We start from the raw sequence: 72,089 nt of genomic DNA, 5'->3' as shown, positions 1-72,089 counted from the left end.
ACGCGATGTGAGTATTTCATGGTTGCTCACAACACGTTGTGGCATTCAATGCTTACCCACAATCGATTGCTTTCATCAGCCAGCTCGTATCGGGCAGCGTCAATAGGGGCTTCCCCAGACTTTATTTCTAAACATTTTTGCAGTCGTTTCCCGGTTTGCCGTTACAGTACGCGTTACTGCTGTTTTAGGTAAATATAATAGCGATGCAGGCAAAATTTGGGACTGCAATACGTGAAATGTTGAATGCTAAAGTTCGACAAGAAACAATGATTTCATCGGGATCAAAGCAAGACTTTGTAAAATGTAATTGGTGGAAAGCTTGTGGAAATAAATTTTAAAAAGATTGCTTGAGTATAATTCTAATTGCCACATCACTAAACCATGTAAAAATAAATAAACATGTTAATATAATTTGGAATAAAGTTTTTTTTATTATTTTTTAAGAATACAATATTGTAATTATACAAATTTTGGACATAGGAAACCTTCTGAAGATGCCTTAAAAGGTGTAATTAGTAATAAATAAAAGTCCATTGTTTAAGTGCACATTAGTATATCTTTATTCCAAATTACAACACAATGGTCAGCAAGGAAAATCAAACCATGTTAATATAACACTTATTTCTTTTTAATTTTTATAATAAAAAAAATTTTTAATTTTAAATTAAACAATAATAAGTCAAAAAAACAAATTTATGTGTCTACACTATACATATAGATATTAAGACAATGTTAGCCTGGGACGTTTATTGGCTGAAAATGTCTACAGTCGAATGTGGCTAAATATTGAATAGCTACAACACGTTGTGAACAATCGTGAAATACTCACATCGCGTTGTGGATTATTCTGGTATCCACAATGTGCAAAATTGGTTAATTTCGGCTATTGAGTAAACCTGAATACCCTCTCAACGCGTTGTGAGTATTTTCCGCTACTCAATGACCGAAAAAATTGCTCACAATGTACGTAATTTACGTAATATTACCTGCTAAGTCATCGTAATATTACCCGTAATAATAATAATAATAATAAGCTTTATTTCCATCTTTACAAAAATGCACAGGAAACGTCAAATAATATTCAAACTGTAACGGTTCCAGAAAAAAAATCATTTATCGAATACAAGTTTCGTTCTAAAAGATGTTGTTTGAGATAGCTTTTGAATCCTGTGGATGGCTTTATTTTCAAACTATTAGGTAGATGGTTGAAGACCTTAACACAAAAATGAACAGTACTTTTGTGTATCTTAGTATACTGCGTTTTTGGTGGTAGTAAATAGACATTTTCTACTCCACGTGTAATATAACAGTGTTGTTGTTCATATTTTTTAAAGAAAGTATAGTTATTTTTTATAAACATTGCGAATTCAAGAATCACTAACGACGGCATTGTCAGAATTTTATAATATTTAAAAAAGGGTTTACACGATTCCCTCATTTGAAGTCCGAAAACTGCTCTCAAACATTTCTTCTGCGCTATGAAGATACGACTTAAATCAATCGAATGACCCCAGAAAATGACTACCCGCGAAATAGTTCTCAACGCATAGCACGCCCGATTTATCTTGATAGCTAAATCGTTAATATGCTGTTTCTATGAAAGATTCACATCAATTTTAACACCCAAGAACATCACCTCTTCTGCACGGGTAAGTTGTTTGCCATTGAATTGCAAATTGATGTCACAGTTGGTCGCTGCAGCACTCCCAATCATCATAATGTTTGTTTTTTCAATATTAAGTTGAAGGTTGTTGTTAGAAAACCAGTTATACAGTAAACTGAGGTTATTTTGTATTTGTGCTAACAATTGTTGTTCCATTTTCGCAGTTGATACTGTAGTAGAGTCATCCGCGAATAATATTAGTAAATCATCAATTACTCCAGGAAGATCATTGATGTATAGAAGAAATAGAAACGGTCCCAATATCGATCCTTGAGGCACTCCTTGAACCCGTACCCATTTTGATGCTAGTTCATTTCCCTTTTGATCATAAGCGATAACACACTGTTCCCTGTCTGAGAGGTAAGATCTGAACCACTCTAGCGCAATACCTCGAATTTCCATTGCTTCCATCTTCATTAAAATTTCCATCAACTGAAAAAGTGCTCTGGTTGTAGATCTACCCTCAATATAGCCATTTTGTGACTCATTCAGTATTTGATTTTTGTAAATATAGCTTTTAAGTCTCATCAGTACTATCTTTTCAAAAACCTTCGCAACATTAGGTATTAAAGCGATTGGCCTATAATTCGAAAAGTCTGATTTGTCACCTTTTTCACACAAGGTTCAACTAAGGTTCTTTTCAGGTGGTGTGGATAAGTTGCAGAACCAAATGACAGGTTTATAATACTACTTAAAGGTTCAGCAAGATAATCGACGCAAGCTTTTAGAACAGAGATCGGAACTTCGTCGTAACCAACTCCAGACGTATTATTTAAAGACATTATGACTGATTTTACCTCACCCGGATCAGTCAGAAACGCAAATGATCTCTTTAAGTCGATATTTGTTTTAATAGAGTTGTGTACTTATAGATTAATCATTTTACCAACCGCTATATTGGCAAAATAAATATTTATTGCATTCAACAGTTCATCATTACTTTTGTAGTGTTACGTAAGGTAACCCTCTAAATACAGATTAAAATATTGTTCAACATCGGTTATAAGAGACGTCTATCGTCCATGAGTTCAAAATCGTTCTATGATGTCGCTCTACAATACCAAAGGTTTTTGACGCCTTTTTGGAAATAGAAGTTACCATACCACCACAATTATTATCAACATCGATACTTCAAGATGAGCAGAACACAATTAAAAGTATTTTAATGACAAGAATGAATAAATCGATAAAACCGATACATTTAGGTGCTAATTTACTGGAATCAGCAAACAGAGGACGATATTTAACCTCAGAACAAAATTTCAGTCAGCCGAGGCATAATGATCCTGAAAACATAATTATTGAACTTGCCGAATACAAAGTGAGAAGCGGTTTCTTTGCAAAAGCGTTGGTCATGTCTAGTGAAAAATTAAGTGGCGTTACGTGGTGGTCAGGAATCTGTTCCAGTAAAAACTTGAGCTCACTAGCTTCGGTTATATTAAACTTGCCAGCATGTACAGCAGCTACGGAAAGAACTTTCAGCACGTTGTCGGTATAATCAATAAAAGATTTTTTTATTTAGAATTTAGTCTTATGTTGTTACTTATAGGCAAGGATTTATTCACAGTCAAAGAAGAAATCGACTGACCGTTGAAAGATCTGGTAAGGTCACATATACAGGTGTCCCGAAACTCAACGTCAAGCGGGCACCGAGTAAGAGACTAACCCATACCTTTTCTGGTAAAAATAAGAAAAAAAAATCCATGTCTCTTAATTAAGTGGTAATAGACAAATTTTTGAAAATGTTAAATATCGTTCCTGTGCATCATATCTTTAAGTACTACAGTCAGAAATGTTCGCAGTTTAATAGTGATTTTTTTAATAATGTATTCCTTATGAACCATGCTACTATAGAAGTCACAAATCAAATAACAAAAGAAGTATAGTTTTGCAAAAAAAGATATTAGTTTGATTGAGTTTAGGTTAAAAGAATTTATATGTATTAAGTTTGACACACAATTTCTAGAAAAAGGAGTAGTACAACACCCTTGGCAAGCTATTTTAAGAGATGGCCTGTTTAGTCAAGATTCCAAAATGGTATAACACTTGCTATTTTTCTTTTCCCAAAAAATATTATCGTATGTTATTTGTATTTCCTTCACAATAATTTAACAACTTTGTTAGATGATGTGGTTTCAACAAGATGGTTGCCCAACTCATTATGCTTGTCCTGTATGGGATTGAATACAGAATATCCCGAAAGATGGATTTTTTTATTAGGATTGCATAAAAGAAACAGTGTATTCAAATCCGATTGAAAATCTTGCCGAACTGCGCCACATTATTTATACAGAAGCAGAAGAAATAAATGCAAAGAGATTTGTACAATTAGTAAAAAGATCTTTTCTGCGACAATCTGAGCATTTACTTTACTTTTAAGAAAATAGTGCAATAAAATTAATAATAAATAAATTAACAATTCCTTTTGTTTAATTTTGTCTCTAGGTTCGAAACAGTCTTTTTGCAAGACACATTTTGTAGTTCGTAGATATTGAATGGCACATCTTCTAACAAAGTTAAGAGGAAATAAAGAGTAAATATAAATAGTATATGAAAGTATGAATTTTTTAAACAATGTGTTTTCTCCATTGCTTCCTTAATTTCCATTTTTATATTCCTTTTATTTCTTATTTCAATTCTCTTTCCTGTTTTCTTTTTATTTCTTCTATTCAAATTTCGTATTTGCGATATTCTTCTTCTGATTCTTGACGATTCTTGCTCTCTTTAAAACCAGATTTGACCACACCTGTGAGTTTTGGAAATTTTTGATGATAGCCATTTTGGGAATTTCCATTTTCCTTATTTGGAGGATTTATCACTTGTGTGCGAAATATTTTTGGAAGTGATTATTTTATTCCTGTTTACGATTTATCCGGATTTTCTTCGTATTATATTAAAAAAAATCTTTATCCTGTTTAAGGCCTCGAAGATCTGAGGTAAGACTTTTCTTTTAATCCTTAATTTTACAACTTTTTAACAAACTTTTCTTCTCCCTTCATTTAGATTTTTGTTTCTTTTCCTAATTCTTTTGATTTTCGTATTAGGCCTTTTTTTATTTTGAAGAGCATTATTTTGATTGATTTACATTTCCTGTTGGAAGAAAACAAATTATTAAATTTTATATTGAGAGTCAATTTTTGGAATCCAGTACTCCATCTCTTCCACCGACATCCATCCTTTTCTAAGTTCGGGAAGACGTTGCTGAAGAAGAAAGTTACTGGATTAGGTTCATCACAGCGAGTTAAGGTCAGATAAAAACCTAATATTGTTTTGTTCCTGAAAAAAAAGAAATAAATAAAATAAAGAATAATACCTTGAAATTATATGGCAATTATATATCAATTAAATTAATTAGTTTTTTTTTTACGAAAAAATAATTGATTTTCTTTTCAGGTTCTGAATATTAATTTTTTTTTGTGAGATAATTTTCATTGGCGAATTTATTTTTGATTTCGGTTTTATTTTTTCAAATATACGGAGTCAGACGTGTTCAATTTAGGGATTTTCTTTTAGGTTTTTTGTGTTATTGTTCAATCGCTAATGGATTTTTTTTTAATTTTGTTTTCGGAACCTTGGATATTTTATTTTGTTTTGATTTTTGCGAAATTCAATTTTTTTTGTATTGTTTTTTTTTTGCTTTCCGTTCTTTGGGTATTATCCCAAATAAATATTCCTAAAGATATGATATACGGAAACGATTTTTAACATTTTCAAAAATATGTCTATTACCACTTAACTAAGAGACATGAAATTTTTTTTCTTATATTTACCAGAACAGGTATGGATTGGCCTCTCGCCCGCTATACCCGCTTGACGTTGGGTTTCGGGATACCTGTTTATCAAACAACCACAATTTAATTAATTAGGAAACAGGTCAAGAGGAAGAAAGCGCAGAAGAAAATATGGACGATAATGATACAGTCGAAAGTGGAAGTGATACTGATAACTTCGTCAGAGATGAGGATGAATATACAGGCTGATTCTCAACTTATACGCACAAACTTGGGGAATTATTCCTTAACACGAATAATGGCTAATAGGCGAAAAAATTTTTAGTAAAAGTTGTTCTGTTTCCTAGATATCCGTGACATTTCCTTTCAAATCAAGAATACATAAAACATTTTAAAATAACATCACAGCAAGTTTTCCAAGTTATTTCCGATATTTTCTATATACAATTGGGCTCCCCATCCACGATCTCCCACTAGCGCGGCCTAAACCAGTGTGTTGGCAGATTGTCTCTGCAGCAGCATGTATTCGACTTTGCAATATCAGTATTAATTAAACTATGCTTTTTAAATGACCCTAATGTCCGTACAGCTACATCCCCCTTTCAAGATATCAGCATTTTGATAGTGCCATAATTTTGTACTATTTATATGCTAATTTTGTGCTACATTAAAAATCATTGTGCTAATCATCTAGTACTTTTTTATATATATCAAATTGTGTAGTGTAGCTGGACGTTCAGTTACACCCCCCTTTTAACACACCAACACTTTGATGATGCCATCATTTAGTGCTATTTATGTGGTAATTTTGTACGACATTAAAAATTTTTGTACTAATCATTTAGTATTTATTTTATACAGTATGTCTCAGGATAGATGTTACAATAGGTATAATGACCTAAAAATTTTTGAATTTTATTTTAAGGATGGGAAATTAAGCTCTGCTTGGTGTGGAGAGAAGTTTAAGTATATTTTCATATTTTGAAAATCAACTCGGCCTTGACTGTGAAGCGAAAACTATTTTTAGTTCAGGTAAAATAAGCTTTTTGTTTATGATACGGCAAAATTTTATTAAGAAAAGTTGTTCAGTATGAGAAATTTTCGCACTATGCAAAATTTCAGAAAGATCCTACATTGATTAAACTACCATATTTTAGATTAGATCAGAGTGAACAAAAACAATGAAAAATGCCATAAAAAATGTATTATCCCTCAGTTATATTTCACATTTCTCTTGCATTATTTTAATATTAGAACAGAAAATTTACGTCGTGCAGTGTTATGGGCTTGGGCCAAGTGCACTAATTGTAAGACCAGCAGTTTAACGAGAGATTTCCTAATACTAATCTTACGCATATAACTGTTATACGAGTAGTTAAGAAATTTCTTACTTCGGGAAGCGTTCTTAATGCTAAGAGAGAGAGAAAAAGAAATATAACGACAATAGAAAATGAGGTTAAGAGAACTCAGACGTTGTATAGAAAAGTGTGCAACAAAGGGTGGATATTATGTTGAATAAACGACAGTGTGTACGTTAGACTTTTTATAAATAAAATAAAATTATACAACATTTATGTTATTTAAACTAAAATGTGATGGTTCAACAAAAGTGGATAGATCCTTCTGAAATTTTTTATAGGACCATAATTTCTCATTTTGAACAACTTTTTTAAATAAAATTTTTCCGTATCATGAACAAAACGTTACTTTACCTAAACTAAAAACAGTTTTTGATTCACTGTCAAGTCCGACTTTGTTTTCAAAATATGAAAATATTCTTAAAATTCCTTTACACCAAGCAGGGCTTAATTCATTAATCATATTTTTTCACGACAATTAAAAGATGTCATAAAAACTATAGCATTCTATTTAAAATAACGAAGTTTAAGTCTACTTTCGGTAGTCCGGAAGTGGTAGCCATCTTGAAAATATTTTAGATCGAAAGTTAACAGCCCATGCTACCAAAATTTTAAAACTGTACGAATAGTGGACCCTAAGAAAGTTCTAACAAACCAGTTACATGAGACAACTATATGTATAGGAAATAAATACTAAATGATTAGTACCAAAAATTTTTAATGTCGTGCAAAATTAGCACTAAATGATGACACCATCAAAATGTTGATATCTTAAAAGGGGAGTGTAACTGTACGTCCAGCTACACCCCCCACTTTGATATACAGAGTGTTTCAGCGAGACCGGTCATTAGACGTTTATGAGTTTCTGACCAAAATAAAAATTTGAGAATTCAGATTTAAGTATAATCAATTGCGTTCTCTTCGAGTGAAATATTTTCAGATTTCTAGCACTTTCGGTTATACCGGAAGTCGCTACCAACTTTATTTTTTTAAAGAAAGGTGTCAAGAGGTCGATTTTCAGAATTTGAATCTTCTAATAGTGTATAGTGCGGTCTTTTCAATGAACTTAATCTCAGCTTCGCAACTATCTTCGCGGCTGAGTTATTTGCATCGAAAGTTTAATGTCTTTAAATTAGAAACGCAAAATGTAAAATTAAATTTGAGATGTTTTTTTTCGTAGAAATAAAATTAAATTTTCGCACAAAAACTCCATTTCCGTAGTCCAGGTCACAAATTATGGTACTTCCAAATTTCGAAAAGTTAACGTGCCACCAAAACATACTCCACCATGTTGGTTAAGCATATTCTGAAACCTAAGATGATATACCGGCAGATTTTTTTAGAAAAAATCGAATAACTCGAGAACGGCCGAATCAAATTCAAAAAGTAAAGTTATTTATAAACCTTAAAAATAGACAAATCCAAATATGTAAGAATATACAGGGTGTTCTGTTTAAAAAAATAAAGTAGGTGGCGACTTCTGGTATAATCGAAAGTGCTAGAAATCTGAAAATATTTTAGTCAAAGAGAACGCAATTGATAATGCTTAAGTCTGAATTCTCAAATTTTTATTTTGGCCAGAACTCCAGAAACGTCTAATGACCGGTCACGCTGAGACACCTGTATATAATCTAGAGTGCGTATGTGGTGGTGGTAGGGGTAATCAGAAAGTCAGACATGTTGGATATACCCAAGGTTTATATATAAGAGGTTGTCTAGGTTCGTACGCAATCATACTGCGCATTACGTCACATGTGGAAAATAATACCGCCAAGCAATTCAAATTAAACAAAGGCATGGAGCACCACATGGCCATGAGGTTGCGTGCGCAATCCGTGATCGCTTACGTCACGAAACACTCCTGCTCTTGCCCCTCGCCTACAAACTAAAATCAAAGTATTGCAGCATAGGAACTTAGACAACCTTTAATATATTAATCTTTGGATGTACCGACCTGAACTTAGCTATAGTTTAAATTCTCTATGGGGTCATACACGATTTTTTTTTAATTATATTTTCTGAAAGTTTATATAAAAATATAGTTACCGTTATTTTTTTTTTAAATATTTTCGAACAAAGTCATTGTTAAAAAAATTATTGAAAATTTATATACCCATTTGAGCTTTTAAAATTCCCGCGTTGATGACGTACGATTCTCACTTTTGCGTCCCCTGCTCCCCGCTCAAATGCGAGAAAGAGATGAACGTCATTTAGGTTGTATTGAAAAGAGATAGAGTGTTTGTAGGTTATGTTTATTATGTTTTGTTCATGGATGTAATAGAGACACTGTATTACATCCATTGTTTTATTTTGACACTATCACACCGCAAGCGCTATCTAACGGACAATTTAACTTGTTTTAGGCAGTGCGGTTCCTACGTCACAGAAAAGCCGCGAAATTATTTCGTTTGAATATTTGCTATTTTTCACTTCAAATTACGCAAAATATAAAATTGATCAAAATATTTCTTTTACTTTGTATTCATGCATATACTTGCATATATCGTTTGACATAAAAATTTTCTCTAAATTTAATAAGTGTGTATGACCCCATTGTACCTACAATTATAACCTCACAATTCTCATAAATATATTGTTATTTTTATTAAAATTTTATTTTTGTTGAAGCTTTTCGAATTCTTTTTGTTTCACATAATATACGTTTTTTATAATATGGTAGGTTGGAAGATTATTTACAGCAGTCCATAAAATATTTCCGGTTACTTGACTTGAAATTAACAATTGAAGTTCAAGTAAAGTTTATTATTAAGGAATGTTCAGTTCTTTTAAAATAAACTAACAATTATTTATAAGCAAAAGGTTAACGTGATCAATCAAAACTGTTAAATATTTTCTTCTTAGTTTATGTTAATTATAAGGATTAATGTTAAAAATTATTAAGTTCTTTTAAAATATTATAATTAATAATTATTTATCAATAAAAAATTAATGTGTTTTGTTTTGGTTATTATTTTCTGTCTTTCCAGTTTATAATAATGTAAATTCTTGCATAAGTATGTAAGAATTTCGAGTTTCCCGCTAAGTTGGTACATTTAACCTCGCGACCTTTCTGGGTTCATTTTAGGCGTGGTGGGGACAACAGCATACGCACTCTAGATTATATACAGGATGTCCGGCATCTTCCGCATCAGAGCATTATACGGTTGTAGGATACATTATTCTGAAGCGATCTTTCTAATAAATTTTTTTCGAAATGTTTCAGAAACTGGTTCGAAGTGTCATTCGAAGTCACTTCGAACCAGTTTCTGAAGAAGGTTGCAACATGGCATCCGAAACGTCAAACCTTTTATTAAAAGACGCACGGCAAAACCCGAAAGTTTCTAGTGTTAGTTCTAGTTTTAGTTCTAATCTTAGTTTAATTCACACCGGCCGTGAAAGCCTTCGTACTTATATTATTTTGGTTATTATTATCGATTTCAACTTTTTTTACTACTAATATTAAGGGATCTAACAGATAATTATTAGCTCATATGCATCAAGTGACGTAAACAAGTGAGTCTTTGACAAGAACTCATTGAGAAGGCTTGTTTTCCATGACACACTAGGCTAAATATCCATATGATATGTGTGCATTTTTCAAAAAAACCCTAATTGTTCCCAAACTATTAATGTGGGACATATGGGATATAATAGATGTAAAATAAGACACTGAAAACGACTAACAAGGGAAGTGTCACAACTGTGTCTCACCGATTTCGATGAAATTTGGTACAATCATAGAATGGGCCAAAATAAGGTTCGTACAATTTTTTATACGTGCGGTAAAAGCCCCTGGGGAGAGTTATAGGGGTTGAAAGTTTGAAGAAAAAGTACATTTTCACTTATATTTTGAAAATGAAAAGTGCTATCAAAATTTCGTAAATTGTAGCTGATATTCATTTTAAAAGAGCTTTCTTTTGATGTATCACACATATACCAGAGGGTTAAAAGGGTGAAGTACTCCTATTTTTCCGGGTTAATTTAAAAACTACCCTATCGATTTTGATACTTGTAGTGCATTCAAAAATATTAGTTAAGTGTTTTTTCCCATTCATCGTAGATCAACCCTAGCGATGTTACGAGGGTTAACATGTAGCTACTTTTCGTAAGAATGATGTGATAAAACTGTTAGGTATTTTGAAAATATTTTAAACAAAACCGTAAAGTAGTCGCACAATCAAATGTTTAGTATAAAATAAGGCATAATACACCATTTAGAGGTGGTTGAGGTTAATCACCCCCTTAAAAATTAATTCTATCCCGGGCGTTACTTATCGATTACGACGAAATTTGGCATTGTGTTTGTTTTATATTTGAAGTAAAAATTCCCTTGACACTTCCCTTGTAAGTAATAAATATGAGGGGTGTCATTCAAAAAAAATAAGTGTTTGGTACTTCTAAATTTCGAAAAGTTAACGTGCCATAGTAAAGTGACCAAACATTCTAGACAACCGCTATCGGCACCAAAACATACTCCATTATGTTGCTTAAGCATGTTCTGAATCCTAAATTGATATTGAAATTTTGTAAATTCAACAATAACGTCTATAAGATCAAAGATGGACTGCCGATGGGAATGCCTTTGTCAGGTATGGCTGACATATATTTGGATTATGTTGAAAACAACTATATTTTTTCAAACCTTAATCCTTTTGTAAATAATATCACAAAATGGGTTCGTTATGTTGATGACATTTTTATAGTATGGGAAGGTCATAATACTGATTTAAATAAGCTTCATACATATATCAACAACATACAAGATAAATTAAAATTTGCTCTGGAGCTCGAGAATAATAAGGAAATTACTTTTCTAGATCTGAAACTGATCAATGTAAAAGATACAATAACCTACGACATTTATAGAAAACAAACCACAATTTCAACTGTTATTCCCTTTGATTCAGCACACCCATTTTCCCAAAAAATGGCAAGTTTTCGTTTCTTTTTTAATAGAGTACTAGATTACCCTTTATCACATGAAAATAGAATCAAAGAATTAAACTATATGTGACCTGGACTATGGAAAGGGGCTATAGTGTAAAGTGCGGTCTTTTCAATGAACTTAACCTCAGCTTCGCAACTATCTTCGCGGCTGAGTTATTTGCATCGAAAGTTTAATGTCTTTAAATTAGAAATGTAAAATTTAATTTTAGATTTTTTTTTCGTAGAAATAAAATTAAATTTTTGCACATAAACTCCCTTTTCGTAGTCCAGGTCACATATTTTTAATCTAGGTAAACAAAATAAATACACATACAAAACACTTAATAAGCGTTTAGCCAAGATACAACAAACAAAGGATTCTCTATATACAAAATTTAAAAAACAATTTATATAAACATGTTTCTTATAAGACTCAAAAGGCTCAAAGTTTATTTTCTAAATATAATGTGACTTTAGCATATAGTAATAGGAATTCCATAGTTAATTTGCTATCCAATCACCATCATAATGATAATAAAGAAATTTCTCATGATAATGGTGTTTATAAGATCAACTGCAATGATTACAATAGTGTATATATCGGACAGACTGGGCGAAGACTAGATATACGATTACACGAACATAAAAATAAACCCAATTCTAATATTTTCAAACACATCAAAGAGACTGGCCATAGTATGGATTTCGAAGGGGTGAAAATATTGCATAGGTGTGATAAAGGGTTTAAACTCGATTTATTAGAATCTTTTGAGAGTGATAAACATAGTAAAAACAATTACATTGATCTTCTTAATGATCAAGTCGAAATTTTCTACACCCCTCTTTACAAATATATACTAAAAAATGTTTTAATAGCTAATCTTTTATTTTTTATTTTTATTAAGAAATTGTTTACTGATATTCATTTTGTTTTGTGAGCAATTTAAATGTAACATAACGTAGTTTTATCTCTCTTAGGCCCACTTTTACTACCTCTTGATAAATTTATACGATAGATAATTACCATGGTTACAGAGGTTTTAAGCGCTCTCATTGGTTAAGAGCTCCAATTTATCTATCGGATAAATTTATCAAGAGGTGGTAAAAGTGGGCCTTAGGCGTTTATTTTCTTGTAACTTCGATAAATTTACTTTAGTCGCATAACCGGTATTTGTCGATAAATAAGTTTTAGTTTCCATTTTGTCTCATGACAAATTTGTAACGTGTTAACTATAAGATTTTGCTTCGATATTTTCTTAGTGATGTTTTGTTAGTTGATTGTTTGTTTTCAACAGGTGTGTTGTTCTATGAGGATTTACATTTTTTAAGGACTTGACGTGAGTTAATAGTAAATTTGTTTAATTACGATGATTTTAATTTTGGTTTGTTGTTTCATTTGATTAAGGTTTTGACTGATGATGAAGTAATACTTTGAAACCGGTTTCAATAAATATTTAAACAGCAAGTACAAGAAGTATTTTAATTTTTTCTAATTAATCACCATTTTAAATTTATCTAATTGTAAGAGCTTCAAATAAGAAGTAGAAACTTTCGGGTTAAGCCGTGCTTTTTTTAACAAATGTTTGACGTTGCAACATGGTATCCGAGTGTTAGTTCTAGTGATAGTGTTAGCGTTAGTTCTAGTTTTAGCTTAATACACAGGGTGTTCCATTTAAAAAAATAAAGTTGGTCGCGACTTCCGGTATAACCGAAAGTGCTAGAAATCTGAAAATATTTTAGTTAAAGAGAACGCAATTGATAATACTTAAGTCTGAATTCTCAAATTTTTATTTTGGCCAGAACCCCAGAAACCGTGTATATAAAAAAAGTACTAGATGATTAGCACAAAAAATTTTAATGTAGCACAAGATTAGCATATAAATAGTACAAAATTATGCAAATGCTGATAGCTTGAAAGGGGGGTTGTGTATGGAGGGGGGTTGTAAATGGACGTCCAGCTACACCTCCCACTTCAACATATATAAACAAAATACTAAATGATTACTACAAAATTAGTACATAAATAGTACATAATTATGGCAGTATTACAATGCTGATATTTTGAAAGGGGGGTATAGTTTTCAGGAACCACATTATCTAGATGTCCCGATTATATCGGATATCTAGGAAACTAAAAAACTTTTACTACAATTCTTTTCACTTATTAGTTATTATTTGTCATAAGGAATTAATCCCCAAATTTATGCGTATAGATTTAGAATCACTCTGTATGAATATGAAGATAATCACCCCTTTCAGCACTGAATGAAAAACGAAAATTTTATCACATGCTTCTTCATATTTTGTTCTATTCTCTCGAAACATATTTAAATTACAAATTACGACTTAAAATTACATTTTCTTAAATTTCCGGTAATTTTACATGACTAAGCTTATCCACAAAGCGTTGTAGGTAAAAATTTCGGACCGAATTTCATAAGTTTTCTTATTAATCAGATTTTTATTGAATTCATGTGATTGATTATAATCAACTTCTTATGAATTTTACTAATTATTGTTAAATTAAATGTTCTACAAGAAATATATGTATGAAGTTTCTAGAAACTGAGTTGCGTTAGGATAAACGTTATATGCAAAACCTAAGTGTATTTCAGCGGACAAACCGGGAAATTTGTTTCTGCGCCAACGCGCCGACAACGGAACACCGGATAGCAAACTTCTAGAAACTAAATTGCAAAACGCGAGAACGCATTTAAACAACTGATTTGTAACGCAAACTGCTCCATTTGCATCGCAAATTCGCGGCCAATCTAGCGCCCCCGGCTCTGTACTTTTCTTATCCAACCCCGTCGTTTGCGGTAAATTTTATAAAAGCCACCGGATTATTGAATAAAAAAGGTCGCGAGACCCATCTACTCCCCCATCCGCGCGATTAGGGCTAAATAATTAAGTGGCCATGAAACATTTCCACCTAGAAAACCGCTATTGAGGGATCCCAGGTAAAGGGACACGCTATTATTAAAGACGGGGTCAGAACATTTTAAATGAAAACGGAATTGTTAATTAAAAGTGAAGAGTGCCAGGAGGACAGTTGGAATTTACAATTAAAGATTTTCTTTATTCCTTTATTTAGAACGGGGGATGTACGAAAAAGTTAAATCTCCCGGTGCTAATTTAACAACGGGTAGTAACTAAAAGAAATTGCTTCCAATAAGCGGTACAAATTCCAACTCTAAACGACTTAAGCTTCGTGAAAGCAATTCTAATAAGCTTTTGGTAGTGGAAAAGGTGTAAAGAACGAGCAATTGAATTAGATACACCTCCAGAATATCAATTACGATTTAATTCATTTAAGAGACACAATTTAATAAAAAAAATTTCTACTTGTTCATTAATCGTTATTATAAGTTTTATTTTTTTTTAAATTAAAATTAATAACAAAATAAAGTCGATACAATTTTTACTTGTACTTTACCGGATATTTGTATAGTAGTGACATCTAGGGAAGAAGAGATTAACTTAAAGCAACTAAATTTTAAAACCTATAGAAGGCTATAGATCATTAATTTCGTAACTCATGGATGTATTTGAATTACAAGGGTGTCTCCAATTATTAAAAGTCTGATCCTTCCAAACCAGAGACTTAACACAATTCTTCAGATTTGCAATGTTGCTATAGATACTATAATATGTAAAGAAGAAAAGCTTTAATTATTTAAACCAGTGTTTCCCAATCTTTTTCATCTTGCGAACTCCTTATAAATCAGAAAAAAATTGACGAACCCCTTGTGTAGTTGTTACTTACAGGACAATTGATATAACATATATTCATATGACACAAGACAATTGATATAACACTCTTATTTCATAACAAACATAATCTGTTAAATCTAAACACAAACTTTACATTAATAAAGACTAAAGACTAGATACAAGAAAATCAAAACAAAATTGATAAAACAGTTTAATGGGTTACTTACACCTGTTTGCTACAATACAGAAGTTCAAAGTGAGGCTCAATGTCTGACAGTTTAAGTCTTAAATCAGGTTCTGTATTTAATCTGTATCGGTACTTATCCTTCAAGTATGTATAGGTGGAAAATCCTTTCTCACATAGATCTGTTGTGCAAAAACGTAATAAAACTTTGATAGCTTTCTCGGGCAAAATCGCGTATTCATTTCCAATCTGAGTCAAAAATCTATTAAAGAGTGGTCTTTAAAAATCGCTTTTAAGGAGCTATCACAGGATAGCTTAATAAGTTTTTCTTTTGGCAGTAAAGTTAGAGAGATCTCCAAATTTAGATCTTTTTGGAAAGGACTACATATCCAATTATTTGTTAGAGATATAGTGCGTCTATTAGGGAAGTATTCGTCAAAAGTTAATTGAAGATATTTGAGATGTTCACATATGTACAGTATGTCCACGGAAAAGGTGTTGAATAGGAAAAACCTTTTTATTTTTTTTTTTATCGAAAAAAGTGATGTTCTGTAAGAAATGCTTGAACTTCAGATTTTAACTCAAACAAGCGTGTCAAAACTTTGCCACGGCAAAGCCATCTAATTTCCGTGTGAAGTAATAAAGAAACATAAATAAATAACTAAAAAAATATTGCTTCTCTAGTTGTATAAATTTTTAAAGGTTTTGCAAAAAGCACATCTTCCTGAATGGAATTCTCAAAAATGTATCTAACACACATAAGGAATATTGGAATATATATTTTAATAATATAATTAAATTTAATTCTCTAAAAGCTCATCATAAATTCCACGCGATACTGTATTAGTTCCTTTTCTCCAAACATACACTTTGCAATATCTTTTGCACATAGTCAAATTAAATTTTTAGTGTATCCAAATTTCGATGCCCACCATTGGTATATTGGATATTATAAGAAATAGAGAAACGGCTAAATGGGGTATGTTTCGCAGAATTCATTGCTCGCAACAAATCATATTTCAAATTCATCCTGACTTTTTTCGTTTTTGAGATATTTTGAAAAAACTGAAATTTACTGATTTTAATTTTTTCTAATAAGTCGATAACGCCTAATGCAACTGCTTTTAAACTTTTACATTGTTGAGACACTTTTTTAAGACTAGCTTTTTGGTTTGAACAGAAACTATCGATATTCATTTGTTTCCAAGTTATTAGTACCGACTTTTGTTTTTCTTATGGCGGCCATATTAGATTTTTGATTGGTTAAATAGTCCCTAAAAGGAGCTTTTCAATAATGTATAACATGCCTAATAAATCTTCAGTTATACCAGAGATATAGACAAAAAATTAAATTTCGCTAGCACGAAATTGGTAGGCTATGAAATTAAACATCACGTCGGTCTAAACCAGGGGTTCCCAACCTTTTTTAAAATTACTTAATATTATTCTTAAATCCCTTCTTTGAAAAATGTTTAACTTATTTCTTGTCTTACGCAGCAAATTATTGACATGGCTAAATCGTATTTTCAATAACGTCAATAATAGTCGCTATGTCAGGACCTGTAAGCGTCGATACTTTTCTCGGACAACCTTTAAATTCCAAAACTTAGCATAACCATGCATTTTGAATAATATTTGTGCTTCCATATATATCCATATCTTCTTGAATCGTATCATCAATATCAAGTCGAGATATGTCGTACTGCATTGCGTCTGTAAGCCATACTGGCACATTCAAATTTTCAATATCCCTAAATCGAACATTAAAATCATCTTTTAAATTTTGTAAATGGCTTGTATACAGTATGTCCCCGGATCGAGTTACAAAGAGGAAAAAAATTTTTGTTACTGATTTTTCAAACGTATCTCAGCATAAATAATGCGTCGGATATGTTCGGCATACATATGAACTACTAAATCGCATGAATTTTATACTCTAACTATAAAAGTTAACTAATTACAGTGAAAGCTCTCCATGCGGACAGCTCTAATAAGCGGACATCTCTTATAAGCGGACAAAAATCTTGGAACCAACCCCAAACCTATATTTTCATGTACATATTTATTTCCCATAAACGGACGCTCTAATAAACGGACGCGGACACTATTTTTCTTTACCTAACGGGCAAAAATTTCTAATAAACCATATATATACTATCTCCTATATCGCTGACTAAGGCAGCAAAAGAGTGTAAACACTAGAGTGCAGATATATATATATCTGTCTCTGTCGTGCCCCCGTCTACTCAAGAGACATGCGTGAACACGTGGTGAGTACGCTTTTATCTTATCGGACGGTGAATTAAAAATTAATAGCAGCTGATGACCTTGATGTTTATAAATCACCAAATAAATGTTTGACATAAACATAACCTAAAATCTAAATATTTAGTTATGTATATTATAGGTTTCATGTTTATAATAACATAATTATTAACATATTTTAGCACTAAGCAATTTAAAATGTAATTATTATTTGTTAAGAAAGTGAAGAAAATTTGTTAAAAGTAAAATAAAAAAGAAAAAGAGTAGGGGAGATATTTTTGGGTCCTAAAAATTGGTTGAGCAGGTAGAAGGAAAAATCTCAGTGTAATAAAAAAGAATTCAAAGCCCTCCTTTTCTTGAAACATTTTTCTTAAAAATTTAATTAATAATTACATCGATATGATGAAAATTTTATGATAGAATATTATGTACATTAAATAGTAAGTACCCTAAGTACATATTTTATATCTTTAATTAATGTAACAACTTTATTAAAGGGCGTGAGCTCACAAATTATGTTAAAAATTAATAACTATATTTTGGTACACATTTTTAATAATTACTATGTATATATGTATTAATTTAATTTTAAAGAATATAATGTTTAATGAACAACCTACATACAGTTGATATTTAAAGCAATATTCAACACAATTTCACACAAAAGTACATATATTCTAATTTATTTGATGCATCCACGATAATTTATAATTAAAGTCAATTATCTACAATAATTACATTTCAAAGCTGCATAAAATACGCGCGAAACACTTCAAACTCTTTAAAATTTACGATTCGCGCAAGCGCCTTCGCCACATGGGGGCACGACAAAGACAAAACATATATCATTCCGTCTGCTTTTGATGGAAACGCTCGCCACTCATTGCTTAGATAGGGAGTCAGCGATATAGGCGATAGTATATATATGTAATAAACGGACGCGTAGGTAACTAAACGCACACATCAAAGTAATCTGTAATAGATATTTACCGACATGTGTTCGGGGATTCCTCATTTAACGAGTTCCGCTTGTTAACGAATCCCAAAACATTAGTACATAGTTATTATTAGTTTGTTCGTTTCGGTGTAACGTGTGTAAAAAATTTAAAATCGGGAAAACACAAGCGGCAAAAATAGTCAAAGATAAAGAAAAGATTCGAAAGAAATGGCAGTCTGGAGTCAGTGTAAAAACGAAGAAAAACTTTTTGAGTAGTGAGGGTTCAAAGATCGACAAAGCCTGTTTCGAATGGTTTGTGAAAGCTAAAAATCAAAATATTGCCGTATCAGGATCATTCGTAAAGAAAAAAGCAAAAGAAATTGCAGAAAAATTAGGAGTGAGTACCTTTAAAGCGTCTGATGGGTGGTTACAAAAGTGGCGTTTGAGAAATAATGTTGCATTTAAGTGTATCTCCGGAGAAGCAGCAGATGTAAATGAAAAGGGCATTAATGAATTTATGAATAAATTACCGACCTTCTTACTAGGCTATCGACCAGAGGAAATTTTCAACGCAGATGAAAGTGGGCTCTTTTTTCGTGCATTACCAAATAAAACTTTAGCTTTAAAGTCGGAAAAATGCACAGGAGGAAAGCTGTCCAAAGAACGATTAACCGTTTTGTTCTGTGTAAATAGTATAGGTGAAAAAGAGGAGTTGCTAGTTATTGGAAAGTCGGCACGTCCCCGAGCATTAAAAAATGTTGCTCCGAAGGATTTACCGGCTATCTGGAAATCAAACAAAAAAGCATGGATGACACGAGACATTATGACGGAGTGGTTAAGTAATTTCTATAAAAACATGGGTATAAAAAAAAGAAAAATCATTTTATTTCTTGATAATGCCACTTCACATCCACATGACTTAAAATTAAAAAATATAAAAATTATTTTTTATCTCCTAATGCAACATCTGTCTGCCATCAGGGTATCATACGCAACTTTAAATTTTATTATCGCGATTTAATAGTGAGTCACCTATTATCAAAAATAGATTTCGCAGAATCGGCTTCTAAATTATCAAAATCTATACACAGACATATTAGAGAGCTTGTACTTTATAAAATCTGCGTGGCAGAAGGTCACTCCAAAGACAATTAGAAATTGTTTTAAAAAAGCTGGATTTCTGATGGATCAAGGAAGTTCAACTGACAGTAACTACGATGTTGAAGATAATTTGACACTTGCGAGACTAGCTGATTTGTTTAAATGTAGTAAAAGACTGGGAATAGATAATGTAAAAACAGCAGAAGAATATTTAACTGTTGATCAAAACGTCGGAATTTTCGGTAGTCACAAAAAATGTTGAAAATGAGACAGAAAAGGAAGAGAATGAAGAGGTAGAGGTGGAGGAGGACGAGGAACGTAATCCAATCACATCTTATAAAGAAGCATTGAATGTAATTTCCAAACTAAAATCATTCGTGAAAAATGATTTTACTGCATTTCAACATGTGAAAAATTTTGAAACACATATTGAACGTTCTCTCTTATTACAAAGAGAAACTTCATTGCGGCAAAGCAGTATGCTAGATTTTATTCAAACGAAAAATAAATAGTTTTAGTTTTAAGTTTACCTTTTTTATGTATGAACGTTCGTTTTTAATAAAAAAAATTAAAATATAAAAAAAAGTTTGTTTTATTAAAGCGAAATTTTCGAAAACTGATTAAAATAATACATATATGTGTATGTACTTTAATTTGAGTAGTCTTTTCTCATAAGCGGACATCTCTGATAAGCGGACAAAAGTAACGGAACCGTCACTGTCCGCTTATTAGAGCTTTCACTGTATACCAATTTTTATGTAAAAATTTTACTTGGACTTTTTTCTAAATTGAAAATTTTTCAAGTTCAATTTATAATATGTAACCATAGAAACCATAAAAGTTACAACTTATGTTGGTGAGATTTTAGTCTTTTCATGCGATGTTAACCGTGAAAGAGAGAATTTATTTAGTAGTGTGCTATGGTACTAGTCAATCATGTTTTCGTGTAGTTATACAAAAATTCCAGCAAAAATATCCGGACACAAAAATATCTCATGTTGGGGATCGCAAACTTATGAAAAAAATTTTGGAAACGGGTTCTGTATTATCCATAAGGAGGCAGACAAAGAGACTAAATGAGGAAGACGCTGCTTTTCAGATAGCTTTTCAACAAATGACATTGTTTCTTCCCAGCATTGTCGTTATTGGAGCGATGTAAATCCAATTACCCTTACATTTTAAACGGTCAATGTACTTTCAGCAAGACAGTTGCCGAGCTTACCATTCACACATTGTGCCAAATAGTTAAATTTACAATTTTGTCAAAAATGGATTGAACGAAATGGTCCTATTTGATGGCCAGCACGTAGTCCTGATCTTACAATTATGGATTTTTATTTTTGGGGACAATTGAAACAAATTGTTTACAGTGCACCATTACCAGGTGATGCAGAACTATTAAAACTAAGAATAATTAAAGCGATAGAATCTCTACCACTGGCGGAAATTCGTACTTCCTATAAAGAATTTAGAACTCGTCTTCAAATGTGTGCCGAATTGGGAGGGAATTTGTTTGAATGAGGATTTGTTCACTTACAAATACATAGTGTGTACATAGTATGTTATTACATAAATTTACATTTCAAATATTTCATTCAATTAGCCATATTTTAATTTGATTTGTCCGTATATTTTTCACTAACATAAGTTATAACTTTTATGGTTTCTATGGTTACATATCATAAATTGAACTTGAAAAATTTTCAATTTAGAAAAGTCCAATTTTTACATAAAAATGGGAATAATTAGTTAACTTTTATAGTTAGAGTATAAAATTCATGCGATTAGTAGTTTGAACATATCCGACGCATTATTTATGTTGAGATAAGTTTGAAAAATCGGTAACAAACATTTTTTTCCTCTTTGTAACTCGATCCGGGGACATACTGTATAATGTTATATCTTCCGTTAAAATGCAATCTTTCTCAATGGTGGACAATAGCTTCAGATTGTCAAAGTATCGAAATTCTTTTCGGTTTAATGTCGATATATGTAAACAAGTCAATCTTAGAACGAAACCCAAAGATCCCGTTCTGGCTTCAATAAGGTGAACGTGGGTGAACGTCTCTTCCTTGTAGTTTATTTTGTGTAACGTTGAACAATGAATAAATATTAGCCAAATAGAAAATGTGTTTTTTAACTTGGAGTAATTGTGTCGCCATTTCATTGTCAACATCAAACAAAAACTCCACGACGGTATTAAAAATCTCTATAAAACGCTGCAAACAGTTTCTCTTAGACAGCCAGAGTACTTTCGTTTGAAGAAACAAATTATTAAAATGTTCATTATTGTTATCACACAGCTGGGCAAAAAGGATAATTCAGCATAATTATAGGTCCTAACCTATAATAATAGTCTAATAGTCTATAATAATAGTCTCTAATAGTCTATAATATTATAGGTTAGGACCTATAATTATGACAAACACGTGCACACTTAATCCTGTTCGATAGTTCAAACTTAACAAGCAATTTACCAATAATAAAGACACAGACGCATTTCAATAAATAAAAAACGTTTAATAGAAATTTCAATATGCTAATTCTCACGAGAGTTTTAAAATAAATTGACGAAATTCGAAGGTTCCTGAAGATGGTTTTGTAAATAAGCCGAAACCGGTAGAATTTATAACAGTGAATTCATTTTAATAAAAGTACAGACAGATAATAGTTATTTATATTACAAGTGGGCTAGAAACATAATTACAGTACGAGTGTGGAGAATTGCACGACGAGGTCGTAGACCGAGTTGTGTAATCACACGAGTACTGTAATTATGCTCTAGCCCACGTGTGATATACAGCATTTTATCTACGATTGCTAAAAATTACTAAAAAATCAATTTCTTTAGAAAGGTCTATTTGACATTTATAAAAATATTTGATGATGACAAAAATGATTGTTGACAATTTTGAATTGTCAGTTTCAACAACATGTTTACTCATCTGGAATAAGTGTTTTGAAATGTAAAAATATAACAATTAATGTTTATAATAAATAGTATTGTTTCTCTGTAAGTAGATAGCACTTTTTCTTTTGTATTGTTGCTCGTTTCAATAAATTAAGTCTGTTCTGATTAGGCTAAAAATGCGTTACGTAATGAAACCAGTGCGGTAATGAACTTCATTACGTAACTCAAATCACCTCAAATGAGTGCGGTAATGATGACTTATCCAAGCAGTCGTAGATAAAAGTATTTTACTTTGTTTAAAATAAAATGGAAAGAAATAATGTTTACAACAATCCTAATAAAAATAGTTGAAATTCGCTATGTTAAGTGAAAAAGAAAAAAATAAAATCTACCCCTTAGCCGTGAGTTACTGAGTTGAAATTTGGTGTAGATATAGCTTCGACATCCCTAAGTTGATTTTCGTTAAAATTAGAGTGCTACACATAATAGTAGTAAATATCAAATTTTTTCATGTAATAAAAAAAATTTAAATTTAATTTAAAATAGGTTTTGATATTTCCGGTTTTAATAAATGGTAATCATTGGGTTCTAGCCATAGCTAATACATGTACGAAAATATTTTCATATTATAACAGCCAAAATAACAATAGATGAGAAGCCAACAAATATTTCAAAACATTTTTAAAAATTGTAAGTGTTAATCAAGATAATACCAGATCATTATCACCAAAGCAATGGGTATGACATGGACAATGGTTACAACTATCTTCCTTTGAAGCTGACAGAAAAGAAGATACACTACTCTTTCTATAATCCTACTACAGGTAGCCTACTACAGCTCTCAGTATCATCGCCCTTTGTTGTTCCGAAATCGGGTGTTGACTATGAAGGTTGGACAATTGACTGTTTACACGTTCTCGTTAAACTTCGCTAACCAATCTACCGGTATCAGACTACTAACTGCGAACAAACAATAAATCACACAAGGTTTTAAAATGTCTGTACGAAGCTCTGCCATTTCAATTACCTCGGGGAATTCTCCATGGGGTGTTCTCTTACTTTAAATTAGGCCGAACCCGGACACAGTGCGAGAGGTGGCATTAATTTGATATTAAAGGTATTACAGTTAATAATTTTTCGGGTAACATTAAATTTTTTAATTAAAGCAAAAGGTGATGGACTCGCAATAAATTGCTGTTTTTATATCTTTGCAACTTTATAATATGTGTCTTATAACTTATAAGTTGTTTTAAATCTTTTAGTTTTAGTATTATCTCAATTTTTACTTTACCACTACTTCTATAAAATTCCGCCACATACACTCACATTCACATGAAATACACCACCCATTAAGAATTAGACTACAATTTTGAAACTTCGGTAAAATAATGCTTTATTATCAACTAAGAAACGATGAAAGTTTAGTTGAAAAAAACAAAACAAAAATCAACATTTTTCAAGGAAAAGATAGCAGTGGGTTGTATCCCCACGCGCAGCTATGCATGCATTAACTCGTCTACCCATGCTCTCTATTAAGTAATCGATCCTGGGGTATGCCACCTCCATGCAACCTCTAGATGGTGTCGAAGTTCATCCAGATTCTCAGGAGGCCTGGGTACTTGGCTTAGTCGCCGACCCATCATATCCCAGACATGTTCAATCGGCGACAAGTCCGGTGACCGTGCAGGCCAGGGCAAAATCTACAATCCAACCTGCTCCAGGAACCTTCTTGTAACCACATCAGTATGGGGTCTTGCATTGCTCTCCTGTTGGAAATTGGCATTCTGCAACGTCTGCATGAAATGTACTAACACCGGTTCCAGAACGTTGTCGATGTACCGACGACGTGCGTTTAATGTGCATGGAATGAACGTAAGGGGTGACCTTCTTCCAGCACATATCGCCCCCCAAAACATAACTCTAGGTGTTAAGGCTGTGTGTCGTCTTTGAACGAACTCCAAATTCCGTCTTTCCTCGCGATGTCGCCGCACCCTTTTACGACCATCATTCACCCATTCATCACTGAAGACTATGTCATTCCATTGATAAACCCACTCTCGCCGGTCTTGACACCATGCAAGTCTGGCTGCTTTATGGGGAGGTGTTATGGAAGCATCCCAAAGGAAGAAATCGTTTGAAATTTGAAATCGATCCCTGGTAGCCATCCGCTTAAGGAGTCGGTCTTCACGTGCGATGCTTCTTCGGGCGGATCTTCCAGCAGGACGGACTCTGAATACCTTCCTCGGACCATAAAGACTATAATTTAAATAAAACAATTGGATATAAACTTCTTTCTTGCTATATGTTTATTCAATTCCTCGGTACCGGTTTCAACCTAATTTATAAGGTCATCATCAGCCGAATCTACATGACCAAGAAATCACAATTACAAAAATTCTTTAAATAAGTCAATCCATACAAAATTAAAAAGATAAAAAATAAAGATCTATAATTAGAATTTTAACTTACTGTCAAATAATAGTATATTAAGTTTCGTAAAATAGGTTTTACGAAACGACGTAAAGATTTTTACTAATTTTTTTTACATGTATCGTCGTCATTTTCACTCTAGTATATGTGATTAAATTTGTTCCCCGAGTCACCGAAACACTCTGTATATCCACAAATATTTTAACGGTGTATTGTACAAAGTGGACAGCAACAATTGTGGCCATATGAAGAAATGAGAATTTACAGAAATGTTGGTGTTTGTGGAAAGCATTTCCCTAAGGAACATATTGGATGGAATTACTATTAAGGAATAGTAATTACAAACAAGGAATAGTAGTATTTATTTAGATTTAGGATTTTATTTAGGTCAGATAGATAGGAGTATGATAAGAGATAGTAAGTTTGGAACTCAATACAACAAGAACTACAGATTTGTTCATTCTTTGTGGAACAACATAGTAACAATATAGTAATAATAGTAATAATAAACGACTTTATTCAACATAAATTATAATGCAGTAGAGAACACCTCTATTCCAAATTACAGTACACACGTCTAAATTAATGTGAGTTTTTGTGATATTCTTAACATTTCTAACTACTTAAGTTGTAATTTTCAATTATTTTGCTTATTATTATTTCGGTTTATTGCTTTATAAATAGAAAACTTTCTTTATTGTCTAATTGTAAGATTGGTTTATTGTCTATGTTTTTAGTTTTTTTACTGTTCAACACTGTATTTTTCTTTTACAACAAACAATATTTAAATAAAATTTTGAAGTACACATCATACACTTCTTAATTGTCCTAAAATCAAAACATTTTTCTGGAAAGTGCTTTTAAAATTGAAAATGTCACAATTGAAATTGGCGGTATTTGGTAGTAGTACGGGGACTAGCCGTTAGATGACGGTGCTGAGGGACAAAAATTCAACGCTAATGTCACATCTATACATTATCTATGAAGTCATCTTCTTGTGATAAATCATCATGTATTAATTTTTTATTATGTATTATTATAAAAAATAAATCAACAAAGCTTAATTTATTTAAACAAGTTTTAAATAAAAAATAGTTCATTGTTAGTAATTCGCTGTTGGCAGCCGTGTCATGTTGCACACTTCACTATATTCTAGAAGTCACGTTGACGTTTATAAGTTAGGTTAAGTTGTCCTTCACATTGTTTTGAATCGACAAATTGAGATTTTATTCAATTTGAAATGGTAATTATATGAATTTGTTGATATTAAACTTTTCCTAAAATCATTTTTTTTATTTTAGCCCAAGAAAAAGTTTATAGACCGTAAAAAAGCGGTAACTTTCCATCTTGTGCATAGAAGTCAACAAGATCCTTTAGCTGCAGATGATAGTGCACCACAAAGAGTTTTAGTGGCCGAAAAATCAAAGGTAATTAATCGATTTACATTAAACAATAATATTTAATACCCAGTTATTTTCATTACGGGTTTTAGAGTGATAAACGTCTTGAGGAACAACAAAAATATGGAATTTATTTTGACGATGATTATAATTATCTTCAACACTTGCGTGAATCAGGAACTACAGAATGGGAACAAGTTCAACCGGTACAAAAGAAAACTGTTGATAAGGAAACAAAATTAAAATTACCAAGTTCAGTTTTTGCATCAGAAGTTGAAGAAGATGTGGGGTTACTTAACAAAGCTGCCCCTCAATCAGGATTAAGACTTGATTTAGATCCCGATGTAGTAGCAGCTATGGATGATGATTTTAATTTTTCCGATCCAGAAAATGAACTTGAAGATAACTTTATAGAACTGGCAAATGCTGAAATTTCTGATGATGAAATGATCGAGGAAGAAGAAGAAGATGTATCTTCTGATTTTGGTTCTGAAGAAGATGATGAACTTGGATCATTAGATGGGCCACAATTTACTTTCAAAGATGAAGAAACTAAGTCAAGATTTACAGATTATTCAATGAGTAGTTCAGTTATTCGAAGAAATAAACAATTATCATTACTTGATGATCGATTTGAAAAAATGTATGAAGGATATGACGAAAATGAAATTGGTGCTTTAGATTGTGAAGATATAGAAGGATTTGTACCTCAAAACTCAGATATACTTCTCCAATATGCTGATGAATTTGAAAAACAGCAAGCAAGAGAAAAATTAGATAAAGAAGCTATTGTCAATAAATTAAAAATAATTGATTCTGATTCGGAAGAAGAACTTGTTGAGATGGTTCAAGAAAACAAAGAAAAATGGGATTGTGAATCAATTTTAAGCACATATTCAAATTTATACAATCATCCTAAAGTTATCGAACTACCTCATAAATCTAAAATTAGAATAAACATGAAAACAGGAATGCCAATTAATGAAAACAAATTAACAGCTAAAGCATTATCAAAGTTAAATGAGGAATATGATGAAATAAATAAGAAAGTAGGATCAAAATCTGTTGGAGAATATTCAGTTTTATCAACATTATCTGTATTATCTATAAGACCTAAAGATGAAAGTCCTGAAGAGAAGAAAGAAAGGAAGAGATTATTGAAAGAATACCGACGGGAACGAAGAGTTGAAAAGAAAATCCATAAAGATATGTTTAAAGAGAACCACTTAAATGCAATCAGGCAGAAAAGTCATTGTAATACGCCTGGAAATAAGATATTGTAATAAAATGATTTACCACTATTAGTATATATGTTACTCGCAATACCCGAATTCGGACATTGCCCGAATTTTTTACCTACAACGCGTTGTGGGTAAGCTTAAATGATCATAATGCGTTCTGAGCAATGTCTTTGATGATTGAGCAGCGGAAAATACTGCATTGAGGGTTTTTAGGTTTACTCAATAGCCGAAATTAACCAGTTTTGCGCATTGTGGACACCAAAAAGCAGGGGCGGCGCTACCGGGGGGTGCAAGGGGTGCACTTCACCCGGGCGCCGGCTAAAAGGGGGCACCGGCGCCTTTTTAATGTTTTCTCCAACAATATCTTATCTTTCTTTTACAGTATTTAGACCTGTCAGCAGTAGCTAGTCTCCATAAAGCAATTTTAGACTTTAGAAGGCAGTATTTAGTGTTCCAGACGCTGTATTTAGACCTGTCGGAAGTATCTAGTCTTCAGAAAGCAGTATTTAGTCTTCTAGAATCAGTATCTAGTCTTCTGCCAACGTTATGTATGTTTTCTCCAACAATATCTTATCTTTCTTTTGCAGTACTTAGACCTGTCAGCTGTATCTAGTCTTCAGAAAGCAGTATTTAGTCTCCGCAAAGCAATTTTAGTGTTTAGAAACCAGTATTTAGTGTTCCAGGCGCTGTATTTAGACTTGTCGGCAGTATCTAGTCTTCAGAAAGCAGTATTTAGATTTTTAGAAGCAGTATCTAGTCTTCTGTCAACGTTATGTATATTTTGTTCTTGATACTGACAGCTACTTCTTTCTGGGGGATAGATCATCATCTTTTTGGGAGCCTCTTATTATCTATACGGATCTTGTACCACCCGGTCGGTACCTCATTTCTGCAGCTGTTACTTTGCTTTTGTGCTTATCCTGCATTGGCAAAGTTTCCGTATTGGTGATTTCCTGTCCTGTGCAATAACAAGACAAGTCCATTGGTTTCTTGTTCATATTCTTCGCATTCTTTTATTGAACACCTAAGTATTGCCATGAAAAATCATGTTTGGTTTATTGTTCCGTATTGGTTTAGACTTCATGTGGACTTTGAACAATGTAATTCCTGTTTTTTGCTGAAGTCTAGTCTATAACTATTGCAATTTCAGACTTTTTCTTGCAAATTAACCTTCTGACCAGAGTATTCCCGACTATTCCCTTAAGTTAGGGTTTTCACCAGTATAATTCTTAAATTTTTGCTGAAGTATGGATTATGATTATTCCAGTCTTTTTTAAGTTTATTTATATTTCTTTGATTATATATATTTTTTTAATTCAAATGCATTTTTTAAATTAAAATGAATTTTTAATTTTTCCCCCACATTTTGGGCGTCCCCCGCATTCCGCCCAAAATGCTTGGGGGGGCGCCATTCCGGTTCCCGCACCCTGGCGCTTCATTTGCTAGCGCCGGCACAGCCAAAAAGTATCTAGAACGCGTTGTGAGTATTTAACGTTTACTCAAATCACGTTGTGGACACCAACAAGTATCCACATCGCGTTGTGAGTATTTCACAGTTGCTCACAACGTGTTGTGTCTATTCAATATTTAATCACATTCGATTGTGGACATTTTCTGCATGATTCTCAAGGCTTAATAAAACAACTACGGACCATGAATCACGTTTATTGTCTGAACTTAACACACTACAACTATACGAGTGCCGCTATATTTTATTTGATTCTTTGCGACACCATTTTAGTCGTTTCCTATAGTTAGGCAACTTCTAACACATCTTCCCTTTCAAAACTAAAACTATTATAAATCTAATTTAACAGGTTTTTTAATGTCTCGCCCAGAGCGTGACCGAACCACAGACTCTGTACTATTATTAATTAACAACGAATTACCATTGTTTGGCGAATGAGACATACACATGTTTGAGTCTGAGACTCAAAAATTAATACACTCATCAGCGGGACCCTCTTCATCACTCTCGGTTACTTCATAAGGGTTAACTGATTGTTTGATCTCAACTCTCTTTCTTCTAATTACATTCCCAAAACTATTTTGTATCAAATATGATCGAGGATTTTGATTTATTTCCACTATCTTTCCAGTCTCCCATGTATTAGTAATCTGATTGTATACAGTAATGTCATCATTCGGCTTTAAAGGTTCTAAATTTTTAGCGTTCCTGTTATAATATTTTTTTCCTTTCTCTTGTCTACTCTTTAACTTTTCAAGAACGTCACCACAAAGTTTAGGTTTTAAAAGATTTTCAGAAATAGGGACTTTAGTCTTACACACTCGGCTCATTAACAGTTCTGATGGACTATAATTTGAATATTTTAATGGTGTATTACGATATTGTAATAATGCGTAATATAAATCTTTTTCTTCTTCCATCGTCTTCTTTAACAAATTCTTTGTAATACCTACTCCCTTCTCAGCCAAATCGTTTGATTTTGGATAGTTTGAACTTAGTAACCACCAGAAAATTCCAATCATTTGCAAACTTGTGCATGATTAAACTGTTGAACGGTACATTATCACATGTTACCGTGTCTGGAGAACTTAATCTCGAAAATACTGATTTCATTCCCTGTATTACTGATTCTACTGACTTATCCTTCAATGCAACTACTTCCAGCCAATTAGAATATGAATCAAATAATACAAGATAACTAACACTAGCATACGTAAATATATCTGAGCCAATTCGTTGCCACGGCCGTTGAGGTATTGGATAGGGATTTAGGCTTTCTTTCTGTTGCTTTGAACCATGTTTTTCGCATAACTTGCATTTTTTTACGAAATTTTCAATATCACTTGAAATGCCTGGCCAAAAGAATATTTGTCTGGCTCTCGCTTTCGTTTTCTCTATCCCGAAATGACCTTCATGAATCGATTTTAACATTTCATTTCTTAAATTGGTAGGAACGACTATTTTATTACCCACAAAAACTAATCCATCCACAACAGATAACTCTTCTCTTACCTTATAAAAAATCTTAATAAATGGTGGAATATGTTTTGATAACTGAGGCCAATTGTCATAATATGAAATTATTTTTTGTAAGACAATGTCTTTTAAAGTTTCCTGTTTAAACTGATTGATACGTGCACTCGACATGGCTAGATTAGTGACCAAAAAATGAATAGCGAATTCAAAACTACTATCGGAAGGTAAACCTTTTTTTATTCAAAAATGCTATAATGAGGATAATGCATCTGCAATATATAAATATTTTCCTGGCTTGTAGTTTACAGATAAATCATATCCCAATAATCTCATTCTTTGCAATCTAGGTGTAATTTTGTGTAATTCTTTTTGAAAAATAGCAACAAGTGGCTTGTGATCCGTATTGACATTAGTACAACGACCATAAATAAGAAAGTGAAATTTCTGTATTGCAAAAACAATTGCCAACATTTCCTTTTCGATCTGGGCATATCTCTTTTCTGCATCATTTAGGCTTCTTGACACAAAACCAACTGGGTGATCATCCTGCAACAAACAAGCTCCCAATCCATCCTTAGAAGCATCTGTTTCAATAACAATAGGTTTGCTAGGATCATAAAATCTCAAAATTGGGGCTGAAGTGAGTAACGTTTTAAGTAGTTTTTTTTTTTACTCATTATAATCGCTTGTCCATGATCAAGGTACATTGTTTTTTGTCAATTCTCTTAAAGGGGCAGTAATTTTAGACATATTTGGAATGAACTTTGCTACAAACTTTGCCATCCCTAACAATCTTAACACATCTGCCTTATTGCATGGATTTGGCATCTTAATTATTGCTTCAATATATCTAGGATTTGATTCCATTCCTCGTTTAGAATATATCTGACCCATAAACTCAATGTTAGATTTAAATTGAATTTTTAATTTGTTAAATTTTATGTTATACTTTGATGCTGTCTCTAGAACTGTTTTTAAGTTTTCATCATGTTCCTGTTCTGTAACTCCCGATATTACAATGTCATCGAAATACATTCCCACACCCTTAAGGCTACCAAACATTTCATAAGTTTTTTTCTGAAAAACTTTTGGGGCGGAACAGATTCCAAAAGGTAAACGACAAAATTGATAACAACCAAATGGCGTGCCAAACGTACAAAGATCTGAACTCTCCTTGTCAATTTTGACTTGAAAATAACCATCCTTCATGTCGATTATTGTAAAACATTGTCTTCCGGAAAATTGACTACTTATTTCATGTACAAAAAGCCAATCTTGGTGAAAAATCTCCTGGCAATAAGGCTTGTACTCTCTGGATATGGTAGGGACGCAAAAGTTGCCTTTTCAAAATGCTCCAAACTGTCGAGTGAGGTAGGTTTAAGTCGTGATCAATTTTTCTGGTTCTTGTGGTCGGATTTTCATCAATTTCGTTGAGGACAGCCTCTTCTACTTGGGGATTTGCAACTTCCATAGGCCGCCCATTATCAGCAGTATTCGTTTTAAAACTTCCATGTCCCCATAGTCGTTGGTGAATGCGTAGAAACAAGTTATGGTGTGGTACTGGGTAATCAGGATGTCTTTTTTGATAAAACCGCCTTGCTTCTGCCGAATTACCGCACGCCATTCCGTAAAGGTAATTTCGCACATTTCAGCGTTTGTGTAATTCATTTTTAAGTTTGTAATACCAGTTTACTTTTTGCAGGTACAAACTAATTGTTATTTTGACAGGAGGTAGCTTTTGTTATAAAATTTAAAGTCTACTTGTTAAAAATAAATTATACAATTTTTTACACAAATGCTGAAATGTGCGAAATGCGTTACCTTTACGGTTTGAAGAATTTTGAAAATACAACTTTTGTATCATTTTTTAATTTTTTTTATTTTGCAATTATGAAGTTAACGCTTGATTTTGTTACTTCTTCTAAGGTTTACATAACTTTTGTTTAATTGTAAAATAAAATTTGTACTCCAAAAAGTGTACCAAATTTTAGTTGATTTTTCTAGAAAACGGTCAACTTTAAAGCTCATAACTACAGTACCTTTTTTGTGTAGAAAACATTGACGGTTCAAATGGGCCGTGACCACTACTCCTTCAAGATCTTCATCAATTATAACTTTAAAAAATTTTTTTCTCGCACAAAACTTAGCTTATTATGAGTAGAAAATGTTTACAAAAGCTGTTTTCTGTGCGATAAACGGTTCCGGAGATATTCGCAAAAAACGATTTTTTTTAATTAAATTTCAACCCCTGTATCTCGAAAATGGTGCATTTTAGAGAGTAAGTTGATAGAAACTTTGTTTTACATTTTTGGACAAGCTATCACATCCCGAAGTCCTGCGCATATATTATGAAACACCTGTAGATGAAAACGTACGGGTAAACTCGAAACTTTCTAATTTTAAGTCTAGTTTTAGTTCAATAGAAATATATAACAATCTAACGCTGAATAACAATTAAAACTAGACCTAACACTAGACCTGTAACTAAAAACATTCGGGTTTAGCCGTGCGTCTCTTTTTATAAGACTGCTAAACCTAATTCTCCAAACTCCATATAGTTGATCACTTGTAATTCTTACATTCCGGAATCCGCATTGGTATTCCCCTATTATCTCTTTGGCAATTATTCTTGTTATTTCGTAAATAATGCATAAAATTTTAAAGGCGCTGTTTAGCAGCATAATCGGCCTAGTTTCCACAACTTCATTTACCACCCTTTGTGTGTATTGGGCATATAAGACCAATTTTCCAGTCCTCTGTCATTACCTCATTTTTCCATATGTTACATATTATGTTATGTAGCTTAGAGATAAGTATGCCGCCTCCATTTATAATTAACTCGATGGAGATATTATCTTCTCCAGGGGACCTGCTATTCTTCGACTTCATTATTGCTGCCTTGACTTCGTCAGCTGTTGGTTATCGTTATTAATCATTGATGTGGATTTTCAAGCAATAAAATGATGCGTCTACGGCCATTTTCATTAGTATCTCCATGTAGTGAATGTTTCCCCGGTATTCTTGTAATAGACTGTTCTTTGCCTATTTTGGTATTAAACTGTCTTAAAAAGATTAGTGTATCATATCTTGGTTCTTGTTCACAAACCTCTGAGATATTACAGATATCTTCTGAAATATAAGTTAAAGGTGAAGTAATTCTATAGTAGTTCAGTTCGAGTTGCAGAGAAACTCCACATAGAGAGATAAAAACACATTTGAAATCTGGTAAAACGCTTGAGCATACGAAAATTATTAGACTTAAAGGATGTATGTATGTAGAGAGAGGGGTGCGTAATTTTTACGCGCACTTAGGCCCCAGTGGGCCCCTTGTGCATACTCCCTTGGAGGCTCGAGATGGTAGAGAAGATCTCGTTAGGTGACGATACCGCTTACTCGTTTCCAATGACGAGTTACCGCCGCCCCGACCCCGAGGGGTCAGAGGGCGCTCACGCGCATTCGTCCCTATAAGTCATATATATACTATCTTCTATATCGCTGACTCCCTATCTAAGCAATGAGTGGCGAGCGTTTCCATCAAAAGAAGACGGAATGATATATGTTTTGTCTTTGTCGTACCCCGGTGTCGTGAAAGCGCTAGCGCGAATCGTAAATTTTAAAGAGTGTGAAGTGTTTCGCGCGTATTTTATGCAGCTTTAAAATGCAATTATTATTATAGATGGTTTACTTTAACTATAAATTATCACTGATGCATCAAATAAATTAGAGTATATGTACTTTTGTGTGAAATTGAGGTTAAATATTGCATTAAATATCAACTTTATGTAGATTGTTCATTAAAAAAAATATATAATTTTTAACATAATTTGTGGGCTCACGCTATTTAAAGAAGTTGTTACATTAATGAAAGATATAAAATATATACTTACTATTTAAAGTACATAACATTCTATCTTAAAATTTTCATTATTAATAATTAGCTGCTTGTTTGTTTATGTTTGCGCCATGTACTTACCAGACTTGTGGGTTACACCAATTATTTTTGATTAGATTACAAAAGGGTAACAAAATAAAAGACGATTATTTGTTGATTTATAAACATCAAGGTCATCAGCTGCTATTAATTTTTAATTCACCGACCAATAAGATAAAAGCGTACTCATCACGTGTTCACACATGTCTCTTGAGTCGACGGGGTACGACAACGGGTACGACAAAGACAGATATATATATATCTGCACTCTAGTGTTTACACTCTTTTGCTGCCTTAGTCAGCGATATAGAAGATAGTATATATATGCTATAAGTCGAGCCTCACACACATGCGTGCTAACGACAACCAGAGATGTTAGACTGGTTGCCGGGACCGACGGCTTAACGTCCCCTCCGAAGGACGGGGGGCGACTCAACGTGAATTCACCGGGGTTCGAACCCGGGACGTCTGCGTGTTAACCCGAGAGCTAACACGCTGAGCCATCACGCCCCCTACTACTTAAAGGATAATTCGAGATATAGAAGTTCGAGTTAGGGAAATTTCACTGTAATTGTTATTAATCAAGTTTGATAAACTATGTTTTTGTAATACTTCCTTACCCATAAAAAAAGGATTTTAGTGTTATTCTGTTTTATTCTAAGGAAAAATAATAAATACAACTTTATGCATATACATTTTTTATAATATATTTAATAACTCACGATATATATAGTATCATTCTTATTAATATAAAAGAAAACACCGTTATGAAATTCTAAGATGAAGTTCATAAAATAATAACATAATTGAAAAAGAAAAAAGCGATAGATATCCAATAAATAACTAAACCATAATATATAATCAATTATTAATAATATTATTAAATTTGATATGGAATTGTCCCTCTAAAATTTCGGAAATAAGTTATAAACAAAAATAAATAGCTCTCTTCTACTTCACCAATTAATTATAATATGTATGCTAATTATGCGAATAAAGGAAGCAACGAATATTTAAGTAAATTAATGGGATCATTGAGCCGTGACCGCATCCTCAAACTTTTCACCTTCCATAATCGTCGCTTCAAGACCAGGTTCACCAGACGGGTCCTGCTGTCCCACTTCGGCCAATTGTTGTTGGGGTTTCCGTCCTCTTCCGCGATGTTCAGGCGGAGCTACGATCGGAATTGCAGCCTTTGGTCTCTTCTGAGGCACCGACCGTTGCGCGGCCTGTTGTTCCTGAGGCGAATAGTACGTTATGCCGCCTTGAGGCTGATACAGTTCCGTCGGTTGGTTCTTTAAAAATCAACAAAATAGATCTTCGCAATAAAACCGAGCGATTTTTCTTTCAGTTACTTACAACAGTATTGAACTGTTGTTGGTAGCCTTGGAAAGGTGCCTGGTACTGCGGCTGGCCGTAGTTAATAATAGGCGTGTTCTGCGGCGGTATAAATGAGGCAGGGGACACCCCAGGCTGCAGAAAGGTTGGGGCTGGCGGGAACGGAGGGGCGTACTGAGGCGGACCCTGTAAAATTGGGGTCGTTGTGACCGGAACCTGAGGCGGTATAGGAGTTAGGGTCGGGTTTGGCATTTGGGATAATTGGGCAGCTGTTGTTGGGTGTATTGTATTGTTTGGGATTATATTGGTTTGTGAGGGTGTTGGCTGTGATGTTTGACCTTGTTGGTTGTATTCTTTGTTTTTTTTATAAAAAAAAATAAAACAAAAAGAACAAAATTAAACAACATAAAATCTACATAGACTTATACAGAATCTTCAAATATGTTTCAATCCAACCTGTTTCATTCTTCAATTCACATAAATATTGAATATTCTGTATTTCCAAAAATACAAAAAGCAACTAAGTAAACAATTTCACGTAAGATATCCTTAGCAAATTGATGAAGCAATATATCAATATATTCATTTTATAAGCTGTAAATCCCCTCTAGTAAAACTCTCTAAAATGTTATTTGTCGGATTTGATCATGATCAGCAGGTTTGGCGATTCCTAGTCAATGAACCTATGGCTTAAAAATGTGCATGTATGGTAATTTATTGTTGCATCAATTCGCTAAGAAATAGTTGGGTTTAATTAAAAAAAAAATAAATAAATTAACATATTTTTTTTACCAAATTTCGTGCCCACCATAATTATTTACATCAATGTTAATTCTTTTTTTGTCATTTGAACCAAAAGAATCTCAATGGTAGGAATGAAATTTGGAACACAAAGAATATTCGTAATAAATGTGAATTTAAAAATATATATCTTAATACAGAGCCTTTACTTTTATTAATTTTCAGAGTTTCATTTAATAATATGATAACAGCGGAGTTGAGAACCCTTCAACCGAGTTCCATGAACAATATCTCATTCGCAAGATTAATGTTTAGCCAATACGAAACCCGGCTGTGGACTACAAAAACGCCACTTAAAACAAGTAATCAATAGTTGGGAGGCCCCAAAGGTAGCCTTACGCTGGAATGAATTTCTAGGTCACAGAGAGGCGAAGAGTGTATGATAACTCCGTTGCAAAACAAAACCAAAGAGGTTTTATCCCTCAGCTAAGGGGATCTAAGGTCGCTCTCAGGCTTCCTGCACCATGCGCTCCTAAAATACCACCTCTTCCGCATTGGACAAGCTGCTGATCAAACTTGTCCACTTTGGAACGACGTGTGAATGCGCCGCCAGAGGCATAAAATTTTCGGTAAAATTCGCTTAACACCTACCGACATAAAGGAACAAAACGTTTGAATACCGTGGCAATACTCAGATTTATCAAGGACCTACAGTTGCCCTAAACCTTTGGAGCGCTTAAGTTACAATAGATATTATAGGTCGCGGTGACAAGAGCTGCCGCTCCCCTCAGCCCGGAAGCAATAATAATAATAATGGCCAATACGAAACCGGAAATGACCGATTCGAAATCTCTATAATTCCACTTAAACGCCAAAACATTTAAGTATACGACAATAACACAAAAATGACTTTTTTAAGTTACCATTGGAACGATACTTGAGAAGAAGATTATTATGCCCCCTACGCAAGGATGGCACGCAAAACTGCTCGCCTACGCGAAGGACATTGACATCGCCATCAAAACTCTGCCGAAAATATTATATCGCGCCGATAGGCTTGGCCAACATCTGTGGCCTACAAATAAATGAACATGTGTAGGAAACAAAGTTAATAATTAACAAAACTTTTATACCACCCGCAAGTTACCTCTCCTACCTAACTTTCTTCTCACCTCCTTGTGTTGACTCCTGATAACCTGAGTAACTTCGCGGGGGATGCAGTCCAACACGTGTGAAAGGCGCAGTCAAGGCAAACGAGACCGGAAGAAATGGTTCTTCGAAAAGGGGGTTGGTCTAGGATGAGTAACTTTCAATATATTCGACATATTAATTATAAAAGAAGTGAATGTTGAAACGAAGTTTGAAGTAGGTTCAGATTACTTTCCTGTAATTGCAGAGAATTCAGAAGCAGCGAATACTGACTGGACTTAAATTCTCTCACAGATTAGAAGAATACGTCTTGTCAAAGATATATAGGAAGAACAGGCCCACGTGTCAAGAGCTTCATGTGCGCTCGGCTCAGCCCGTTTAGCCAGCGGCATGTCGGATCTCACAACAACGCTTGACCTTGAGTGTGCATTTCCCAAGATCACGACTGTACATGTAGAAGTTTAAAGACTAACTGCCACCATTAAGAAGGCTACGAAAGAAGCAACAATAATTTTCTGATCAGCAAAAGAAAACAAATTAGGTTTATCTATGAAAGAGAAAAGATTAATAAAGGCGACAAATCGCGCAATAAAGAGATGAACCCAAACGAGGGCTCTACGATACAAAAGGGTGTACAATCAGCTGCAGAAGACAGTTAAGAAAATGCTAGATGGACGCAAGGTGAAAATGTGGGGCACCTACAATACCACGTAAACATATGGGCTGGAACGGTTGGTGATTTCATTATTGGACCAGTTTTTATACCTTCCAGACATGATGGTTTTAGTTATTTGGAACACTTGGAAAGTCTGGGAGAGTTAGTAGACGATGTTTCATATGAAACAAGACTCCAAACGTGGTACTTACATTATGGAGCGCCACCTCATTGTACCGTTAAGGAGTGGTTACATCAAAACTTTCTCCGGCACCGGCGTTGGAATGGACTTATCAGTATAAAATTTGATAAACAATTCGGACATCGACACTGTAGAACAATTACTCCAAGAAAACGCATAGTCTCGCCTTTGTGTTAATTAATTCGCTTTGAAAGGTTCTTTAATTCACTTTAATAATCTACTTAATTACTTTAATATGTACTATACTTTATCTAATTTGGTTGTTATTATTCAAGTTTTTATTTTTATTACGTATTAGCTAAAATAAAAAAGTTGACCGCGTATGGCTGCTTTAAACCCACTACTCGTTGTTTTCTGCGATTTAGCTATATACATATGTTCTACTTGGCATACGTTTCCAGAAAAGACCTGTTTTATCCGCATTCCATATCTGTTCCAGAGTGTAGCCACCATTTTCAATTATTTTAGTTAACTTTGCTAATTTCACCCTTAATCTTTATACAATACAGCGCGTGTCTGTAAAAAAAACCATTCAACCATCCCGTACTTGCAGAAAATTCAAATTTGGTTCTTTTCTGAGCTGACGTTTGTGGTTCCACTTCTTTAATCTGGTTACAGATTCTCAATGCTATCTGTTTGATACTATTTCTGTCAACTGGTATTCGTTTTTGAGACATATCCTCCAATGTCTCTTGTGTATGGTACTGTATGAGCACTTAATTTTATCCCAGCAATAACAGATTTTCTAATCGCGTCCTCACTTTTCCTTATAGTTCTTACGGTGCTTTCTCTTAAACCGAAAAATTTAATCTTTCTAAGACAAACCATATTGAAAATATTTTAGAAAATGTTTAAAAATTTCTTGACTTTAAATGCCCATATTTTTTCCATAAATGGCAAAACCAAGCATATTTACGAATCGTCATCATTTTTACCACGAGTTACAGAAACACCTGTATGAATGATAAAGGGCGTGAATGTAAGGTTCGGTTGATTATAAACAACGCACCTGGTCATCCACATATAGGGCACCCAAGTGTTGAATTTTGTTTCCTTCCGCCAAATACCAATTCCTTGATACAACCACTGGACTAAATAATTATTGCAACCTTTAAGATCTATTATGTAAAGCAAATATTTCGATACAGTTGAGATCAACTAATGAACGATAAAAATTTAACTGTTATAGATGCATGGAAGAAATTTTCTATAAATGACAGCATCAAACATGCTGGATTAACACTATCGGAATTGAAACCGTCAACTTTGAACGTATGTTGGAGGTCCCTTTAGCCAGAATGTGTAAAAAAAAAGTTGACATGCCTTCTAAAACGGTTCAATATCCTAACATAGTAGTCTTAGGTTATCAAATAGGAGGAAAAGGATTCGGTGATATAATGTCTGTCGTTATCGATGCCAAAATCGTTATCGACTGCTCAAAAGTATATCATATTTTGAAAAATGTTGCACAACTTTTTTGTAGTTACACCCATCAAATAATTTTTTCACACAACATTTCTCAGCTTAACCGTTTCGGTCCCAAGCAGCACGATCGTGTTGTTCAGATTTTATGTCGAGAAAACCCAGCACTTTTCGTACTCATTTAGAAAAAGTGCGATTACGCTGTTTGAACACCTGTTCGACAATGTTTTTCCACTACTTCCTGAGAGTCAAACGATTAAAGCTGCATTATGGTCGCAAGAATAACAAAGATGGATTTTTGGACATATGAGACGATATTTTAATTTTTGCACTTTTTGAAATATTTTAAATATATTTTACTGCATTTACAGACATGGGAAGACGAAAGAACACTCGTGATTTGTCTGAAGCGATGCAGAAGGCGATCGTAGAAAGTCGTCGTCAGAAGATGACAGACGCTGTATCCTGAGTTCATAAGAACTGCCGAATTCAGGGAGACTGTGACGAAGAAACGTCCAGTAGTACCAAGACCGAATTGTGGAACGCTGGATAGCGCCAGCTATCTGTGGCGACCATCAAAAGAAGGCTGAATGCTTTTTTTTTATATTATGTATAGCACAATTGTATAACACCTAGTAAATACATACTAATTAGTTACTTATTTTTAACACTAAATTAAACTAGATAATGTTTTGCAGCTTTTTCCAGTGGTCCAGTCTGCTTTACCCATAATATAGATAAATATTGTCATATTTTTACAGTTTTAAGACCAAAACACAAAAACGCGCACACTGCGATACGCGGAACACACGTATTGGATATTATTGTTTTTGTTATAACTCCGCACTATTGCTCGCGTTTGAATCGACTAGGGCACTAGGTCACTAAATCGAACGGCTTCATCCGCTGAAGGCGACGCAGGACATCCTCGTTGTCAAAAAGCTGGATGGCCTCGATGTTGGGATGATCGTGCATTCTCTTCTCATGTTTACATGCGAATGATGCAATTTCTGATGACACCGATGCTACTTTCAAGTCGCGATGGAGGTCGGTGTTTCTTATATACCAGGATGCATTCACTATGCACCTTAGTACTTTGTTCTGGAATCTTTGAATCAGACTTGCATTTGTCTTGCAGGTACAACTCCACAGTTGGATTCCGTATGTCCATTTTGGTTTTAATACTTGCTTGTATATTAACAACTTGTTTTTTAGTGATAGCGTTGATTTTCTGCCAATAAGCCAATATAGGTGTCTAAATTTGATATCAAGTTCCTCACGTTTTTTTTTGACGTGAGCTTTCCATTTGAGTTTGGCATCCAGCGTCATACCAAGATATTTTGCGGTGTCGGCGTAAGGGATTGCATTGCCATTTATGTGTACTGGGACATAGTTTACTTTCTTGTAAGTAAAGTTTATATATGTCGATTTATTTGTATTTAGTTTTATTAGCCATCGTTTGGTCCAGTTTTCTATTGAATTTAATGCCAATTGTAACTTATTTGCTGCAACTACTTCATTTTCTGCAACAGCCAAGATCGCGGTGTCGTCTGCGAATGTAGCTGTTAAAGTTTCTGGTACCTGAGGAAGGTCGAATGTGTAGGGTAAGTACAATGTTGGGCCAAGCATACTTCCTTGAGGAACTCCGGCTCGTATTTCATGTATTGGTGAATAAGCGTTTTTGTATTTTACTCTAAAATATCGATCAGAAAGATATGATTTTAGTAGTTGACTATACGTTTATGGTAGTATTTGGTCTAGTTTGTAATTTAAACCATCTAACCAGACTTTGTCGAAAGCTTGTGCAACATCCAAACATATGGCGGAGCAGACTTTATTTTCTTCCATTGCTATTTAGATAGTATTCGTTATTCTATGCACTTGGTCTATTATTGCATGTTTATTCCGAAACCCAAATTGATGTGTTGGTATTAGGGCTTTTTCTTCTATGACAGGTTTTAGCCTTTTTAATAGTAATTTTTCAAGCAGTTTTGATAGTAAGGGTAATAATGAGATTGGCCTATATGATGTAACATCTGTGGGGGGTTTACCAGGTTTTGATATCATTATTATTTCAGCAACTTTCCATATGCTTGGGAAGTATTTCTATTTAAAAACAGCATTAATTATGTGTAATAGTTTTGTAATCGCCCGTTTTGGTAGATGTTTCAATGTTTCACCATTAATTAGGTCATAGCCCACTGATTTCTTTATATTTAGTTTTTGTATTTCATAATACATTTCTTTCATTCTTACACATGGTATATTACTCTGCTGATCACTTTGAAATACGCTAGGGACACTATTTAGCATAGTTGTTGGACTGTCTGATGTAAAAGTTTCTTTTAGATGTTCAGCAAACAAATTAACTTTTTCTTGATTGCTCTTAGCCCAATTTCCATTATTATTTCGAATTGGAGGTGTATGTGTTTTTGGAACTTTAAGCTTTCTTGTTGCCTTCCACAGAGAATAATTAGCACTGGCATCGTCAGTAAGGCTGAATGCTGCCGGACTCGTTGGGCGACAACCACTGAAGAAACCGTTCGTGTCGGACAAGAATAGGAAGGCACACGTGGAGTGAGCGAATGCTCACCTCAACTGAACCCGATACCAGTGATAGCAGGATATCTGGAGCGACAAGAGCACGTTCCTGATGTTTGGAATTGAGGGCATATCGTGAATAAGCTGTCCCTCTGGCATTCGCATCGATCCCTAGTAATTAAGGTGCCTTTTGTGCGAGAGAGATTGAGAGATTTGGGTATATCGGTATTGAGAGGTTTGAAGGAGGGAGAGTGACACTGTCACAAATCCTATTTACTGCGAAGGGTATTTGGTGATACGGCGCCGGCGTTCGGGTGGTTAGGTAAGGTTATGTAGCATTCATAGCACATTATTACACGTACGCAAAGTACATTTTACCAGCAAAACATAATCGTCAACCAACTTTCGGCTATTTGGAGAAACAGATATTTACCGCAAACGTACTGGCGTCACGTGATCGTCATCAGCTAATCCGACGTGAAATCTCCCAATCTCAATAAAACACGGCTGAGGAAGCGTCATGGTGTGGGGATGCTTTCCTCGTCCACATTCCGGGAGTACTGGACTGCCACGTGTACAAGGGCTTTGTAGAGAATGACATGCTTCTCTGGTCACGCAAAAATATGGGTCGGGGTTGGGTGTTCCAACAAGACAACGACCCGAAACATCGTTCCAGGGACGTCGCCAACTGGGTCGCGCACCGTCGAGTGACTGTAATGCACGGGCCCAGCCAGTCCCCAGAAAACTTCCGGTAGTTACAGGCGCAGTGAGCGAAGATCGATCAGTCGACCATAGACTCTTTGATCGGTTCTATGCCCCGTAGATTCAAGGCCAGCAAGGAATATTTCACTAACAAGGGATGTAACACAACTAAAACTCTTTTCCGAAACTTTCAACTCCTAAAACTCGGCTCAAGAGCTTTTACCGCACGTATAAAAAATACGTAAACCTTATTTTGGTCCATTCTATAGCTATATCAAATTTCATCGAAATCGATGCGCCACAGTTGTTACTTCAATTGCAACTATGAAGTTGGTGTTCACATAAAATTGTTACTGAGTACTCCAGAACGGATAGCTGGAATTTGTCATTTTGCGCTATTTTGATAAATTATTTTGTTTATAAAAACTGGTGTGTGTTTAATGTTTAAAACATGTGAAATATCTCCCGAAATACTGTGTGAAAATTTTAGATCAAAAAGGTTAGGTAGAAAAAAAATTACACAGATAAAACAAAAATATGATACACTTTTGAGCGGTACTGTACTAGTGGATAAAGCACTTACCGATGATTAAATCATTAGTTTTGCACTTGAGATCCCGATATCATGGAATCCAGTGAAAATGACGACATGGTTCGCTCCCTTACCGCAGATGTATTGAGTAAAGATCTACCAAATTTCAACGTGACATTAAATTAGTAATGGGCAGTTCTCGGGAATTTTATATAATCCGGAACACAACGATCAATAACAGTATTTGTAACTAGAACCACTAAACCAATAGCATCATTTCAGAACGAAAGCGAATCGAAAAGTGATAGTACCTAATTAAAAATAATTTTTGTATTTGTTTGTTTTACCTTTTTTCCGCTATTTTCTTTTACGCGAATTTTTTTGGGAACGTATCTTCGCGTAAAAACAGAATTGAGTGTATTTTGAAAGTTATGAAATTTTTAATCCATAATAAAAGCTCTGTATTTTGCATTTTATTAGATTACAAAAAAAACATTAAAAAATCTTACCATTTCCATAATAAGTGTTGTGTTGGACAAACGGTGGATTATTGGTTTCAGGCAATGATCTCTGCCGAATCGAACTATACCGTTTAGAACCTTTCTGTTCACTTTGCAAACGCGGGGGTACACTCCCCTGTCGTACGTTATTATGTTGCTTGGTATTAGACGTCTTATTGTAACCCCCTCCTTCATGCAAATTCATCTTCGCCATATCCTTCTCCAAATCAGGAACATTTTTACTGGGTGCGTTTTGGGGTCGTTCAATAGGACCGCGATTATGCACTCGAGGTGGCGGGGTACTTTTAAATTGACGACTTTTCGTAAACCCTGTATAATCGCTATCAGAAAATTCTCTTTTTGGTTTTGAAATCCGTCCGGTTCCGACTCTAGATGAAGATTTATTGTTTTGATATGACTTTTCTTGGTATTGTTGAGACGATTGGTAATGGTGGTTTTTTGATTGTTCTCTTAACTCCTTAGGTTCTCTATTTTCGCGATGTTTAAACGGTTGTTGATGGTGAGGTTTTTCTTCTTGAGGAACATCCGGTTTAGAAGGCTTCGAAGTGTCTTTTTCAGTGCGTTCTGGTTGTTCTTCTTGAATAGGGGTTGATTGAGGTGTTTCATTTTGTTTATTATCGTGTTGTTCGGTAATAATTTCTGTATTATCGGAACCATCTTCTAACGAGCCCCTACTTCTTGGTTTTTTAAGCGGTTTTCTTATTATGGTTGGTTTTCCGTAAGCATCAACATCCTCCCAATTTCTTGTGTACTTATTTGGTCCACGTCTTTAATAATATTGCATTAAAATTTGAACATATAAATAATTATATACTGGTGTGAAGTTATCCATAAATCCCAGCCAGAAACTTAAATCATTTATAATTCCGTAACCAATACGATTTGGGTCACCAAATTTCACATACGGCACACTATTACCCTCAAGAACAGCTTACAACCAGTAAAAAAAAATTTTCAACCCCAGCCCCCGAAAAGGAATGTTTTTACCCTGATGGACACCTTTGAATTACGCAAAATTCTACCACATAATAGAACACAGCTCTAAGTATTTTTATCAATTTTCAAAACACCGTAACCCTTAAGGGGGTTCTGCAACTCAAAACGCAAATTAAAATTAATATTTGAGTTTAGCACTCTTAGAACAACCCCTATACAAAAATTTATGAGGGGGGTAATTGTAATTAACGTTTTTAAAACATATGCTTCGTTTTTGATTTTTTCTATTAATTCATCCTTAGAGTTGACTTGTGTAAACATACACCCTTTCTTTCATGTGGCCCCACACATAAAAACCAAGGGGCGTCAAATCAGGACTCCTTGCAGGCTATGGAATTGGATCTCCTCTCCCAATCCAACCATTAGGAAACATTTCATTTAATGAATTTTCTACATTTTGGGAATAGTATGCAAGGCATCCATTATGCTGGAAAGCCACATTACATCTCTTTCTAAAGGTACATGGTCAAGCAGGCCTATTAAATTATTATGTAAAAATTCATTGTATGCTGCGCTAGTTAAATCATCCGGTAAAAAATAAGGACCAATTAAATTATTTCCAATGAACCCCATCCACAAGTTTGCGCTAAATTTTCTTTGATTGTTCATTTCCCTTGTTAGATGCGGATTTTGAATACGGTGAAAATGATTTAAGAATACAGTTCATTAATGGATGTCCGAGAATTGTTAAGAAAAACTAGTTACTTCCCAAGGGAAATGACGTTTTTAGGACGTTGACGTCAGACAGGTATGACGTTTTTAGATGTGATCGATCTTTCCATAAGGGTGGAGAGATGTTACTGGCCGTTAATTCCGGAGTTGCTACTTCGAATATCATGATTGCCTCCTGTCCTATTGAATCAATTGACTTGAAAGCTGTACGGATTGACTTTAAAAAGACGAAATCGGCTTTTAACATTGTTGTCTGCTATTTCCCACCTGTTACACCTGGAGGAATGTATGTATAGTTACACCTTCGATTATATTGAATCAATGTTGGATATGTCTTTGGATACCATAGTCATGGATGATTTGATACTTGCTTCCTCAAACTTGAGTTTCAAATTAAACACTCATGCCCGGTTGCACCGTTCACATAGTTGAGCATAACTTAGTTAAGCAGTTCTTATAGTTAAGAAGAACTTAAATTTTATGTCTATTGCACCGACACAACATATACAATGCTCAACTAAGTAACGTTTATGTATCGGTTATTTGGCAACAACGCCATAAAATTTAGTTATTTTTATAAATTTTAGTAATTTTTTAGGGTTTTTCGTGTTGTCAAGTTAATGTCAGTTGAAATTTGACATATACCATGTAAATAACATTTCTACTATTCGTATCATCAAAACAAGTAGTATTAAAATAATCTAAATTCAGCCTATAAAAGTATAATTTAAAATAATGTAACTTACTTATTAGACGGAAATTCTATAATTTCTTGTATTTGTCGTAGAACATACAAACAACTTTGTTTTATTAGACGAAATCTTTTAAAAAAATTATATTCGTCCATTTCGTGGAAATAATTGGATGTTGTGTATATTAATTTTGGAAAACCAAAATCAATTATTTCCAAAACATCTAAATCGTCGTCGAAAATTTGCAGATCCATTATTTTATTTTATTACTTTTTTAACGTATAGATTATGTGCGGTTATGTCTATTTGACGTATGCGCTTGAGAACAACTTAAGCACTGGATTTCAAATACTTATATTTGAGAACGTCTTATTGATTTTGAGAACGAGTTACTTGACGGTGCAACGCAAATTTACTACTTAAGCATTACTTAGCCTTTAAGCAATGCTTATGTATTACGGTGCAAACGGGCATCAGACTTTACATTGGTACGAGAAGATAATTGTCAATCGGCATTACTACTTACTATTGCGGTAACGGTGCTTACACATTGGATAGCTCGAGATGTTATCTTATCTGCCTGACGTGTACGAGGTACTGCTTAACATCGATTTCACTCATTTATTTACGTTATCATCGGTGAACAATACTGTAATGTATAAAAACACCACCATAAATTGTATAGAACAACTCATTGCAGATATCATCGCACAAGTTTATGTCAAATCACTGAGGGACATAAGAAAAGAACCAAAAAACGTTTGGCGTTTTGTTAACATAAGCAATATAAGATCTACAGGCTCTCTTAAGTGGGCCGATGAAAGTGTGTCCGATTTGCCAACAGTAGTTAACTTATTTGCCGATCATTTTGAGGCTATGTACTGTCCTGCATCATTTGGTAACCTACTGGTAACGATCACGCTGTTTATGATACTAATGCTGTCACCTTTGGTATCTCCGAAGTCAGTTACGACGAAATGGTTGAATCTTTCAAAAAATTCAAGGCAAAGACTACAATTGGCCCAGATGAGATTCCTACATTTTTAGTCAATGACTACGCCCCTACACTCTCACATCCGTTTTTACATATTTTCAACCTAATAATCAAAAACTCTGAATTTCCAAGCGCGCACGCGATGTTCAGAACTTTGTGATTTTTTTACTCCCTTAAATGAAAACACCCCCCTGTAAATTTTTGTATACGGGTTACTCTAATTGTAAGACCGCTAAACTCAAATATGAATTTTAATTTGCGTTTCGAGTTGCAGAAATTGGTCATTTCTCGATTTTAGTCGAACAGTATTCGCGCGCACGCGATGTTCACAACTTTGGGATTTTTTTACGCCCTTAAATGAAAACACACCCCCGTAAATTTTTGTATACGGGTTATTCTAAGACCGTTAAACTCAAATATGAATTTTAATTTGCGTTTCGAGTTGCAGAAATTGGTCATTTTTCGATTTTGGTCGAACAGTATACGCGCGCAAGCGATGTTCACAACTTTGGGATTTTTTTACGCCCTTAAATGAAAACACACCCCCGTAAATTTTTGTATAGGGGTTGTTCTAACAAGAGAAGTATCAGAACTGTCCTTCACCGATTTTGTTGAAATTTGGTACAGCGATAGTATGGCCAAAAATAAGGTTTACGTATTTTTTTATACGTGCTAATAAAGCCCCTGGGGCGAGTTATAAGGGTTGGAAATCAGGGCGAAATATATACACTGTTGGACATAATTCACGAGCACACCCTATATAATCTGAACGCGTAAAGATAAATCCATGATATTTGTGGAGCACAAAGGTTTACTGTAGACGAGTTTATTCATCGACTTATTCATCGCACTCACTACGCGAACTGTACGGCGGCGTTTGGTAGATAGTGGACTGTGCGTGTGTCGTGCGAAACAGCGGATTCCAGTAACATCCGAGCACCGCAGCATACGTCACGAATGGGTCAACGCTAGGCATTAGTGGGTTGCCGAGTAGAGGGACATTTTGTTTTCCGACGAATCAAGATTCGAATTGAGCACCGGTGATGCGCGAATTTTAGTTCGTCGAAGACGTGGTGATTGTCTACTCGAGCAGTGCGTGCAAGAATGCCCTATCCACCGACAACCGAGCATTATGGTTTGGGGTGCTATTACACATAGTGGACGTACACGTCTGCTGGGTGTATAGCAGACCATGACGGGTCAACGATACGTAGATAAGGTGCTACGGTCATTTATGCTTACCTACGTTCGGCGGCTACCAGGTCTGCTATACATACACGACAACGTACGACAGCACATCGGGCGTGTTGTACAGACCTTTGTGGAAGAGCACCGTATACGAATGCTTCCATGGCTAGCTCGGTTTCCGCATCTGAATCCGATCAAACATGTTTGGGAAATGACTGGTCGGAGACTTCTACGTTATCCGGCTTCCTCGGCTAACGTTGAGGAGCTATGGAGGCGAGTTGAGGTGGCATGGTTGGCCATCCCTTTTGCTACAATACAGCGACTTATTGACTCCATGCCACGTCGTGTAGCGATGGTACGCGAAGCTCACGGGGGATAATCTCGCTATTGATGTTTCTCCTCCCAGCAGAGTTGTGCCGCTCTCCATGTAAGAGTAAGTTACACTACTTTAGTACTACTTCCATACCAAATTTTATTGCGCTAGACACACGCGTTCAGATTATACAGGGTGTGCTCGTGAATTATTTCCAACAGTGTATATTCGCTTATAGGCTGAAAACGAAAATAGCTATCGAAATGTGGTAAACGTAAACTTATATTCATTTTCAAAGAGCTTTCCAGTGATATATCACATATATATCTGAGGGCTTCAGGGGGTAAACTACCCCTAGTTTTTTGGAATATTTTAAAAACTACCCTGTCGATTTTAGCGATATTATGTATCCTTATAGTACGTTTAAAAATAATAATGACGTGTTTTTTCTTATTTGCCTCTGACCAACCCCTGCAAAATTACGAGGTATGATAGATAACCCCTTTCCTTAAGAATAATGTGATAAACTGTTATACTTTTGAAGATAACCATAAGTTAGTTGTAAATTAAAATTTACGCAGTAAAACAAACCCTATATGACATTAAGGGGTGACTGGGGTTAACTACCCTAACCACACCAAAAATTAATTTTTTTTGCGAAAATTGTTTGTCGATTTTGGTGCAATTTCCTACGATGATTTTTTTATACGTTAGGTAGTACTATTGTAAGAACTTACAAGGGTTAGAAATTTGGGGTAGCAAATATATTTTCGCTAATAACTTTCATACTCCTACAGAAAAATGTTTTTTATCCTTATTCTATTTAAATAACACAAAAGTTAGGATAATTATATAAATATTTATTAATAATGAGTTAAAAAGTAACTGACAAAAGAATGGTTGAGTATCACAAATTGTATTCTACATTATTAATTTAATTTTTATTTATTTACTTTTTTTATTCAATATATTGTTGGCAATAATGAAAATTATGGAAAAAATGTTTTAAACATAACGATTGTTTACACTATGCACAAGTTATAACAGCTATATCTCCACAGATATCGCACGTAGGTTTTTCATTGGAAAAGCAAACCTCAACGGGATTTTCAAACTGTTCTGGTCTCTCCTCTATATATCCAGATGCAAACTAGGCGTATTTAAAAACATTAATAACTCGTGGGGAAGACAACTGGTTATGCGTTAAGGATTGCAATTTTAAAATATTATCTCGCTGATGCAAATTAACATCGTACTGGTAGAGAATAACTTGATCAGAAAATCTTCTAATGAAATTTTTCCATATTCTAAAACCAAATACATCCAGGGGTTGAATTTGACCTGTAGTTCCTGCAGGTATAGACAAATACTTAAACTTAACATCCGATGGAGATACTTCACTAATAATTTCAGGGCAGTGGCCACTCCAAAAACCCAGTAATAGTAATGATTTGAGTCCGGTGTTTGGGAAATAGACATTTTGTAGCCAATTTCATATGAGCAGAAGTCAGTTTACCAGACTTTGATGCCAAAACGAATATGTTATCTGCTTTGAACATTGTATTTTTTATTACCATCGGTCCAAACGTACCAGAGGATTCTAACAATGTAGAATACAATTTGTGATACTTAACCATTTTTTTTTCAGTTGCTCTTTAACTCATTATTAATAAATATTTATATAATTATCCTAACTTTTGTGTTATTTAAATAGAATAAGGATAAAAAAGCTTTTTCTGTAGCAGTATGAAAGTTATTAACGAAAATATATTTTCTACCCCAAACTTCCAACCCTTGTAAGTTCTTACAATAGTACTACCTAACGTATAAAAAATCATCGTGGCCAAATACATATTACAAACAATTTTCGTAAAAAAAAAATTATTTTTCGGGTGGTTAGGGTAGTTAACCCCAGCCACCCCTTAATGTCGTATAGGGTTTAATTTACAGCGTAAATCTTAATTTACAACTAACTTATGGTTATCTTCAAAAGTATAACAGTTTATCACATTATTCTTAAGGAAAGGGGTTATCTATCATACCCCGTAATTTTGCAGGGGTTGGTCAGAGGCAAATAAGAAAAAACACGTCATTATTATTTTTAAACGTACTATAAGGATACATAATATCGCCAAAATCAACAGGGTAGTTTTTAAAATATTCCAAAAAACTAGGGGTAGTTTACCCCCTGAGGCCCTCAGATATATGTGTGATATATCAATGGAAAGCTCTTTGAAAATGAATATCAGTTTACATTTACCACATTTCGATAACTATTTTCGTTTTCAGCTTATAAGCGAATATACCGGGCGTCCCTCAAAAGTGGCTCACCCCCATATTTTTCTTTATTATTGGTGATATAAGAAAACCATTTGGAATGCATAGTTAGGTCGCTAAAACGGATTATTACGACATGAAATCATGCTTTTTGTACTTTCGGTTACACCGGATGTGAGTACTAATTTCGCTATTTTTTTAAATCTACAATTTTTTTTCTTCAGTTGGGTAGACAGTATAATTTCACATAACTTTTACTTGAAAAAATTTTCACGATCGCTTATAATTTTTGAAAAAAATAGTTATTTTTGATACAAGGTAGCGAAATGACACTTTTGCATTCGAGAATGGAAGTTTTTTTTGCGAGCTTTAGCGAGCAAAAAAATCGTTCGAAAACTGTAATAGCTTTCATTACCGTCGCGAATTACAAAATAGTATATTAAAAAACAAGTTTCGTAAGACACGCTTGAAATGCACGAATTTAAGTTGAAAAACGAGTGGCGAAGCCACGAGTTTTTTAATGAATGAGTCTTATGAAACGTGTTTTTTATGCTATTTTTTGTAATTCGCGTTTTTATACTTTTTTTTTAACAAAATAAAGTAAATTTTGGCAATGTAGGGAAATAGGTATGTAGCAGTTTGTAACACCGGAACACTTGAAAATAGAAATTTTGAATTGACAATTAGAAACTGTCAAAACACAAAATATATTCGCCTGAAAAAAATGTTTGATGTACACCTCCCAAAATAAGAGAAATTGCTCAGAGTCAATGTCCTCATCATTCTGGACCTTGTATTCGATGCTAAGAACGTGTTTAAACATCCATAAACAAAAATTGTCACATTGACAACTAGAAAAATTAATGACCCAATGTCACCAACTTGAACTAGTTCCATAAAATGTTACTAAAATCTCATTATAGCATCGGATGCTGTAAGGAGTCTCATTACAGCACCCGTTTGAGTACTGTTATTCTTTTAAAACTAATTTAATACAACTGTTGATTTACACCATTATTAAAAAAGAACCACTGACTAAAGCATAGCAGTGATCACTGCTCGAGAAATAGCAAATCAAGAGGGACATAACGTAGTTTATACTATTAACCTAGCTACTATGCGTCAAAAGTTGTAATACATTTTCCGAAGGTACTGAAACGTTATGAAATAACGAAAATAATTTTTTTTTCAAAAATTATAAGCTATCGTGAAAATTTTTTCAAGTAAAAGTTATGTGAAATTATACTATCAACCCAACTGAAGAAAAAAAAATTATAGATTTAAAAAAAATAGCGAAATTAGTACTCACATCCGGTATAACCGGAAGTACAAAAAGAATGATTTCATGTCGTAATAATCCGTTTTAGCGACCTAACTATGCATTCCAAATGGTTTTCTTATATCACCAATAATAAAGAAAAATATGGGGGTGAGTCACTTTTGAGGGACACCCGGTATATATTTCGCCCCGATTTCCAACCCTTATAACTCGCCCCAGGGGCTTTATTAGCACGTATAAAAAAATACGTAAACCTTATTTTTCGCCATACTATCGCTGTACCAAATTTCAACAAAATCAGTGAGGGACAGTTCTGATACTTCCCTTGTAAGTAACATTCAAAACCCAAAAATGGTGCACATGTGAACTGAAGTGGTTTAACATGGTGTGCTGCCTATACGGCGACATACGAGTGCAAAGGGCTAAAATTTCATCAATTTCAGAAGTGGCCATCCGGGTCAAATTCGCCCTCAAAGTCCCTTCCGCGGTTTATGTTAATTTTTTTTTCTCAAAAATCATTAAGGTTTAGGGTGTTTTGAAAAGTGATAAAAATATTTAGAACTGTATTCTATTATGTGGTCGAATTTGGCGTAATTATAAGGTGCCCATCAAGGTGAAAACATCCCTTTCTCGGGGGTGGGGGTTGAAAAATTCTTTTTTTTTACCAAATAGGGGTTGTAAGCTGTTCTTGAGTGTTAAGACTGACCTGTATGTGAAATATGGTGACCCAAATCGTATTGGTTGCGGATTTATGGATAACTTCACACCTGTAATAATTATGAAAGTGATTATTAAAAAAGTTACTTACCCGTAACGTCTACGTCTCCTTGCTTTAGGAGGTCCATCTTCATTGCGAATATCATACCCATAAGTTGAAATTAGTTCCGCTCTAGATTTTGGAGCCTGTTCATTATCATTAAATCTATCATGTGACCACCTTTCCTTTTTATCCTGCCACACTTTTTTTTTAGAATCTTTATCGTCTTTCACCTCTTCTTCATCTTCTCTATTAATTAAAAAAATCATTTAAAACTTATGTTAGATTTAATACAAATAACTTACAAATCTTCTCCTGTTCTATCATCATGTTCATAAAATGTCCCTCTTTTTGGAATATACTGTGGGTTTTTCTTATCTTCGTCATCATCAATTTTTTTAGTGGGTGCACTTTCCTGGCCGTCGCCTTCTTCTCTTTCAAAATTAACACTTCCTTCTGATCGATACCCACTAGGAGAGGCATCCCTATCGCTATAACTCCCTGCACTATCATATTCTGACATATTCCCTTCTTTTGAGAGGTTAGGGTCCTCAACCTTAACCTTAAAAAAATCGAACAATTAAAGGAATTTCCTAGAGGAAAAGACGAACCATCAAAAACATTAATCACGGTCTGATTATTTAGTTCTTGGATGGTGAACTTGTGACCTCAATTATACTGAACGGCGTGAAAAGAAATGTGGGGAATTTTATAAATGTAAACACTCTATGTGAAAAAATAATTTTGGTTTTCGTTACCTTCTCGTTGCCGTTTAACGAACGTTCGGGTTCGTTAGATTCATTCGTTTTGATAGGTTCCACACATGACAGGTCTTCCTTGGCCATTTCTTCTGACATGGTTGGTGTTCTTTTGACGATGACGACGAAGCCTTTCCCGATGGTCAAAAAGCCTCACGGTCTGGTGAAAGAATCTGTTTAAATGAAAGTATGAACAAAAGATGGCGCTTTGTGACAGTGCGATTCAAAGCGCGACTTAAAACATTTAAAAATTTTTTAGGGTTAAAATAATTAAAAAACATAATAAAACATTCGTACATAATATTTGCAGTAAATTGGTAACAATTTTATGCATTAAAATTGTATGTGTAATAATACATGTAAAATAAGTTGCCTATACTAGCAATTATGGCATTACTACTCTATGGTTATTTCATTTAATTTTATTTCATTTAATTCTCCTACCCGTATCACCACAAACTCGAGTTCCTTGATTGACTGTTTGATCACTAACAACCCTGACGGTTGTATTAACCAGACAAGCATACCGATGCATATGTCAGACCACAATCTTGATCAATGTGACATTACTATTTCTGATTCAAGGCCCATTCCGATTACCAAATTTTGTAGACCTATATCAAACATCGATGCCTATAGTCTGAAGGGTGATTACCACCGTTACCACTCCATGCAATCTATCATATAACTGATGTTAATCAGAAAGTACATTTTTTGAACATTCATCTTTTGGCACTTCTGGATTTTCATGCACCGGTTCGGTCACTCAGATTACATAGGCCATTTGCACTATGGTTAACGGACACAATAACACTAATGATGTCGCTGAGGGATAGAGCCTTATCTCTATATAAAAGAACTAAATTAATAGCGCACTTCGACTACTACAAGTCCTTTAGCAATTTAACGACTTCTGCAATACGACGAAAAAAAAATCTTTCTTAAATAGTACATTTGTGACTAGTGATGTACAGAGTAGTTGGCGACTATTATCCGAGTTGCAGATTGTCAACAGGTCCAAACCCACTGTTCCCGCACATTTAGATGATGTTGGAAATATTAATGATTGTTTTGTGAATTCTGTTGGTTATGCTGATGTGGATGATGATTTGCTCACTTTTTATGGTACAAATATGCTTTACCCAAATTCCCATGAGAGATTTTCGTTTGGACTCAGTGACACCCCTTCGATCATTAAAATTTTAAATGGCATTAAATCAACATCTTCTGGTATAGACGAATTGAACATCACATTTATAAGAATGTGTCTCCCTGAAATATTGCCCTACATTGTACATATTATAAATACCTGTCTTGAACAGTCTATTTTCCCGGAAGCCTGGAAGATTGCTTTGGTAATGCCGTTGCCTAAAAAACCAAATCCAGCAGGTCTGGCGGACCTGCGTCCAATTAGTATCCTGCCAGTTATCTCAAAAGTCCTTAAAAGGTGCATGGAGGTCCAATTGCTTAAATATATTAGTGAGATTAACATCTTGCCCACCTCTTAGTCTGGTTTTCGACCTAACCATAGCTGTACAACGGCTCTATTAAAGGTAACAGACGATATTATTAGAGCTCGTGATGGAGGTCTATATGGGATACTTGTACTTCTGGACTACAGTAAGGCCTTTGATAAGGTTAATCATTCAATGCTTTTTGCTCTTCTGCGCTATGTTGGTCTGTCCGACTCAGCGGTTTTGCTTTTGGAAAGTTTCCTATCCAATTGTGCTCAGATAGTAAAATTGAACAATGTATCTTCATCATCACTGCCTATGAGAGTGGGGGTGCCATAGGGGTCTATTCTGGCTCCTTTATTGTTTTCCTTGTATACATCCCAGTTGCCTAAGTGCATTCAATATTCGTCGATACACATGTACGCAGATGACAGCCAAATTTACATAACCTTTCCGAAGGAACACCTCGCTTCTGCTTGCTCAAAAATAAATGCAGATCTGAACGCTATTTTAGATTGCTCACACAAGATGGCACTAACTCTCAATGCCACTAAATCTAAGGTAGTCATCTTTGGTAACTTGGACTCTGATAGTGTCGGTATATTTTTGGGTGGAGAGAGGCTGGTAGTGTACCCTGAGTCAAAAAATCTGGGTGTGCTTGTCGACAGCAATCTGCGATTCAGCGGTCATGTCACTGCTTGCGTGAAAAAGGCATATGGTGTTCTTAGATGCCTCTATCAACACCTAACTTGAATCTTATACACAAAAATACTATCGCCGTTCCTGCTCACAGGAAAGCTCTTTTTAGGCGCTCTTTTTCATATAATGTGGCCAAGGAGTATAATTCCTGTCCTCCTGAATTTAAAAATAAAAGTCTATCCGTTTTTAAAGTTAACTTGCGTAACACCTTGTTTCGGGTTCAGATGGGTCAACATAATCCTTATGCTGCCTCAGTGCTCTGACATTGGGTTGTTATCTATTTATTGGTTATATAGGGAATCATTTGAATTGATTAATTTAATTGCGGAAACAATTGAATATGTAATTATTAGTCGTTCTCAACTCTAGGTTGAGTTGAACAGATGGCTCCGCCTATTGGCCGCAGATTGTAATTAGTTTCACATATAGAATGAATTTTTCATTTATTTTTTTTCTTTTATATTATTGTTTAATTTTTTTATGTTGGTTGTTGCGGTCAATAAAGTACTATTATTATTATTATTATTATTTATTTATTTATATTCGGGATCAGTGATGGGCGCTGGGTAAACACCCGGCGGGTAGGTATTTATAAAATGGGTAGTTATCCGGATATTTACCCCGGCCGGGCCAGGGTAGAGTGCGGGAAGTTAGCAGAAGAATAAATTTTTCCATCTTTTTCAAATTTTGTTGCTAGAAATGATTTTATTTTATATGGTATTATAAATAAATAACTAAAATATTAAATCATATTCGTATTTGTGAGTCCCGTCCCGACTTGTGTTTAGCGCTTTCCTGCAAAAATGCCGCACGATCAGGGTGTCAAACAGCACTGGCTGTTGATTGTCGTTTATTCATTTTTAATGGTTGTCATTTGATGCGTGTTGTGTAGTAACTAATTAGTAATCGTAGTGATTGTGTGTAATTCGAGCTTACTCCTTCATTCTCCTTCATTACCTTCTCGGTGTCATTATTTCTCACTACACTTGTGATTTAATTACATAGTAAACAGAACTCTATTGCAAAATAACAATCCCCATTATGTCTGTGAAGAATAAGTGATGAAAATCGTGCATTTAATGAAAAATGGGAATTAGACTATCTGATCTGCAACAATAACAATAAAATTCAATGTATGATTTGTATGCAAGTTTTGGCGGTGAATAAGGAATACAATGTGAAACGGCACTATACTACTTTACATGAAGAAAAGTATAAAAAACATACCGGTGAAGCAAGAAAAACTATGGTAGCCGAGTATAAAAAAACTAATACATCAAACAAGTAAATACAGATAATGAACAAGGTTTGGCTGCGTCTTATGAAGTTTCTTTACTATTAGCCAAAGCAAAAAAACCATTCAGTGATGTTATTTTAATGAAAAAATGCGCAGTTTCAATGGCTCAACGCTTCATGCAGCTAAAGTTGGCGGAAAAGTTTGAATCTGTAGCATTATCTCACCAAACAGTGGCGCGACGAGTAGATGATATGGGCGAATAAGTTTCGAAAAAATTATGTGATTGTGTTTTAGATTGCGAATATTACTCAATATGTTTGGATGAAAGTACCGACCAGATAGATATCAGTCAATTATTAATATTTATTCGTTGCATTTCAAAAGATTTTACTATTACGGAGGAAATGTTAAATTTGATACCGCTACACGAAACAATTAAAGGTGCTGATATTTTTATAGCTCTCAATAAAACTGTAATAAACTACGGAGGATTTCAAAAATGTTCTTGCATTGTAACTGATGGAGCAAAAGCTATGACGGGAAAAGTGACAGGATTCGCGGGACTTCTGAAAGAAAATGGTATTAATTGCCCGTTGATTCACTGCATCATACACCAGGAAGCCTTATGTGGAAAATCTTTGCGCCAAACGAATGCCATGAAAGTTGTTATTAGAATAACAAATCTCATTAAAGGCGGAAACAAAGCTTTGATTCATAGAAAAATTCAACATTTTTTAGGTGAAATTGATGCATTCCGAAATAAGATGGCTTAGTGCTGGGTCTTGAACGTTTTTTTGCTTTACGAAAAGAAATACCTTTATTTCTAAAAAATGAAATAAAATTAGACACTTCTGAGCTTGAAAATTGTATGCAAGATCCTTTATTCCTGGCTGATCTTGAATTATTAACTGATATGACACAACACTTGAACGAATTAAATTTGATGTTCCAAGGCAAAGGACACAATATTGCCAACTTGTATGGATATGTGAATGGTTTTAGAAGTAAACTAAAATTGTTCAAATCGACACTAGAACAGAATGATTTTTCCTTTTTTTCCAAGTTGCAAAGAACATTACACAAAGATGGAAAATTTTGAAGGATGTACCTTTAAGAATCACCTGAAGTATATTGAGGATGTAATTGTGGAATTTGAGCAGCGATTTACAGATTTCAAAGAATTAGAGAGTAATATATCACTTTTCACTCATCCATTAACAATTGCTTGAAGGTGTAAAGACTGGTTTATTACTTGATGATTTAAAACTTGATTATCAATTAGAATTATGTGACCTACAATCAGACCCCTTTTACAAGGGTAGAACAGAGTCTAGAATAGATTTTTTAAGCTCCTTGGCGAGCGTTTCCCCAAACGGGCAGTACCTATCTTTGTGAAAGTGCGTATTCTACGATGAATTTTATAAAATCTAAATATAGATCTTCATTGTCAGATAACTCACTTACACACGCACTGTGTCTGGCAACAACTAATATCAATGTTGATATTGAAACGATTGTAAAAGATAAATTAATGAAGCACTAATACAATTTAATGTAACAGTTACGTATTAACCATATTAAACGCTATTAAACCTTTCTTAAAAAAATGTGTTTTTTATTTGTGCGACCCTCCAATCTATTTATTAATTTACATTGGCCCGTGATCATATCTGGTCTGGACAGCCCTGTTCTAGATTGTTCTAGAATTGTTCTACATTGTTCCAAAGCGGCAAATGGAAAAAATAAAAACTCGGCGAGAAAAACCGAAAAAAACGGTTTTTTGACTAGCCCCCCATTTTTGGAAACATTAGATTTTCTTTGATATTCTGGGTTGTTCTAGTTATTGTTCTAGAAAATCAAAATTCTGGGATACATCATTACGAAGTTATAACTAAAAATAGGTTTGGCTGCCAAAATGTCTAGTTGATTACTGTGACCATAGTTTTTCTATTTCCAATTCCATATTACAAATATATACTTATTATACCTAAAGCAATCTATAACAGCTATTATTTTCACTAGAACAACTCTATAAAGGACACTTTACTCTTTGAAAATTAAAGTTTTTGGTAGTATCTGTCAGTAACTCTTGCGTCAGTAGTTTTAAATTACACAATAAGAATTAAAACACATAGAACAATCTAAAATAACTCAAACTTTGCTGATTCAAATTATTCTAGATGTGTTTTACGTTTAAACTAGGGAAAAAGAAGTTTCTCTGGTTACACGGACATTAATTTTGCAAGACAGAACAAGAAAAATAATAAATCAACAAATTAATAATCCAACTATTCGATTAGCAAACAGAAAATAACAGTATTATACATTGTATAATATTTGTATTAAAAACTAAATATCTCTGTGTCCCACCCACACAGAGATATATTTATATATACTATATACTTATTATATATTTATATACCCTACTCAAAAAAAAGCCACCACATCCTGAAGTCCTGCGCATATATTATGAAACACCTGTACATTAGATTTCGAAAAAAATGAAGAGGAAGATGATGAAATGGACGTTGAAGACGAGGAATTGCCAACGATCGAAAACTATAAATTATCATCAGACGAATCTGTCGTAATTTAGATTAGATCAAGTTATTATGATTATTTTCATCGAGCTTTGCTACAATGTTGACCACATCATTTATGCCAGTTCTTCTTCATAGGTCTTCATTTAGTATGTGGTCCCTCAGGGTTACACTCAGCATCGACCTCTCCATCTATCTTTGCGTTACTTTGAGCCTCCTGTCAAATCGCCATGTTTGGTGGCGCATTGGAATCGTCATTGTAGTACAATTTTAACCACACATCTAGAGAACATGCAGAAATTGTGAAAATTTATATCCATAAAAGTTCCTCTGTTACGCTTGCTCAACGCGTGTACAGACTAAAATTTCGCGGTCGTCCAACGCCCACAGCCAAGACAATTCGAAGTTTCGTGGGGAAATTCAATGCTAGTGGTTCTTTGGCAACATCGAACTTTAAGAGACAGTTTTATGTCAACAAGCCAGACACTCTCGAGCAACTTAAGGCCAACACACGCCAAGAAATCGCCGAAATAACGCTCGAAACACTCGCAAAAGTGATGAAAAGCGTCGAAAAAAGGGCCGATTTTGTGGTGACAGCTGGGGGAAGCCACCTAGTAGACATCACTTTCAAAAAGTGACTAAACAAATTGTACAAGTCCAAATTTCAATAAAATGATAGAATCCAAACAAAACATTGAGTTGGTTTCCAGTTATTCAAAAAGTATCGCTTACAACAAAATGACACCTTGTATATCGGAATATAGCTCTTGAAGATGTCTTTAAGTTTCCCGTAGGCTGCCCACGTGAGTGTATTCTTTTTGTTTAATTGGGTTGTTTAATTATCTCTCGATACGCGAACCTCATGGCCAAGATATACATAGCTGTCAACCCTCTCAATCTCATTATCCCCAATGTTGATGTTAGAGTTGGGAACAAGATTTGTCATAAATTTTGATTTCTCCACGTTGATATTTAGCCCGACTCTTGCGCACTTCCTTTAGTCGTTCAGCACTAGTTTCATCTCTTCAAGGCTATCCGAAATAAGAATTCTATCATCCACGTATTGCAAATTACTTAAGCTTTTTGGGTCCAATCCAGTTGTTTAGATGCATTCCTGTTTGTCAAGCCTTATGTTTGGACTTGGACTTTATTCCGCACACAAAAAGAACCAGCTCTATGCTCATCTCTTGGACGGTCGTCCTTGTGATCTTTTTCCTTTTGGTCGTCCATACTCCTCTCATCCATTCTTTCCACATGCTCCATGCACCTTTTCTTTCTTATTTTTGTCCATTTTACTACATCCTGTAAGTAATATGAAACATATGGCAAAATGAGGTAATTCTGGAGTACTGAAAACCTGATCTTATATGCCCAGTATACAAAAAGGGTGATAAATTAAGTTGAGGAAACTATAGGCCGATTATTCCGCTAAACACCGCCTATAAAACTTTATCCAACATCGTTTATGAAAGAATAAGAATAATTGCCGATAGGGTAATAGGAATGCGGATTCCGGAATGGAAGATCTACGATTGATCAACAATTTGTTCTGGAACAGAGTATGGCGAAATATTATGAATATAACAAAGATCTGCATTTAATGTTCATCGACTTCAGACAAGACTTTCCATCATCTTAAGAATGAGTGAAACCAAGAAAGCAAAGAAAGTATTTGCGAGCAAACCAGATATACCAAGAAATAGGGGAAGACCTAGAACAAGATGGATAGACGGTGCGGTGTGACTAACGACATAAAGAAGCTGTACGTTCAAAATTAGAGAGTGAGAGAACTTAATGGAGTGGAGGCCGATTGTTAAATAAGCCAAATCTCACCAAGAGGTGTAGCGCCGTAGGATGATGATGATATAATAAAATAAAAGATAACATTGAATGAATTAATGGAATTATTGATTTATTGAAATTATAATAATGAGATAAGGTAATGAGATCCTGGCGATGGTGTGAACACGAAATTATTAACATTGAACGCCGTATAGTGTGAATAGCGTGGATCTTCGATGGTGCGAACAAGTGCATTGTGCCTTTCTGTCAAAATTAAAGAAATCTTTGAGTCACGACGTTATCTAAAAAATATGGAGTTTCAAAATCAACAATTTGTGGTATAGACAAAAATTAAAAACTTATTGTATACGATAACTCACACGCTAAAACCATCAAAAAAATGAATCTTGAAAAAGTTTGCATTTCCACTTTTAGAAGAGAAATTGTACAACTGGTTTCTTAAAGAAAGAGAACAGAATTCACGAATTTCGGAAAATATGCTGAAACTAAAGGCATTTTCGTTATCATTGAAGTATCAGTTGAATATTGATACTTCCAGGGCCTTTCAGTGATGGTTGGCTGCAAAGACTTAAACACCTTTAAGGCTTAAGGTTTTGTGAAAATCGCAGGGGAGAAATTATACGTTAACCCAGATGCAGTAGATCCTTTTAAAGAGGATCTAAAACGTATGATTCAAGAGCATGACCTAAAGCGGTATCAGATTTATAATGCTAATGGGACAGGATTGCATTGGCGCTTATTGCCTGACAAATCTTATGTCTTATTAGCAGAAAAAACTGCTCCTGAACTAAAAATTTCCAAGCAACAACTGACATTTATGGGTTGTGTAAATGTTTCTGACTTACATAAGCTGAAACCCCTAGTGATAGAGACATCAAAAAATCCAAGGTGTTTTAGGAACTTTTTTTTTTCTACCATTTGTTTCATAAGGCTGATTATATTTCAAAATTATATTCTACAATTCGTAGGTGAGATGTTTTCTGCGTGCTCACGAGATACTTCAGAAAACAATTCTCCTTGTGGATAACGCGCCGTTCCATCCACCAGCAACAGAACTGAGGACTAAAGATGGGATGATCTTTGTAAAATTCTTACCTCATAATGTTACGTCTTTAATACAACCCATGAACCAAAATATTTTAAGGCTTACCAAATTGTACTATAAAAACAGTTTGCTCAGTTCTGTTGTATCACCGGAAGAAGGAATAGCTGCAACACTCAGTAAGATTTCACTAAAAGATGCAATCATACATTTGTTGTCAAATGTCATAGGTGTAGGAATTGTATCTGCGCCTTTCTTATCTTTAATATAAGACCAAGAGTATTTAGGATCAGCTTTAATACTGCTCTCGACACCACCAACATACTTCCCATACTCGCACCGAATGAGAAACTTGGAACGCCCTCGCAATAATGAAAAAGTCAAGTAATCTATTTGGTTTCCATACCGTTTCCATTTAACATGAGCCCTTCGCTTTTCTCTGATCACTCTGAGAGTATCTCGCGAAAACCACATCGGAAAAGCACAAGTGAATTTGCGTTTGATCGGTGTAAATTTTTGAATGACAAAATTTAAATGATAATAGAAGAAATTAACAGCAGGGTCTACTTCACGAGTATTTAGCTCTGTATCCCAGTTAATAGTAGAGAGGTACGAATCAATGTCAGAGAAATTAGCACGTCTGAAGTTAAACACGTTAGAAGATTCAGCAGGAAGGCGGGGTGATATTTCTAAAGAGCAGACGAATTCTAAAGTGATATCAACACTATCCTCGGGAATCAGAGGATGAGTGCTTAATGAAATAGAAGATATATTAGAAAAATGAGCGAAAATTAAATCGAAAGTGTTCTGAAAGGCATTCATGCGAAAATTAAATTGGTTGAGACCACATAAGGCGAGGGCATCCAGAAACTCACCCAAACGAACAGAAGAAGCGAGATCGGCCGACCAGCGAATATCAGCTAGGTTAAAATAGCCAAAAATCAAGAATTTGTCATTAGGATGGCTTTCAATAATTAAATCAATTTCATTAATAAAATTAAACAATGCATTATGATCAGAAGGAGGAATATAAACGCAGCAAATGTGTAAAGTAATAGAACCGGTCGGTAGAGTAACACACACTGCCTTAAGGTCCACAAGCCATGTTGATTGCGGAAGGACAGACAGGGAAGATGCCGCCGCAATCAACACGCCACCACCACGAAAACTCTGTAATAACAGGGAAAGCCTTCGGCAGAGTGAATACCTTGGTGAAAGGTATTCACGAAGGCCATTATACATATCAACCAGTTTAGTGCGAAGACCTCGCACGTTTTGGTAGTAACACGAAAGAGGAGTCATTGAACATTAACAAGTAAGTTGTAAAGAAAGACATAAGACAAATGACAAATGAAAGCTTATCAATGTCACCCGTGGATCTTATTAAGATGGGGCGTGAGTCATCCTCTCTCCACACAAATATTTTGCAGTCACGGATCCATACATATTTGTACTTCTTCTCCCTGACCATCTTGGTTCTCCCAAAGAGGATTTTGTTCGCTTGGGTAAGATGCTCATTGATAAAAAGTTTATCCGAAATCCCATCAATGGACAAACCAGGGCCAGAATCCTTCGGAGTCGATCGTCTTCGTAACTTGGCGGCATCGCCGCGATGCTCATAACACGTTTCTCTTCGTGAATCCGCTATTGGACATTTTCGAAACAACATTTTGAAAAAAAATTATTAGAAAAATCGCTTCAGAATAATGTATCCTACAACCGTATAATGCTCTGATGCGAAAGATAGGGGACACCTGTATAGTCAATAAATAGTGAAATGTGAATTTAAATTTACCGCCAAAAATAATTCCTAGCGTCAATCTAACTCTTGTATTCACTACAAAATAACTATATTCTAGAGTAACGTAGAAAACGAGGTTTAAACTAGAAGCACTGGCTTCAGTTCATTTAGAAAAGTATTGAAATCCTGCACACAAAATCTATTCAATAAATTTATGTCATAACAATTCGTGTAAATCAAAATTTTGTTGTAAACATAACAACGTTTGTAAAACGCTCATCAATATGATATTGATGGAGTGTTAAACTAACTCTTATACAGTGGCACACATTTTCACGGTCAAGAAGAAGTTTTGTATTATGTTGTACAAAAAAATGTTGTTGAAAAAGAAGCGTACCTGCTATTAATTATTACTATTTGAACTTATCCCTTGCTGAATTTTTCATTTCAGGTCATCGATGTTCTTTGAAAATAATTGATTTCACACTCATCGGTACAAGATAAGACAGAATAAAAGGTGCTAAGTCCAATCTGATCACTCAAGGACTTGCTAATAACCGGATATTTAAACTAGCAAAGGTAACAAGGGAATCAATTTATTTATATTCGATACAATTTATATAATTCAAAAAATAATTAACATCTTAATTATTAATAATTATCCATGTATGCATTCCTAAGATCGAACAAAACGGTCTTTGAAGCGGGAAAAAATTTAAGTAAATGAAACCATTTGTCTTTATTAAGTGCGATAACAATAGATTTTTTTGTTACTTTGTAACTATAATCATGTCCGCAATTTTTATACAATCCCTGATCTAATCCAAAACAATCTCCAGTTCGTAACACGTCTACAGCATTTTCATGCTGCAAACTGTCTTCGATTAATACTTGAATTTCTCCTTTATGTATGAAATACATGCATCCGTCGATATCCCCAATGTAAGCAACAAAATTTCCCGGAAAGAATATTAAGACGTCGAACGTGGCCGACATTTGTCTGATAAGATCTGTATGGCAGTGTTTAATGAGGGGATGTCTACGTAAATGGAAACCATACATTGCGTTTAAAATGGCTTCTTTTAAGTAATAAGGCGCTTGGTTTAATAGGCTTGGATATTGAAATCCTCGATGATGAATCCAAAGTAAATTGAGATATTCACCCACTCGTTTGCGGAGAGGTACGGAAACATCTTCTTCTCTGAGTTGATATTTTAAATATAAAGCGTATATACGATACTTGCTTTTGTTCTGGTAGACGTTTTCGATTAACGAGCATAATTCCGCTATAAATAAAGTGATGAAGAACTTGCAAACTAACATTGTTATTAACACGCTGATTATCGAATAGATGGTAAACGTGAATGGTGCCTCTGTAAGAGCTGTACCGGAAGCTGCATAAGTTATCATTTCAAACGAATTGATTAAAAGCGAGAGTTTGTCTTCGTGGTTGGTGTTTTCAATGATATGGGACATTAATAATAGAATGCTCATTGTTTGAAGGAGGATTGTTAACCAGGATATTATATGGATGATGCTGACAATTTTTACGTTTACGTGTAATTTAGCTTTGCTTACTTTCAATAAATAAAAATAATATATTACTTTTATTAAGCGATTTTTTCTGAACCATGTCCATATGATCCAAAAGTACGATTGAGTGATAAAGCCCAATGAAAATAATTCGGCAGGAATTAGGGCGACCAAATCGAAATAAAATCCAAACGGTTGGCTCATGTAGCGCTTTTTTATTAAGAATAAATCGGTTACGATTAATCCGGTGTCGTCGACATAGCTGGTGAAAAAGTCAAGATACATTTTTCCCAAATACAATAAGTCGCAGAAATATAAGAGGCAGATCACTATGACGTTATCGTCGTAATTTCCTAATTGATATATTTCTAAATGAAATCCAAAGAAGCAACTTATACAAATAATTGATAAGCGAATAAATTTAATCCAACCATTATTTTTGATCACCCTAAAAACTTTTGAGTAATTTTGTGTGGCGCTCATTTTACTTAATGATAATATATCGACTTTATCTGACATTCTACTTGATTTTGAAGATCGGCGCCATTTACCTCCGGAAGGAGTTAATGAGGCAATTGACTGCATTGTCATGGTTGAGTATTTATGCATAAGATCTTCATCGTGATTTTCGATGTAATCCACGTTAAACCTAGTTAATTTAGTGTAAAATCGCATAATTTGGGGATACTTTGATATCACGACGTGATATTGTAGCGAAGCTATTTTTAATACTTCAACGTGCCCTTTTGCGATCATAGTCAATGTTTGTCTGCTTCGAAGAACGTTATCTAAGTTTCCAAAAATACTTCCGGGGGATAATATAAGCAGTTTGTTGTAATCGGCCCCAAGAACATCAATGGTACCTTTGAGAAGGATGTAGATGTAACCGTGCACGTCGTTAACTCTATAAATAATTCCTTTGTGTACGTATACTTCATAAGTTGATTCTAATAATAAGCTTTTGAAGAAGGATTTGGGTGCTGTTAGAAAAGTTGATGATGTATTCAGAGCCTTTCCGAACATGTCGTATAGAATATCTTCTTTAATGGCGGTACTAAAAGCGTTTAATAGCACCATCAAATCTTTTCCTTTTGTTTTTTTCCACATAAACTCGTAATACGCGATGATCTCGTTTTTTATGTTCTTATCGATTTTTCTTGCAGCAACGAATGTTAATAAGTGCCTCATCGCTTCTTGGTAAGCGATTAAGTCAGTTTCATTGTAGAAACTATTCGATACCAATCGAGCAGCCATCCACACGAAAAATATGTGCCCAAATATTATGAAAAACCCAGCGTTGAGAAGTTCTTGTTTCGAACTTAAATAGACACGATGGAAACTAACCACCGTGAGGGATGTAGCGGTAACAATGAGACTTGCTGTATGTAATTTGAGTTGTGGCGAAAGATTCGTATTATTCAAATGTAATTTGGCCCAATGTTCAGCGGTGCAAGATACATTTTCGAGGTTTATGTTGATTGGAGATGCGCATGTTAAGTATGTAGCGATGGTGCTCATAAAATCGATCGTTACAAAAACGAAAGGAATATATTTAAACAAATCGTACAATTTCGAGCGTGATATGTTGTTGTCGTTTATGTATTTCATTAAACGAAGGGGGCGATATAGTTGCAAAAATCGGTTTAATTTTAAATAAGGTTTAGTAGATGGTTGGCCGAATAAATAATCGATGGGTGCGCAAGAAAGCATGTCTATTAATAATCCGTTGGTCCAATAATGAATGTAAGTTTTTGCCGGATGGCTAACTTCAGTTCCTTTATCGTTGTAGTAGCAAACGTGGTGTCTTACATAGATGTCGACCCAAGCTGTCATATCCATGCACAAACAGAAGTAATAAGGGAAAGATGTATCTGCGGTGTAAGCATATCTGGTAAAGATATTTGTGGCAAACGCGAAAATCAATCTGGACCATTCCCAATAAAAAATGAATTTACCATTTGTGGGGAAAGTGCGCCGCATTATGATAAACTTCATGAAAAACATTAAAGTTCCAAATTCGCTGGAGTAACGCATCTTTTCTAGAGTAGTCTTAACATTAAATTTCCTGCATAATTGATCCTTAACATCCACTTTTAACATATCAACCTCGCGATTAGTACTCTGTATCTGATTTATTTTCTCCCCCGAAATCGTGTATTCCAAAGCTTCGCTAATTGAAGCACCAAAATCTGGATATTTAGTGGCCAACCTTGCATACTCCATCTGCGATAAAGACAGTACGTTACAATCGGTTAATGTTACCACGGTATAAAACGTCGGTATTCGCATACACGTTTCGATAACGCAAAAACTTTCACTGGGATGCAATATTTTATTTTGACTCCCCAAAACTTGGCAAAATCCAACTTCAATGACGTGCATTTCTTTGCACACTTCCCCTGCGTAAGTTATAACTTCCCCTGGGGGATAATGAGTCACCTTTAATTTTCGCGAAAAGTCGATAATTATAGTTTCTTCTAAATCGGCGAGTAAGGGTAAATCGTGAAGAAGCTTTTCATATCGAATTTGATTCATTAACGAATAAAGATTATTCGACATATTATTCTTAAAAAGCATCGGGTTTAAGAGGTGTAAACCTTTATTATCCCAAAATTGATCCGTCAAATACAAGCTAATTCTTCGCTGCAATCCAGAGCTCACATTTAAATCCTTCAACACCACATCAACCGTAGCCACAAACTCCTTGTATTGATGCACCTCTTTATCGCGCAACGTCTCCATAATACAAATATACGCCAAAACGAAAACGCTGCAGAAAGCGTACAGGAATTGGACAGCTATTACAATCCCAACTTGATCGTACTTAATGAATTTAAGCAAATCCGTGAAGGTCATATTCCCCAAAAAAGTACTTGCAACCGTGAAAAGGTGCAACAAAACATTGAATTGGCTATCATCAAAGTACTCAACAATCAAATTAAGGTATTCTTTGGGGCACCCACGACTCGTTGAGTTACAAATAACGTAATACAAAACCAAAGCTGTGTAATAAAATAAAAAGAAATCCACCAAAAAAACCTTAAAATATTTAAGAACCATCTTATTAGTAATCCGAAGCATCTCCAATTTCGAAAAGGTGAAATTTAATCGGTAAATTTTTAAAAGTTTATGAATCTCAGTTAGCACCAAAGTTTCGTATGATACCTGATTATTCATTAAGATAAAAAATATGCTAATAGGTATCGAAGAAAATAAATCCACCAAAAATCCCGTGTTTGTTAAGCGATTATAAATTATTGAAGGTATCGTTGTAAGAAGCGTATCTTTAGTACGCACGGCTGTTGAAGATTGAATATAAAGATCCGTCAAACAAATAAATGTTATAATACTTAATATAAGAACGTGAGTTGCGTGTGTAATCGTGCCGCAATAAAGTGCATAACACGGATAAAAAAGAAAAATTATTAACGCAATAATACTAATGAATATGTTCCAACCATCTAAAACAACAGACTCGGGTTGAAAAATCGCCGGGAACGTAGTTTTCAAAAAAATCATATCAATAACCAACTCAATATCTTCCGTAATCACCAAAAGATTTAAATAATCGGGACAAAAAACCAACTCCTCCTCACGAAATGAATCATCTTGTTTGTAAATCGTTTCGTTTTCAACCAATTGATGCAACGTTTTTTTCAACCAAATCATTATTACCGTATCGGGATTTGTAATTAATAATTTTTCCCATTGATACTCAGATAATTCTCTGTATCGCCTAGCTTTTAAATATCTTCTTGAAATCGTTGTTATCAATCTGTGGTATTCGCGAGGATAAATTAAACTCACCTTGATAAAATCGGAACGTTTTAAAAAACTTATTTCGCAATACGTTTTACACATCACGCTCCAATTTGAGTCGTAACCAATTATTAAAGTGGATTCTCCTAAACATGTACCACCGGAAAATGATATGATTGGAGTTTCGCCATTTTCTTCTGATAAAACTTGCACGATGCCGGTTTTAATATAAAACATTCCTTGTTTTTCTCGGTCTCTGCCGTAAAGAAGTTCGCCTGGGGCGCAAACTAAATGATTCATATAGGTTGCTACTTCCCGTAGAAAATGTACTTCTTGGTTTTTGAATAAGTGGGAGTGTTTAAACCCGTTCCATGACATATCTAAGTAAACGTCTTTAAACATAACTTTAGGAAGAACTTCTTGGGTGAAAGCCATAGTTACACACCACCGTTTTTTAGTCCAAATCAATCGGTAATATGCCTCAATTGTGCGAACTAAACATTCATCGTGCATCCTCCACATTGCAAGATTTCTTTTTCGCCAATTATTTAATTCATCTTTGATAGTTTTGTATTTAGTTAAATATGAATATACGTGATTATCATTGGAAATATACATACAAATCGCTTTGCTTACGATATACCCCATAACTAAATACGCCATAAATCCTATGTAGTTAAATACTTGAATTGCAAAACCTTTGTTTAAGTTTGCGTGGAAATACACCTTCCCAAAACCTTTTCCGGTAATTTTCTCAGAAGCGACGTATAAATAATAATACATCACGTTATCTAACTCCTCTGGGAAACATTTTAACTCGCATATATACGGGAGAACTAACGCAGCAAGCGTGCAGCACATAACCCCAACGGTTATCAACAACTTTTCCGTATTTATTATCAACGATTGCTCTTTAGTCATCGCCGACGGAATCCTTTGATCGTAAAATATCCGAATAATTCTAAAAACATATCTTAATCGTAAAAAATTTACCGACGACGGCTTCTTCTTTACAGCAATAGCATAGTAAATCCCGTCAATCGGAATCAACGAACACATCTCCATGATTAATATACCAGCGTTTCTAGCTTTAAACCGATGACTATATTCGGGCCACTCAGTATTTTTAAAGATAATCATAAACATCACATCCATGAAGAAAAAGGCGTCGAACGCGTAAATGACTCCTTTCGTTTTTGTTATATACACCTCAAGGGGAGTTTCGTTTTGTAGGATGGAAAACGATAGTCCAGCTTCGAAAACTATAATGCAATAAGATGCTATGATACCAACGTAAATTGCGAAAGTAAACGGACGTTGAAATTGAACTAATAAGAGGTTCTTCCAGCCCAAATCGCCAAAGACTTTTTCGCTTGTAATACTTCTTGCTTTTTGGGTTGATAAACTTGGTACGTCTATGCGAAGAGTTGGCCCAGTTACTTCATCAGAATAATTGTCCTCAAACATTTTAATAATCTTCGTGTGATAAGACGTTTATTAAAATTTTATTGACATTTCTATTATAATATACAAACAAATATACAGAATACTGTTAAATCGAATATAGCCATGAAAAAATCATTTGGACTCTACTTAACAGATCCCATAGAAGTAAAATCTATTATTATGTCTTTGAATAACACACATACGGTGCGTTACGATGAAATTCTAATTTATTATTATTCCAATCTCTGTTCTAAAAAAGTGCGTTGATGAAATTGCAGAACCCTTGAGCAGCGTCATAAACAGCTCTTTCAATTCAGCAATATTTTTGATGAATCTGAAAGAACTATAGTAAGACCGATTTATAAGAGAG

At 34.4% G+C, this 72,089-nt stretch overlaps 3 protein-coding genes across 4 annotated transcripts; 1 reads left to right on the top strand and 2 right to left on the bottom strand.

The window, feature by feature from the left end:
• Nucleotides 1-26,315: 26,315 nt before the first annotated feature.
• On the top strand, nt 26,316-27,921 carry LOC111425122 (LTV1 ribosome biogenesis factor). Its single transcript, XM_023058903.2, has 3 exons — nt 26,316-26,463; nt 26,522-26,647; nt 26,713-27,921. Exons 1-3 carry the CDS (start codon nt 26,461-26,463, stop codon nt 27,901-27,903), a joined length of 1,320 nt encoding a protein of 439 aa, XP_022914671.2. The 5' UTR covers nt 26,316-26,460; the 3' UTR covers nt 27,904-27,921.
• Nucleotides 27,922-35,417: 7,496 nt separating this feature from the next.
• Nucleotides 35,418-54,639, bottom strand: LOC111425102 (CASC3 exon junction complex subunit). Of its 2 annotated transcripts, XM_023058879.2 has the most exons (7): nt 54,466-54,639; nt 54,319-54,385; nt 54,013-54,269; nt 53,759-53,956; nt 44,528-45,306; nt 36,096-36,427; nt 35,418-36,031 (listed from the first exon to the last, which is right to left on the bottom strand). In XM_023058879.2, the coding sequence occupies exons 2-7, from the start codon at nt 54,328-54,330 to the stop codon at nt 35,768-35,770; spliced, it is 1,842 nt and encodes a 613-aa protein (XP_022914647.2). In that variant the 5' UTR covers nt 54,331-54,385; nt 54,466-54,639; the 3' UTR covers nt 35,418-35,767. The 2 variants fall into 2 exon arrangements, with proteins under 2 accessions (XP_022914647.2, XP_022914646.2); XM_023058878.2 differs by lacking the exon at nt 54,319-54,385 and having other exon boundaries at nt 54,466-54,638.
• Nucleotides 54,640-65,632: 10,993 nt separating this feature from the next.
• Nucleotides 65,633-71,740, bottom strand: LOC111425116 (uncharacterized). The gene has a single exon (XM_023058898.2). The coding sequence runs from the start codon at nt 71,738-71,740 to the stop codon at nt 65,633-65,635; it is 6,108 nt and encodes a 2,035-aa protein (XP_022914666.2).
• Between the last annotated feature and the right edge of the window lie 349 nt (nt 71,741-72,089).

The sequence above is a fragment of the Onthophagus taurus genome, chromosome 7 (assembly GCF_036711975.1).
Source record: "Onthophagus taurus isolate NC chromosome 7, IU_Otau_3.0, whole genome shotgun sequence".
NCBI classification, from domain to species: domain Eukaryota; kingdom Metazoa; phylum Arthropoda; class Insecta; order Coleoptera; family Scarabaeidae; genus Onthophagus; species Onthophagus taurus.
This window is presented reverse-complemented; position numbering and strand designations above follow the sequence as displayed.

Coding starts and splice junctions, on each gene's coding strand:
- LOC111425122 (XM_023058903.2), top strand. Junction 26,648..26,712: donor TAGTGGCCGAAAAATCAAAG/GTAATTAATCGA, acceptor TACGGGTTTTAG/AGTGATAAACGTCTTGAGGA.
- LOC111425102 (XM_023058878.2), bottom strand. CDS start 54,564: ATGTCAGAAGAAATGGCCAAGGAAGACCTGTCATGTGTGGAACCTATC. Junction 54,270..54,465: donor CGTTAAACGGCAACGAGAAG/GTAACGAAAACC, acceptor GATTTTTTTAAG/GTTAAGGTTGAGGACCCTAA. Junction 45,307..53,758: donor AGGAGACGTAGACGTTACGG/GTAAGTAACTTT, acceptor ATATTATTAAAG/ACGTGGACCAAATAAGTACA.
- LOC111425116 (XM_023058898.2), bottom strand. CDS start 71,740: ATGTTTGAGGACAATTATTCTGATGAAGTAACTGGGCCAACTCTTCGC.